This window comes from Chelon labrosus (genome assembly GCF_963514085.1).
Source record: "Chelon labrosus genome assembly, chromosome: 3".
In the NCBI taxonomy this organism is placed as follows: domain Eukaryota; kingdom Metazoa; phylum Chordata; class Actinopteri; order Mugiliformes; family Mugilidae; genus Chelon; species Chelon labrosus.
Window position 1 is genome coordinate 17,212,112 of NC_140339.1, and position 72,089 is coordinate 17,284,200.

Here is a 72,089-nt window from a genome sequence, read left to right on the forward strand (position 1 = left end):
AACATAAGTCAAATGACAACTGAACATCTAACTGCTATGGTCACATTGTAGCAATTCTTTGTCTCATTAGTATCTTCTTTACTTGTGTTACTTATTTACTCCACTTACAACGTCCATCGGCTCTAAGCCATACATGAAGGTTTTTTGTGCAAAAACTATAATAATGTTGAAATGCCACGCCCAAGAAACATTTAATAACCATGAGTCCAATTACTTTTGAACTCTAGCAGTTTGGGCACATACTTAAATATGTCCTTCTCCACATATACGGTATATGGTCCGGAATGTACTGTATATCATGGCTGCATTTGCCTTTTTGCCCTCTAGTGGTCAAAAACGGCGTAAACTATACTTACACCAATCAGCCACAACATTAACCAGGCACCCCCACCACATAGCAATGACACTCTTTGATGACAGCAGCCATCCCCGGATGCCTGTGTGAGGATGCAGCCTGACACAGGCACACACACACAAAAACAGCCTGCAGGAACAACAGGAACAACTCAGAAAACATGAAAAACAGCACAAGGTGTTGACCTGGCCTCCAAATTTCCTAGATCCCAAACTGATAAGTATCTGTGGGATGCACTGGAACAAGCCTGATCCACAGAGGCCCCTCCCAAAAGACCAAAGGCCCCCACTAACAACATTCTGTTGCCAGACACCACAGGACACCCTTAGAAGACCCATGTCCATTCTACGATGAGTCACAACTGTTTTGGGTCACAAAGGAGACCTACACTATATGAGGCAGGTGATCATAATGTTATGCCTGATTGGTGTATGTATAATGTTGCCAGTACATTGTAGGGAATCTCGACAAGCCTACATCTGATGAAGTGGTTGTTGGTTATGTCACTTGTTAGCAAAGTCAACTCTTTGAACCAGAGCAGGGAAGTACAGCATGTTCCTATGTGGAAAGGGATGTGGTGGGATCAGATGGAAGTGAGGGAGCGAGATAAACAAGTGATTCTTGTAACTGCTGAATAAATCTCAAATTACCACCCGCTGGCGTCTTAAATTTGTGTCTTTTTTTTCAAACGTTGTAGTGGGGACTGCCTCAAAAACATTCTTACCTTAAAAACGAACCTCTAAGAAAAACAATTCCAAGTAGATTATAGCTTTTCCTCCTCTTCAAGGTTTCTTTCACCTTCCATCTGGAACAATCTGCATCACTTTGCAATTCTTTAATAAAAAAAAAAAAGTTTAGGCAACACTAGTTTAGAAGGACCAAACAAGTGTCTGTTAGACGTATCGTCAGAAATAAACACTATACCCCTGACTCTCATAAAGGATCCTGAACTCTAGACATAGAGGTCACATGGAGGTTCATGTACAGACAAATTTGTGCGACTGATTTGTGTGTTCCGCCAGTTCTTCTTGTGTGTACGTTACTGAGGTGGTAAGTCATAGTGGCATAGTCATAGTGACAGCAACACTGGGAGTTGGATTGACGATGTCTGCCAGTGACTGGACAAAGGTACCTGTATGTACGAAGATTTTAACTTGAATGAAATGTTGATATGTCAGAGATTTGTTACATGTACATACAGAAGAAAATACAGTACTGTACTAGCTAGCTAGAATAATGAATCTAGAGGCATCAAATAACATTTCAGTTTGTCATGCTTAAAAGCTTTCCTGCTAAACACAGACATTGTACCTGTTCTGAAGCCGAACGGATGATGTTTACTTTGCGGTCATTGACCCAGTCAGAGTGACTAAGTGAGTTAATTTGATTCTGTGCAAACACTGCAACCCCCTACAGAGTCTAGCGCTAGGCACCTGCATCCTAGACATAGCCACAGATTACTGTTATTGGCAACATAGCCCTATCTTATAAAATTTGCGATCCACTTCTGGAACATCTCGGCCCTGCGTGCTGTTCCGAACGAACATCTTGGTCCTCTGCGCTTCTGCAGGGGAATAGAATCCCTTGGGGTGTGTCTGTACGGTCTCATATGGGGAACTCGTGATGGAGGAAAGGCTTGTGTGTGTGCGTGTTTGCCTCAGCTTCTTTCCAAAGTTGAAGTTGGCCACCACCGTTGGAGCAGCTGAGAAGTGCGCAGCTCGTTCCTACTTTTCTAGACATTCGCTGTCAAAAGTTATGTTCCATAAAAAGTGAAGTTACGTGTAAAAAATATACAGTACACTTAGGAAAACTTGCATACGAATGTGGTGTTTTCTTCTGGTGTTTCATCTCTACCTCCTCTTACTACTGCATATGGAACTCTTTTCTCTATAATATAATAATACCCATACCAAAAAAGGTCAGCTCTAACATTTTCACTGCATTCAGGCACCTCACAATCAGCATCACTTCTCACGCTGAAGGCTCATAAAGGTCAAGGCCAGTTAGCTGCTTTAATCTGGAAGAAAAATGTGGAACCTACACGCAACTGGAGAGGCTTCGTGTTTATGGCTGCAAATTGCTGTCTGACATTCTTGTTTACCATTACACAGCGTTGAAAAGTGCAGAAGTTAGATGACGTGCAATGCCTATCTACAAAGACAAAGCGGAGCAGATAGGGCAAACACAAACGTCCTGTCGTGAGTAAGGAGAGAATGTTTGTTTCCACCTAACCCTGGGCTAATGTCTCTGTTTCTCTGGTCCGCAACCCTCTCTCAGTTTTCTTCCTCTCTCTGCCTTCCACACTCCCCTTATCCTCTGTTTTTACCTCGCCCCCTCGCTCTATCTCTTTCACTCACTCATTTGAAATCCTGTTTGAGCTGGTTCCGAGTCTGCAGTCTGTCAAAGAAGGAGTATGGTCCTGATGTTATCATGTCCATCAGCAGTAGATTTCCTGAGAGGATGGTGTGTGTGTGTGCGTGTGTGTGTGTGTGTGGGTGTACATGTGTGCATGTCCATCTCCATGTGTCTGTTATTATGAGCTGCAATCTAGGCATTACACTAATGTTTCGCGTGATACAAGAAAGAATTTTATTTTTTTTTGCAGCAGATTCTGAATTCCAGTGATCATGTTGACTGCATGCAGTGAATGCTGTAGAAAAACAGTAGAAGAAGAATCCTTAAAGACTCAAGAAAAATAGTAAGTTTACTTCATATGACTATGCAGTTTTGGAACAGATTGCATTTGACACTGGCTCTCCTTTGCAGATATGATTAAACATGCTGCCTATCCGACACTGGCGCAAGCTATCCTGCATTGCCACTGCATCTCTGTGATAAGACACAGCATGTGCATTAAGTGTGTGTGAAAAGGGACATAAGACTAAGTTATCAGAGCTGTTTTCTTATCAGACAGATTTGTGGTCTCAGCCAGGGGATCTGGTCCGAGAGATGCCATCTATAGAAGTCATGGAGAGGGGAATAGAGATAACCTGCAGGATATAAAAGGAGATTTTGGAAAAGATGGTTCATAATAAACTCAAAAATATACATTAGATGTTGTTTGGGGAGTAGATTGGTTAATGCCCAGGGCCCTTAGCACTGTCTGCTTTGAGATAGTATTGTGTATTATCTGTTTTCATTGCCACTGGTGGAAACAGTGCCATATTAATACTGGAGTGTTATATTTTCTTATTCTTTATTAATCCCTTATGGGGCAGTTCTCTGCCTTTAATCCATCCATTCGTACACATAGTAGTGAGCACACTCTATGCAGTGGGTAGCCACGCATACAACACCCAGGGAAAGTTAAAGTTGCCTGATTGTGACTTAAAAGCATTTACTTGAACAATTGCATGTTTTCAATATGTGGTCCCTATTGGTACTTCAGTAGTATTATTCATTCTATGCAACCATAGAACAGACACCAGTCATCCGTGGTTATGGACTTCAGGTTGCTGTGGCCAGCTGGTCAGGTTCAATGTACTCTAGGTAAACAGGAGCACTAGCCGATGACTTATGTTCAGCCCCCGCATGGGACGACTAAATTCCTGATCATGAAAAACAAAAACAGATGTTCAGTCTACAGGCTACATAGGAATTTATTCCAGTGAGTAGATAGTTTGAGAGGTAGCACGGTGGTTTGAGGCCTGAAGTCAGTCGCCAGTTCGAACTCCACAGGTATCAGTGCTACAAATAAAACACTGTTTCACTTTCCTCTCCCTATCTTGTCGTATCTCTAGCTTGATGCTCTGTGGAGGGGGATAACCAGTCCAGGAGTCTGATCCTGTATATTCAAATTTTTGAATATTAGGTACAGATATGTAGTAGAATGGAAGCCTGCAAAGCCCCTTGTGGTAATCAAAGCAACAAGCAACCACAATACCTCTTAAGATCTCTTTAAAAAGAAATAACATCTAGTCCATGGATGACATGACAATAAATCAGTGTAACAGATTTTCTTTTCCTCGAAGACTACATGATTTGTCATAGCAGGAATGGCACACCCCATGTGAAACAACTTCCTCGGTTCCAGCAAATGTCCTCTCAGGCCCAGCTCACTTAAGGTCATTTTGAAGTCATCAGTCACACCTGTCACCCCTGCTCTGGTTGCCGTAATGTGCGGTCAGAAATAAGTCTGTTGAGATTCAAATTTAGTTCAAAGCCTTAGCAGGCCCTGTCCATGGTGCTGAGGGTCTGGGCTCGATAACAAACTTCAGCTAAACACTGAGACACGAAAGCTGCACTCAGGCAAATGGAATACGTTATCCCATCAGCTATAACATATAACATATTTCACATTTGGACTTGAGACCATTTGGTCATGCTATAAGTGTTGTTATGATGTTGGCTCTCTGAGACCGTGAGCCAGCTTTCACAGTATGGGACCTGAGAGGAGTAAAGGGAACACAGCCATCATATATTCCATTATTTACACCTGGGCTTTGTCTACATGATATATGAAGTAGCATAAAGTTGACTGTCAAAGCAACTCAGCTGACCAACAGTTACACCAAGGATAAAACCAGAAGTACATGAAGCAGGGCCAATCGCACATTTTTATTACTTTACTAAACTGAAAAAAAAAAATTAAATCCCAAACAGAACAGTTTTCTACTCCAGAAACACCTCTCTCATCTTTAGGTACTGTAAGACAGCAGGCTGCAGCCTGCAGGCCGCAGGTTTAGAGAGAAACTGAACTCACAACTAAATGCATTAATCCTCTTTTGTTTAAAGTTGGCCTTGCAAATAAAACGTAGGTTGTTCTTACACCCTATTTTCAATATAGGCTTGTTCCAGACATCTGTTCATTATTATTTATCCACTTCTTAGGACTATTTCCGGTTTCATTTGGATGACAAATAGCACTACTGAAGCAGGAGTAGGGAAATTAAACTGATCCTTATTTTCTGTGTCTATATTACAGTACAGTGTGACATTTCAGGGTTAGGGTTCCATATCGGTGCTTCTCTCCTCTTTTTCTAGACGTCAATTGTTTCTGTAACCAAATGCCTCATTGTCGTGCAACATATGTAGTCAAAACTAATAAAACTGGCCACAGAAATAAATCTTGTTCGTCAGGAACAGGACCTTCCTCTAACGTTGCTCTCAGTCTAGCCGCAGAGACGGGCAAAGCTGCTTTAGGGATGATGTAGTACCATGGTCAACCTTTCAGTCAGGAGAGCAGCCAGGCTTCATGGCATTCATTGTCCACAGATCCAGATCTTCAGTGCTGGAGACAAAGTGGAAGGGCCCCCGGGGCCACGTCAAGCTAATCATGGCAGCCAAAGGTAATTGGATTGACTTAAGTCCCCACAGGCACAGTATTAGAAAATCTTAATCAGTGTCATTGGTAGAAAGACAAGGGTGCTTAGCTTTCACAACCAATTAGAGTTAGCCATGCAGCTAAGAACCATTCTTTCAGAAATACTGAGTAATCCCCTTGTTTAGACAACAGTCCTTAAAGTTGTTCGTTTTTCTCAAAAGAATGTTAGAAAAGTAGAACCACTGTGGGAAAAAAAATGAAAACTTCACCCAAAAAAGAGAAAATCAAATGTTCTACTGTCAGTGACATTTAAGTAGTTTAAGTATTTAAGTGTTACATCTGAAGATTGTTTTTATACAAATCTTTCTCTGCTGATAGAGAATAACTTAACATCTGTTCTTGTCTTGCAAATCACATTTCAAAATGTGTTGCCTTCTGTCCCAATAGATTTTTGAAACTGTTTTTACTGGTTTTACAGAAGAAAGTATTACGCAATGTTTAACATATTCTGATCTGATTGACTCAAAAGAAGATTTGGTTTCATGACTCATGCTCCTAAACACAGTTGAGAAACATAAAATGTTCTGCTCATGAATAAATTTGGTTCTTCTTCTGTGAAATCGTATGTTCTTAAATGTTTGCCTAATTAAATAGTGGTAAACTGCCTTAAAATATTCTCTACGTTGTTTATTAGATTTTAAATTCTGACTAAATTACTAAAAGGGTAATGACTTACATTTTTTATCAAAAGGTTGAAAAGACAAAACGCTTCGTGGAGGTGTTTTGAGGTGTTCAAATGCTGCCATCTAGTGAGTGATCGTCATAACTGCAGGTCAAAGAATGTTGCTACTGGTAGATAGATAGATAGATAGATAGATTTTTATTTGTCACATGCACAGTTATACATAGTACAATGTACAGTGAAATGTGTTGTTGTACCTGCAGCCTGTAGTAAAAAGAAATAAAAAGAAAGAAATATAGTACTACAGTAAACAGTAGTATGCACACAAGGTAAGCAATATAAGTGTAATGTACACCAATAGAGAATTAAATATAAGAATAAAAAATAAAAATAAAAATAAAATAATAATATAGACTGAATAAAAATAAAAATATAGACTGGTAAACTTGGGGGGGTGGGGGGGGGGGGGGGGTTGTATATGTACATCAATTTACAGTGTTAGCAGCTTCATGAATAAAGTGCAGTGATATTTAAGTCCAGTTAAGGCTCAGAGTTGAGCAGGCGGATGGCATGGGGATAGAAACTCTTCTTCAGCCTCTCAGTCTTTGTCCTCAGGCATCGGAAACGCCGGCCTGATGGCAGTAGAGAGAAGAGAGAGTGTCCGGGGTGACTGGGCTGTTTCAGGATCTTTTGTGGCCCTTAACCTGCAACGCTTGGTGCAAATGGTAACAATGAGTCAAATCACAACATCAAGGAAGGAAATGGGGTCAAAATATAATGAGTGAGAGTGTGAGAGTGAGTTGTTCTGGTATAAGAATATTCACATCTTGTGTTCAAGTGCCGTACTCATACATACGTACATTAGCTCAAAGAGCATGGGACCAGGTTCAGCCAGTTAGCGGTTTGTTGCATTCAGTCAAAGCAGAAAACTTGATAGTAAGGATCCTTTGAGTCTGTCTTCCATGTCTGACTTCAGCCACTCATTTGTTGTTTTGAATAATGAGTGTAATATATGGCCTCAACTCAAACCATTGTGCAAACTACGTAGGTAGATGCAGACGTTAAGAAGAGCCAGGATCAATGTGAGTAGCTCCTACCAGTGCACTTTCTCGCCACGCTGAACCTTTAGTCCCAGACCCTCAAATTCTCTCCTGTGCTGTAAACAAGCTGACCCCTGTGGGCCTCTTGTTTCCCGGTACATACCCCTCCTGCTCACACATCTTTTCACAAGACTGAGTAATCGTGGTGGAAGAAAAGATTGTGTCAGGCCCTGCCTGCCTGCCTGCTGCTCACTGACCCTCACTTGTACACAGCACTGCATGGATTAGGAAATAACCTTATAAGGCAGATGGCATCCTTTGTGCATTACTTTGCCAAGTGAGAAAAGTCAGTGATGAAAAGACACAACTTCAGTCTGTCTGGAGAGAACAGAAAGAAGAAGAAGAAGAGGGGAATACGTTTTATTGTGGGACATGGCTGTAAAAACACAAAGGTGGCAATTAGTGAGGAATCCTGGCATGGCTTGGGCAGAAGAGAAGCTCCATACCCAAGCCAATATTTTAGTTATTTCTAGATGTACATGCTTATGTGCAGCTTGTAGAGAGATTCATCTGATCTCAATCATTTTTACTGGAATGTAGATACAATTATAGTGCTTTATTTACTTAAAAACGTGTTTATGTTGGCTACTACAACTTCCTCATAGACTATATATGAATATTACACTGTGTTAACGTGACAGTACGTAGAATAAAACATGTCCACACAACCAACACTTTTAATGCAAAACAGACAGGACCTGTGATGACAATACCTCAAGAAGCCTACTTACAGACTTACAATCATCTCATATTAACCAACATCTTCTGGTAGATGCAGATTCCCATTAGAATGCTTTAGGTATTTAATATGAACGCTGTTTTACAAAATAGATTGTCAGAAACAGACTGGCCTTTATTCAGGTAAAATAATGTGTGTGATTTGGGGAATAAATGACTCTTCATTAGTCTAGAACTGTTAAGAAAGCTCAGTGTAGGCTATTCTTATAATACGAATAAGAATAATGATCTGCTTTTGTAGTAGGCTACATACTATATTATTCTTGATTCTTGTTCTGGGATCAATAATATGAACAAGGCTGTGATTCTAAATTGGCCGTAGGTGTGCATGTGATTGTGAATGGTTGTCTGTCTCTTTGCGTTAGCCCTGCGATAGACTGGAGACCTGTCCAGGGTGTACCCCGCCTCTCGCCCAAGCTGGGATAGGCTCCAGCCCCCCCGCAACCCTCCAGAAGACAAGTGGTTACAGAAAATGAATGAATGAATGAATGATGCCCTGTTTGCCTGAAAAAAAAAAAAGCTTCTACAGAATCAAAAAGTGTGCATAAACCAGTGTTCAGAAGCTCCTTCTTTCCTCACAGTATGTGATCATCCTTCCTTCGCCTCAGCCAACTGAATGAATTACACTTTGGCTCCTTTGCAAATCATTTTCCGCAGTCTTTTTATATATATATATATATATATATATATATATATCAGATCAAAAATTTCTGAAACAGACAAAGAAAAATATACAAAAGAAAAACAAACGTTTCACAGAGCCTCAGCTACCCAAACAGAGCAGCAGCAGGTTCTGAGGTTGTCTCAAATAAACTTTCTAATGACAGCCTTTCTAGAGTCTCTTTGATCTGCTGCTTTCTATGGCTGTAGACTGGCTGCTATTCTTGGAAAGAGGAGGGCAAACTTTACCCCATCTCTCTGCTGATGTTGCCCCAATTCAGCGCTGGCCCTTTCCCCGTCGCTTCAACAGCCGCAGGCCATCACAGTTCATTGATGAATTCTTCTTAATATTCAATTAATGTGGTTCTGTGAATGATGTTGGAAATGGAAAGGCTACCCTTAAGTGCTGACCAGCCACTCCTCACACTTTTTTCTCCACTTTTTGCTTCCACTTCAGTAACATTGATTATTTTCCAGACTGCCACGTCAGTGTGTGTGTGTTTTGGGAAAAGGGTCTGCGTACACAGAGCAATGCCTGTGTGAACCTTGAACAGACAAGGGCCGCTCTGTTAGTTCTCATTACGACACACATGCAACAGAAAGGGGGTCACCCTAAACTCTTTCACTCTGTCACTATACATGACTCAGGGGATGACAACGCTAATTCTTCAGTGAGACCTGTGCGCTGTGGCTCAGTCCTTCTCCTTTTTTTGGAGGGGAGGGGTGTTGTCCTCCCAAACGCATCCCCCAGACCCCCATACCCTTTCAGTTCACACAAGGAGAGAAAAAAAAAAGCCAGGAGAGGCTGGCCTGTGGGCGGGGAGTATGATAATAACCTCTAGAGGAAGTGAGCGCAGTGTAGTGGAATGTAGTTGCCATTAGTGGGAGTTGAGCTGAAGCTGGCTAACAGCTAGCCTGCTATGTTGACTTTGAGCTGAAGACGCTGGGGAGAAGAGTGATGAAAACATGCCTCACTTCACAGTGGTACCGGTGAAGGATCAGGCTCAGTCCAACTACGACAGCCTAGAGGGGATTAACTGGGTCGATTACAGGGATACTGGACAAGATTACCCTGATCATCAAGACACTGTCAGTTCTGATGGTAAGCCTCACAACTTTTAAACAGCTCTTTATCTCTCAGCTTGGACACAAGGCCACTGATCTGGAAGTTTGACAGCCGAAAAGTGTGCACTGAAAGTAATGCTTCATAAGTTGTCGGGCCCAGAGCAGCATGGTAAAAGCTTTGCTTTGTCCCGAGAGCCTTCTGAACAGCTGGTTGAATGGTTACCATGGCAATTCTCCAGGGCCAGAAAACAGTATTCCTACAGCGGGCAGGTCTGTTTTTGACAGCTCACGTTAGATCAAATTGCAGGAACACTTCCTTTACGGCTTTAGGAGTGTTGTTTTACTGGCTGGGTAAATCTTTTAACGTAAACTCATGGAGAGATGAGTAACAAAGGGAAAACAATGAAAGGGGTGAGAACTGCGGGGGGAAAGACACTACGGGGGTGGGGTTGTTTGAGTGAGGCTGGTATCGCTGCTAAAAAGAAAAGGCCTCAAGTGCCTCCTCGCACAAAAGATGGAGCTCTCTTTGTGCCAGGGGAGGATTTCCTTTCACAGAGATTGGCCGCTCAACAACACAGAAGCGGATTTCTCCCTCCTCGCGTCTCTGCCTCAGCATGTCTCTCGCTGTAATTCACTTGTTTCTCCACTGTATCAACATAGAAGGAGTGGGGCCAGTCTGACAGGAGAAAGGGAGGACAGGGAGAGGAGTTTGTAGCCGCTGGGCATGATTATGTTAGAGCAGCGCTGGTTTGTGTGGGCTGAAAGAGTGAACTTACTTCTTTTTACCAGACACACATAGGCGTGGCCTTCACATAAAGCACCCACTCTTTCCCAAAGGCCCAGAAGCCTGGGCTGGGCACAGGCCCACACAGTGACTTGCCATCTATTTACAGTATATTCCATTACCATGTAGCTGACTGTGAACTTCCTACTACTGAACAGCATCAGTGAGGATCCAGGCTGTAAACTCTTCTAGGTGTTAATGAGCTCACAAGCTCCCACTGAGTGAACGGCCAGTGTGATTGCGCGTAAATGTGTGAGTGCATCAGCTCGCAAGGAAACTATGCCGCTATGCAGATGAGATGAGCCACGCTTGGGTGAGCTCAAGGGCTCAAACGGGCTGATATTTGAAGCGTAACAAGAAGGAATCTCAGCACATGTTGACGCAGCTGCTGGCCTGTTTATTCCTGGAATGCATGGAAGTCACCTATTAGAACCAAACGGCATTTGTGAACAGCAGAAATGCAAGCTAAAATATTTTAAGGTGCCGTTAAACGGTTGGTGAAATTAATTTAATGTTGTCTGAGCAGAGCTTTCTCATAGAGGGAAAAGTCAGATGTCCTGAAATAACCCTCAGAGTGTTTTTACTGTTCACAGACTCCTGTTGCTGCTTAACCATGTCTTCTCGCTGTCATAATTCTTTCTAACCCACCCGAAGAGAGCTTCCTGAAGCAACCATTAAACACAGATGACAGCCACATGGATGAGTGTGTAGGACACGGTGAGGAGGAGGAGGAGGAGATGAAGAATGTGAGACTGTGCGAGAGGGGGCATAGTTTGCACAGTGTGTTGCCATTTGGTTTCAAACCAATAAGAAAGCTACATCTTAACAGACACTTGAGTAAAGACATGTACATATTGAGCACTTCTCCATTTTTAGTTTTCTATACGGCAGTGGGAGCATGTACTGGATGATTTCATGATGGGAGTGGTGTGCCCGGCTGTGTTTCGTGGGGTGTATCTCAGCCACAGCGTGACGTTAGCATCATCGAGGAAGTGACACACTGCAAAGTCTGTTTCCAGCAGTGAACTCAGCTCTGTTCAGCACAGGACAGGTCCAACATTGCGGTCATTGTAGAGCTGTGCTTCATGCCCTGAAATAGCATTCGCGTTTGAGGGAGGAAACTTTGCTGCTCTTTCTGTCTCTTCTTAATGTGTAAAAAGAGGAACATATGTGTGTGTTCTGAACGCAACTCAGCAAACGTTCATAGAGAAAAAAACAGAAAGTAAAAAAAAAATTGACTTTCTTTTGTATCTTCTGTGTGTGTACACACCTTTCTCTTGGCTTTTATCTGATTTCTCGCAAATGATTCATTTGTTGAAACGTCCAAACTCTTCATTAAGTGAAATATACCAAGTGAGTGTAAGAAACGCTATGTTCTCTCTTTAACAGCTGCCTACAACGGGTGATTGGTTGTAAGTTGGTGTCCTAAGGTAGAAGACATAGTGCATTTATTCTTAATAGTCTGACTTTGTTTGATTCTGACTTTGTTCTTAAGATTCTGACTTTGTTCTTAAGATTCTGACTTTGTTCTTAAGATTCTGACATTGTTTGATTCTGACTAAAATTCTGACTTTGTTCTTAAGATTCTGACTTTGTTTGATTCTGACTAAAATTCTGACTTTGTTCTAAAGATTCTGACTTTGTTTGATTCTGACTAAAATTCTGACTTTGTTCTAAAGATTCTGACTTTGTTCTTAAGATTCTGACATTGTTTGATTCTGACTAAAATTCTGACTTTGTTCTTAAGATTCTGACTTTGTTTGATTCTGACTAAAATTCTGACTTTGTTCTAAAGATTCTGACTTTGTTTGATTCTGACTAAAATTCTGACTTTGTTCTAAAGATTCTGACTTTGTTTGATTCTGACTAAAATTCTGACTTTGTTCTAAAGATTCTGACTTTGTTCTTAAGATTCTGACTTTGTTTGATTCTGACTAAAATTCTGACTTTGTTCTAAAAATTCTGACTTTGTTCTAAAGATTCTGACTTTGTTTGATTCTGACTAAAATTCTGACTTTGTTCTAAAGATTCTGACTTTGTTTGATTCTGACTAAAATTCTGACTTTGTTCTAAAGATTCTGACTTTGTTCTTAAGATTCTGACTTTGTTTGATTCTGACTAAAATTCTGACTTTGTTCTAAAGATTCTGACTTTGTTTGATTCTGACTAAAATTCTGACTTTGTTCTAAAGATTCTGACTTTGTTCTTAAGATTCTGACTTTGTTTGATTCTGACTTTGTTCTTAAGATTCTGACTTTGTTTGATTCTGACTAAAATTCTGACTTTGTTCTAAAGATTCTGACTTTGTTCTTAAGATTCTGACTTTGTTTGATTCTGACTTTGTTCTTAAGATTCTGCCTTTGTTTGATTCTGACTAAAATTCTGACTTTGTTCTAAAGATTCTGACTTTGTTCTTAAGATTCTGACATTGTTTGATTCTGACTAAAATTCTGACTTTGTTCTAAAGATTCTGACTTTGTTCTTAAGATTCTGACTTTGTTTGATTCTGACTAAAATTCTGACTTTGTTCTAAAGATTCTGACTTTGTTCTTAAGATTCTGACTTTGTTTGATTCTGACTAAATTTCTGACTTTGTTCTAAAGATTCTGACTTTGTTCTTAAGATTCTGACTTTGTTTGATTCTGACTTTGTTTGATTCTGACTAAATTTCTGACTTTGTTCTTAAGATTCTGACTTTGTTCTTAAGATTCTGACTTTGTTTTATTCTGACTAAAATTCTGACTTTGTTCTAAAGATTCTGACTTTGTTTGATTCTGACTAAAATTCTGACTTTGTTCTAAAGATTCTGACTTTGTTCTTAAGATTCTGACTTTGTTTGATTCTGACTAAAATTCTGACTTTGTTCTAAAGATTCTGACTTTGTTTGATTCTGACTAAAATTCTGACTTTGTTCCTAAGATTCTGACTTTGTTCTTAAGATTCTGACTTTGTTTGATTCTGACTTTGTTCTTAAGATTCTGACTTTGTTTGATTCTGACTAAAATTCTGACTTTGTTCTAAAGATTCTGACTTTGTTCTTAAGATTCTGACTTTGTTTGATTCTGACTTTGTTCTTAAGATTCTGACTTTGTTCTTAATATTCTGACTTTGTTTGATTCTGACTAAAATTCTGACTTTGTTCTAAAGATTCTGACTTTGTTTGATTCTGACTAAAATTCTGACTTTGTTCTAAAGATTCTGACTTTGTTTGATTCTGACTTTGTTCTTAAGATTCTGACTTTGTTCTTAAGATTCTGACTTTGTTTGATTCTGACTAAAATTCTGACTTTGTTCTAAAGATTCTGACTTTGTTTGATTCTGACTAAAATTCTGACTTTGTTCTTAAGATTCTGACTTTGTTCTTAAGATTCTGACTTTGTTCTAAAGATTCTGACGTTGTTCTTAAGATTCTGACTTTGTTTGATTCTGACTTTGTTCTTAAGATTCTGACTTTGTTCTTAAGATTCTGACTTTGTTTGATTCTGACTAAAATTCTGACTTTGTTCTTAAGATTCTGACTTTGTTTGATTCTGACTAAAATTCTGACTTTGTTCTAAAGATTCTGACTTTGTTCTAAAGATTCTGACTTTGTTCTTAATGGAATTTCCCTCCTACATTAACACCTGGAGCACGTATTCCTTCTTTGTAAAAAATCTCAGTTTTGGACCTCACAGCAGGAATGATCACCTTTTAGGAGGAGGTAGCTGATGACTGCGTGAAGGTCAACACTGACTTTCAAATCATCAGTTACCTAAAACCGAAATACCTCGGGGTTCGTTAACTTTAACTGTTCTGCATAATCACTCAAAAAGTTGAAATACATGTGCATGCAACATAAGCTGGATCTCCTTCTACATTAGGTCATGAACCTATCAATCACTCCTTGATTGAAAGTATCCTTTGGGCAAGCACGTACTGTAGAGATTCCAGGTGGACAGTATGTGAGGTAGGGCAACAAATCCCATCCAAATATCTTATCCCAAGCTCCCAAGTACAGCAGCTAGTACTGTTGGCTTTATTAATGAATCTTCAGTAAAATAAAAAATATGTAAACATATATTTTTCTTAAGCAAATATAACAAATATTACACTAACCAAATGTGTCAGACTGTTAGGGATTGATGTTTTTACCCCACAGAATCAGAGCAGCCTTCTGAAGAAGCATGAAGTTCCCCAAAGTGATGACCATGAAACAGCAGAATTCAGAGCTCCAATAGTTTTTAATATAAAAGGAAAAAAAAAATAAAAAAAAAATTCTGGTAAAATACAACATGGCAGCAGTGATACCCCAGTATTAAAGGTGTTAAAGGTTCCCACAAACAAAAAAGAAGCAAAATGCCTTCATCTTAAATAGCCTTTGGACTAAACCATCTTTAAGATGCAAAGGTTGAAATAAAAACAAAGTAACCACAAAAAAACTACAAATGTAAACAAAGAGGTTTTTTTTAAATTAAACCCTTTTAAATACAATAACTTCAACACAAATATTTCAATTTTGAATTAATGTTACTAGGCTTAACGTTAAGAAAATACAAAAGAAAGAAATGCCCCTCTTCCCCCCCTCTAAATTCTAGATTGTGCAGTCCAGATTGGAAGCACCTGGTGGATATGTGGCGTTCAAGTGCTTCTTGAGCACCAGCTCCAACAGGAAAACCTCCCAAAAAGAGAATGAAACTACATAACTTAAGTAAATGTATTGATCAACTAAACAAGATCCGTATTTAGCTAAGCAACACAAATAAATTTTCTAAATAAAAGCAAATATTCAAATGAATTAACAAAGAGCTGACCTGAGAGGTCACACAGACATACTGTCACAAATACGTAGCCATCTACATTAGTTTGACAGGAGGAAAAGTACACCTGTAACAGAGGCACATTTTATTGTTATTTTTTTAATGTTATTTTTAGAATGCTTTTTTCTTCTTTTTTTTTTTGCAATATATGTAAAACAAGAACAAGCTAACACACATTATCAACATGTTACAATATTTGGCCTCTGCCTGCGAAAAAACATCTAGGCTTTATTTCTTTTTTTATTTCTCCTTGTACTCTCCAACTGGTAGCTCTCAGTGGGTTTATCAGAGCTGTTTAGCAACAAACCGCTGCTTGCTGTGGCTGAAACAACACTGATAAGAGCGTCAAGCTAAACTAGCTGAAGGTCATAACACTAAAACTATGAGATAAACTATACTAAAATGCTCTCTAGAGCTGAGAGTGAGCATACTACTTATTTGATCTTTTCAGTCTAGAGTACAAGAAAATAGAGCAAGTGTACTTCCTGCAAAGGGAGATGATATGGCCAAGTGGTGGAAATGTGTCATACAAGACCGGCCTTGAGGAGCTTATAGAAAAACTGGGTGGTTTATATTGGAGAATTTTGGAGCAGCCATGTGTTGCCTCTGTAATTCTGGAGAACATTACTTGTCATGCTATCTGGCATGCCTCTCAGACAGCCCTTGAGAGATAAACATACTGGGGTGGAGGAGCAAATACGATCATCGTATCATGCTTTAATTAAATTATTTGCCACACATAATTTTCCCCGGCGCAACTATCTTGCCATCCAGTCATCGACCGTCTTTGTTCTGTCTGCTCATTCACATCAAAGTGGCAGCGTGGTAAATAGAGCAGCTCAGATGTGAGGCGACAGCTCTTCCAGACAATCTGAATGCATTCGGTGTGTCCTGGGTCTTCTTCACTGCCCAAACAAAGATCAAACACACATAGGTGTTTGCATAAGTGGTATGCAAGTAATTATTTGCTGTGTTTGCTTGTTTGAACCACGCAAAACTGAAATTCTAAAATCTTAAGCCAGGCACGATGTTAGCTTGCATAGTTAGAATAATTAAACTGAAAGCATAGTAGCAAAACGGTGCATGTTCAAATGCATGTGTTTAAAATATTTAGAATTCTGTCCTCACTGAGTTTTATATTAGACATATAGACATAAAAGTAGGTGGACAGTGTTATGTAAAATGTAGAACATGGCTTTATGGGCATATTTCTATTTTAATTCTAGTGTTTATTTACTATAAGGTAACCAGTGGATTCCCAAAAGCTGGGTTGATAATATTTCTTTTTCACAACAGACATTTTGACTCATCCTAATAGGAAAGCAAAGGTGTGTTAATGATGTCTGAATTCAGGGAGTTTTTGTGCGTGCTGCTCAATCGTCATGGCTTTCTGTGACAGTTCCATGTCAAAAAGTTGATTGCAAGGAGCACGGCAGAACCATAGACTGTATAAAGATGGACTGTGGAACAGGTCCTCCAAAATGAAGCCAAAAGAAGTAGATTTCCCCCTGGTGTCTGGCTGCAGTATAGGTCATAAGCTCCACCTCCTCCTAGTTAGTGGATGGGACTTGGGGCGAACTAAAACACTAAATTACTACATACACCACATTAAAGTACACGTCTGAGTGTGGTTTCTGTCAAGTTGTTAATATAACATTGGAGCATAATCAAGCGTCCATTTTTTTCGGAAGTTTAATTTTAGTTAGTTAGAAACAGGGTGTGACATCTTGATTACTACAAGTTGCCATGCCAACCGCTCTGTGAAGCGATCCTGTAGGAGTCTGGCGGAGGTGTGGGCAGGTCATTGATATCGCGGCTCCACGTGGCTCTACTTTCAGACCGTACTGCGTACTGGCACCAAAGTTGCTAGATGGTGCCGTCCGTATCCCTGGGAGAATAGCATCAGTTTGGCCAATACGAGGAAGTTGGGATGCATTGTCCTTATTTATATACAGTCTAACGGTAGAACTGGCGGTGTACTGGTTTAGGAAGTAGGGTTACTGTTTTCCCCACCTACTTTTTAGACATGGACCAACTATCACTGGTATACAGCATTGATAAATTTCTTGATCAGTTCATTTACCGTGGACTTTTAGTTTCTCTGTGTTTTTGTTGTGTACTGAGCATTCACTCAAAGTAATCCCTCATGAACAGCATACAACTGTAAAGCTCATTAGATGCATAAAACCATTTTGCAAAGAAATCCAACACGCCTTCCACCCTTACAGACATTTTATTATAGTTCTGTGTTTATCTATTAGTTCTACACACACACTGATGCCCTTCTAGTTCATTTGTGTCTTTTTGGGAGTCTGTTGTACGATGCACCACTTCCCGCCCACCTTTACCCCCTGAGGTAATCAGACGGAGCTGGCATCCTTTCCTCATCATTAGCGCACATCAGAGCTAATATGTTTTGCCGTAAGGCTCAGCAGGTTAGCATTCCTCTGATCTGTTCAAACTCCACTCCACATGTAATGCAGCCATTATAGCTAACATTGGCCTATTGCTGTAACAGAATTACATTGTTTCTTGCCACAGGCTAGGGAGGAGAGAAAAACCTAATGAAACCAAACAACTGTGAAAAGCTGCAGACGCCAAGTTCTTTTCAGTTTGCACTGCCAGGCAGTATGTACAGTATGGTTTTCCTCAACATGACAGTATATTATATGCTCAAATATGCTGTGCATACAGTATCTACAGTGATTTCTGTCTGTATCTCAGATGTGAATAGCAGTGTTTCTCACTGGCTTACTGTAGGTCTGAGATTTTCCACATTTCTAAGATGTAACTGCAGTGATACACTGCACTGTAACAAACTGTAATGTTAGTCTAGTTACTCTATACAAATGTAATCACACAACTAGGGCTTTTGTCAGATCAATAAATGAGGAAATGATGCTTTAGATTATGCCTCCAGAGCTGGACTAGTTTTCACTTGCTCGTACACTTTTTGACTCATGCAGCCAGCTGGAAAAACCACACACTGTGTGTAGACAGACAACAATAGAGAAAAAAATCCCTTTTGCCCATTTGAGTTGCCACCACACAAAAACCAGTGGCATAGTCACATAGCTGTGCTTTGTCAGCATATTCACAGTTTATTTCACTGCCTCTTCTCCACATTGACACACCCACACCCACACACACGCAAACTCAGTTGGCACAATGCATTTCTTAGCCCGTAACCCTAACAACCTTAACTTAGTGCGTAACCATAACACATACACTAATACCTTAAAATCAAGTCTTATCAGATTTTAAGTTTAAAAAAGTTGCAGGCTTGGAAAAATAGCCCCACAAGAACCATATGAGCCCACAATGTTAGTATTCCACAAGAGTTTGGACACTACGACTTAATAAAAACAAGAACACTTAAATAGACTCCCTCCAAACACCTGTAATCAGTAGAACATTCTTGCCAGTCCACTCCATAGGGGGGATTAAGCTGTGTGACCTCTCTGCCGCTCAGTTTTAAGTCTTAAATGCTTATTAAAGAGGAAGTTTAGCAAAGAGGCTTTTTTTTAAAACCTTAAGAAGCTGATGGATAATGGTATTGTTTTCAGTGTTTAATCCACTTTCAAAAGAGCACACTACTGTAAAAACTTTTTTTTTTTTTTTTTTTTTTTTCATATCCAGTTTCCAACATATATTACAAATCACAAGGAGGTAAACTCCGGCTGTTAAGTACATAGCCTATTTCGAGAAAGACGAACAAAACTTCCAGACTAAGGCAAAGTCTGTAGAAAGTCATATATACTTCTGATTAAGTTCTATCTTTCCTATGCTTGCGAATGTGTCAGGCCTACAGCACCGCCTCTGATCTTCTAGGTGTAGTTGGGAGCTGTTTCGGCTGGGGGTGGGGTGGGCAGATGACATGTCAGTACACGCCGCAGTAAAGCCTCCGCTGTTCTTTGCTCGCAGCATGACTCCTGTGTGCCTTCATAACAGGCTAGCTAATCTTTAATCTTTTCAATTAGACATTTAATGTGAGGTTATTAACAAGAGACCCCCACTGTCTCCTCAGCTCCTTGTTAAAGGAAGTTTTGTGTAACCTTTCCAAAAATAGACAGATGACTATTTTAGGTTTCAGCATTAAGGTAACCATGTGGAGCACTTTCTTTTGGCCAACACTGCTCGAATACCAGTTCCTTTCAACATACCCCGATCAGGCATAACATTATGACCACCTTCCTAATATTGTGTAGGTCTCCCTTGTGCCTCCAAAGCAATTCTGTCGGTTGAGGGGAGGGGCCTCTGTGGATCAGGCTTGTTCCAGTGCATACTCGATCAGTTTAGGATCTAGGAGATTTGGAGGCTGATTTTCATGTTCTTTGAGTTGTTCCTAGAGTTGTCTTTTTGTGTGTGCCTGTGTCAGGTGGCTGGTATGTGTCTAAGTTACATCCACACGAATGCCATATCCAAGACTTTCCTAGCAGAACATTGCATTGTCACAAGATGGCCAGTGTTATTTACTTACTCCTCTCAATAGTCATAATGTTATGCCTGATTGGTGTATATACTTTATCCTTTAATTCCTTTATATTGATCAGCACCTGTCATATTATCCACATCCCTCACTGACATGCTGTAGTCTGTTTCAAATACACACATTGTTACACAAAGACAACACTAGAGGACAGCATTGAGGTTGTTTTTACTCTGATTTCTTCCCAAGCAGGCCTACTGTCTGGATGTCTGGGTTTGAAAAGCTGGAACAACTGTAGTTTGGCCTTTGTGCTTCTGCTGATCACCTCGTTTTTAATTAAAGATAAGGCACAGGAGTTAAATAAGCCTTTCTTACTGACAACGTGAACTGATGAGATTTCAAGTTTTTTCTAGTAAGAGTCAGAATACAATCTAATACTGCACCTCTTTGTGACACCTCCAAACCTACCCCAGGGCTTTTTTATACCCTTAAGCAGGCATGTGCCTCACACATGTGTGCATGTGTGCGTGTGTGAGCCTGTGAATTACCACCGATTTCTCCACTCCCCATCTCTCACCCCCCTCACTGTGCACCATGTGTTAGATCAGGCCCCTGAATGAGTGCTCACCCAGGGTGACCGGGTGTCCTGGATAGTAATCGACAATTCCCCAAGCCGGAGCACAGTGTACTCTGTCGCAGTCTGCACACAGCACATAACTATGCTTACCCACAGTGATAGCGGCAGCATTGGGACACAGAGCACAGGTGAGTGAAGACCAGCAGTGAAGTTCAGACTTCCATTTGCAACGAAGCTGGTATTCTTTACACAGCTGGGAATAGTGTTCTGTTTCATGCCCACTTGGCAAGTTGGCTGGCTTTTCGTTGCAACATTAATTTGGGTTTTAAGATGCCGCTGTTAAAGTTTACATGCTCCAATAACCCAAGGTTAGGTCATTCCTAGGTAATTGGGAGCGTGCATGGCTGTGTTTGTGAAAGTGTGTGTGTGATAAATCTGGCAGTGCTGTACTTTGCGTGCAATAAGCCGTGCTCTCCTCTGTTTGATTCTTTTCTTCAAAAGCTGGAATTAACGAGAGTGAAATCTAATTACATGCCTGTTTGTCACCTGGACTCGTCTTTGCCGTCCCGCGCTACCTTTTGCCTTTCATTACAGCTTCAATGGCATGAGCCGGGCTTCTACAGTTTACTGCGACACCGAGATTGTTAAGATGTTTCGATGAATAGTGACAGTTTAAAGCTGAAAATGATTACCGTGGAAATAAATGGAACTGCTGTTTCTTTCATTAATTACTGTGTGGGAAATAGTGCTGGCAGGGCTTTCCCCGGTGGAGATTTTCTCTTATTAATGTCATATTTCAAAATATTTCAAAGCTTCACGTTGGGTCAAATGACATGTTTTCTTTGTATATTGAAATTTTTAATAAGCAATCTTGTCTGATTTTTATTTCAAGCTGGCGACATTGATGCCTTTTTTAAAACTGTGCATCCATCAATAACTGTACTGAACTGATTATATAGATTTAACTAATCTAGAGTGTAAAGCATAATGACACCCTATTAAACTGTGGCTTTTTAACAGTGTCTTTAAGAGTGTTTTCATCTATTCTCTCTGTGTTATGTTAAAGAAGCCTCCGAGTTTAACAGTGAAACAACTTTATGCAATTAATTACAGTAATCTTCTGACAGGCTGATGCAGGCATTATTCTGTTGTTTCAAACCTTCATAGCAATCACATCTCTGTCATATCAGCAGCACACTGACTTTAGCGACATTTTCATTGTTTGGCTCAGACTAAATTGTTGGTTTATCCCTGCCTTCTCCATAATAGGACACGGGAATCATAAAGAAGACAGCCCTTTTCTCAACAGTGCTGACGCTGGCAAGAAGAATGACTTCTACGACAGGAACCTGGCTTTGTTTGAGGTCTGATATTTTGCTTTTCAATGTTTCTGATAACCTGATAAACTCGAACCAGTTTGAGGAAATTAACGTCCCCTTCCCATCGTCGTCCAGGAAGAGCTGGACATCCGGCCGAAGGTTTCCTCTCTGCTCAGCCGCCTGGTCAACTACACCAACATCACGCAGGGTGCCAAGGAGCATGAAGAGGAGGAGAGTGCTGAGGCCTCACGTAGAAAAACCCCCAAGGTCAGTTGTTAGGCAAGAGCATGGGAACAGTATGCCTCTCTGTTTTCGTAATGTTTGGAAACACTATACTCCTCTGCTGGCTATCGCTCGAAGTTATTAAGGCTTGCTGATTGATTGCTTATGCCTTTTTACACTCTGCAGTTAGACTGTGCCCGTGTAAGACCTGAATACATGCAAAGAGCTGATAACACGATCGAATGACCTTTAAAAAGTACACCGATCAATACCCATGATCAATACACTTGTTTCCTGAAATGTCAGGCTCAATACTCTACCCTCTCTCTTTGCCTCCCCCCTCACTCCTCATTTCCCTCTCTCTCAGTCTCCCAACATGGGCACCCTGATGGGAGTCTACTTGCCGTGTCTCCAGAACATCTTCGGCGTCATTCTGTTCCTCCGACTGACCTGGATTGTGGGGATGGCTGGCATCATTCAGTCCCTCCTGATCGTCCTCATGTGCTGCTCATGTGTTAGTATGCAGACACGTACTGCACACACACTCACACACACTTACTAATATGCCCGGTTAAGTCCATCACCGTTGTGGGACATTGGCCAACGTTTTATTGCAACACCACACGGTTATCGCCACAAGGTTGCATAAACTGCAGTGGTTATTTAAGGTAAAGAATATCGTCATACCTGCACTATTTTAGCAAATTGCTAAGCTAGCTTCCAGACTATATATGCTAAACGTGTAGGATCAAAGCTTGAACCTCTTTTAGCTTTCATTTTGATTGGCAGATGCTAACACCCACAAGCTGCACATCTGGTATGAATTTGCACACATTATTTTTAATCATGTGTTCACATTTCTTTTACAGACTATGCTCACCGCCATATCTATGAGTGCCATTGCGACTAATGGTGTTGTTCCAGGTAATACTTGGAGTCCTCTTATTGTGTATTGTGCATGACAGAAGCTGAATTTTAACGTCATCGTGACTTATTATTATGACTTACACTGATCAGCCACAACATTATGTAAATAACATTGATCATCTTGTGACAATTCAGTGTTGTGCTGGAAAAGTTTTGAACCTGGCATCCATGTGGATGTTACTTAGACATGTACCACCCACCTAGACCAGGCCAGGCACCCCAACCCCATAAGAATGACACTCCTTGATGGCAGCAGCCATCCTCAGCAGAATGCAGCCTGACACAGGCACACACACAAAAACGGTTTAGGAAAAACTCAAAAAAACATGAAAAACAGCACAAGGTGTTGACCTGGCCTCCAAATTCACTAGCTCCCAAACTGATCAAGTATCTGTGGGATGATCCACAGAGGCCCCTCCCCTCAACCCATAGGACCCAAAGCCCCCCACTAACAACATTCTGTTGCCAGACACCACAGGACAAAAGGCCCATGTCCATTCTCTGATGAGTCACAACTGTTTTGGAGGCACAAGGCAGACCTACACAATTTTATGAAGGTGGTTATAATGTTATGCCTGATCGGTGTATTACGTATTATCGTGACCTTCTTTTGTATTTTAATATACACTGTGTATCTTCCAAGGAAAGCACTGCTTATTCACTCCACACGCACACATTTTTTTTGTCACGTTCACTGTATGCAGAAAAAACAGTCAGATTTTTTTAGTGGCTTTCTGTGTGTAACATCTGCTCTTGTCCTTTGTAGCTGGTGGAGCCTACTTCATGATCTCACGCTCTCTTGGCCCCGAGTTCGGAGGAGCCGTGGGGCTGTGCTTCTACTTGGGCACCACCTTTGCTTCTGCCATGTACATACTGGGTGCCATTGAAATCTTCCTGGTCAGTTTGTTCTGCTGTTTCACTCCATCTAAAATAAAATACATCACCCATTACATGAATTTTATTTAGACTGCACGTGCAATAACAGCCCTGTTGTGATGTTTTCCCCCTCAGAAATATCTGCTCCCTCAGGCGGCCATCTTCCACGCCACAGACCGCCTTGGGAGCGACAGCGCCATGCTGAACAACATGCGCGTCTACGGCTCTTTATGCCTCAGCTTGATGGCTGTGGTGGTTTTTGTGGGAGTCAAATATGTCAACAAGCTGGCCTCTCTTTTCCTGGCCTGCGTCATTATCTCAATCGTCTCTATCTATGCCGGAGCGTTAAAGTCCTTGACTCATCCGCCAGAATTTCCGTAAGTGTCACTAAAATAAACACGTGTCTCAAAAGGATGTGCGACAGAATGGATTGTCACAAGATGGTCAATGTTATTTACTTACTCCTCTCGGTGGTCACAATGTTTCAAATATACACACACATATAGATAGATAGATAGATAGATAGATAGATAGATAGATAGATAGATAGATAGATAGATAGATATAGAGAGAGTAATTTATCAACGTTTTGTTTTGTATTTTCCTCTATGGTTACAATTCTGTCTCCCATTTGCAACCAATTACTTTCCCACAGAGGAAAACACAGACATATTGCTTTTTTCTTAATTCTATGAAAATCAGTGGCAATATGTGGAAGCAAAGAAGAGCTCCGTGACAATGGCAACTTTTTTTCCCCCTCCTTTTTATTGCTGTAGGATCTGCATGTTGGGCAACAGGACTTTGGTGAGAGATCGCTTTGACGTGTGCGCTAAGACTGTAATGAACGGCAACATCACCGCTCCCAGTCAGCTGTGGGACAGGTTCTGCCTGCCCGGGAACATGAGCAGCGCTCAGTGTGATGACTACTTCATCCAGAACAATGTGACGGAGATACAGGGTATCCCTGGACTGGGCAGTGGAATTATTAGAGGTAAAATGGACTTTGATTGCAAAGTTTGATGCAAGGGATAAAATCTTGTGAACTTCTTTCTGTCATCTTCTGCCACAGTTATAGTATGTTGTAGCCCACCCAAAGCGCTTGTCCTTGTTTCCTTTCCCACGAAGTCATTTAGAGATGCCACCACCCACAGATGTGCCTGATAAAGATTCTGTTTCTTTATAATTCACTATTTTTTGCACACTACATCAACAGCCAATATTCATTATCAGGCATACTATCAAACTGCGTTCTGCTTCAAGAATAATCACACACATGTCTGTTGTTTAAAGATTTTTTTTTACTGTGATAGAAAACATGTGGAGCGACTACCTGCAGAAAGGGGACATCTTAGAGAAGGCAGGCCTGCAGTCAGTGGATGCCCACAGTGCCATGGAGAACTTTGGCATGTACGTGTCAGCGGACATTGCCACATCCTTCACACTTCTGGTTGGGATCTTCTTCCCATCCGCCACAGGTCAGTGTCTTAAAGCAGACAATCCTGGTTTAAGAGCAGCTTTTAAGATAGACCCTTTTACAACAAAAACCCTTTTAAGTTTACAACTCTTATAACATCATGATAATGATATGCTTTGACAAAAGCTTGAGAGATTGATTAAGTACAGTTAGCAAGTTTTGCTCCCGTAAATATCCATACTCTCATTTTGAAGGGTAGAAACAAGCTATGCAAGCTTTGACCCTTCATCAAATCTAGCCACTAGGGGGCATTACTAATCAACTTTCAGTTGTCCCCTGTTGTTATTTACTCTCATCTCTCCGTTGCAGGCATCATGGCAGGCTCCAACAGATCTGGTGATCTCCGGGATGCTCAGAAGTCCATCCCTGTGGGAACTATCTTAGCTATCACCACTACTTCACTTGTTTGTATCCTGACCTTTGGTGATTCGCAATGTTTTCACCTCAAAGAGGACAGGAAAGCAGATTTCTAATACACATTTATGTCCCCTTGAGCTCCTTGACTTCCTGTATTCAGATTTAAGCTCCGTGGTCCTGTTTGGGTCCTGTATTGAAGGAGTAGTCCTGAGAGACAAGTGAGTGAATTTGTGTCTCTGAGGGTTTACTACTAATTAAAAACACTATGTGTGAATAGAATATTTACCCATCAGTCATATTAAGTCAGTTTGTACTTGCAGGTTTGGGGACGCTGTCAGAAAAAACCTGGTGGTAGGAACTCTCTCCTGGCCATCTCCGTGGGTTATTGTCATTGGCTCCTTCTTCTCTACTGTTGGGGCCGGCCTGCAATCACTCACTGGGGCTCCGCGACTTCTGCAGGCTATAGCCAAGGACAACATCATTCCTTTCCTTAGGGTGGGACAGCACACACAAACAATGCTACATCCTTGAATCATTTCACAATATGTGGAAACAATTTTAAAGTAATGCTCTGCAAAAACAAACATGGCACAGATTCCCAAATTTATGCGTGTTCATTGCTTTCCAGATGTATGTTCTGGATTGCCCTAAAATTGCATTCAGTGTGACGTGCAAGAAATATTTGCATATGATAATATTTAACTTGCAAGCTTATTTGAATATGATCTTGCAGCAACCAAGAAGTGATTTGCATTTCCTGGGAAAAGGTTTGAAATAATATTCTGTTTTTTTCTTTAGGTGTTTGGACACGGAAAGACCAATGGAGAGCCTACATGGGCACTGCTGCTGACTGGGCTCATAGCTGAGCTGGGGATCCTTATTGCTTCACTGGATATGGTGGCTCCTATCCTCTCCATGTAAGCTCACACAAATGCCACATTGTTTTTTGCTATATGCTGTATTTGCACAGACTGCACAGGCAATCTTCTTTCATCAGCGCCCACACAAGTGTTTCTCTCAGACGCACGACTTCCACGACTGCACCACTATATTATGTACTTACAAGTTTTATTTTCCTTCAACAGGTTCTTCCTGATGTGCTATCTCTTTGTGAACTTAGCCTGTGCCGTACAGACACTTTTACGCACGCCGAACTGGAGGCCACGGTTTAAATATTACCACTGGTGAGTAAAGGTGTAACAGTAGGTTAGTAGTAAAACCAGAGACATAAGGAGAGCTGATCACACTCACACTCCAAACCCCAAAACCCACTAACTGGGGCCCCTTCTAGCTAGCCCATAATATAGTAGATGGAAGAAGCTGCACTTATGTGTGTGGGGGAACTCTTGAGCCCATTGCATTCTAATTAACATTACTGTAACTTGACATTTGATTCAACGTTACACATTTACACGTTGTTCCGATACTCAGACACACTCAGACATTTTCATTGTGCCTCCAGGCTCTAGAATATACATTGACTTGCCAAAACATTAGGTACGCTTGTGTAACATATGCATTCTGCTATAACAGTCTTGCACTAAATCCCCCATCGTGACCATTATGATGGTCAGTTTATGTTTAAACAGTGTAAGAAAGGTGGTAATTCAGCTGTATGATCACTTTGGAGGATGTGGTTTGTGATGCTCGTAAACTGGATTGCATTAAACACAGTATTGTTTATGTAATTTAGTCCAGCCCACTCACCAAAATGGGGTTGTCAACATCATATAAACGTTTGTTGCTACAATGCAATACAATTCAGTAATACTGCAAGCCTTAATGAATGCAAGACTGTTATATTTGACTGCATTTGTATTCACAAGCGTAATACACAGGCATAACATTATGACCACCTTCCTAGCCTTGCGGGACAGGCTGTAAGTAGTTTTATCCTTTTCAATCTGCAGAGCTAGAAGGCTTGTGTTGGTCTCACCCTTTTTTCTCATTACAAGATCACCTTTGTTCTTGGTATGCAAACACATAATCTCAGGATTTATGTATCGCACCCACAGGGCTCTCTCATTCCTCGGCATGAGTATGTGCCTGGCTCTGATGTTCATCTCTTCCTGGTACTATGCTATTGTGGCCATGGGCATCGCTGTGATGATCTACAAGTACATTGAGTACCAGGGGTATGTCTGGAGTCTAATTTGCGTTTATTGCTCCTGTCCTACATTAAATATTCTGTCTGTGATAATGGTTGTGTCTCTGCACATCGTTAATGGGCGGTGACAGAAACCTTGATCACCTAATTTATCTTTTCTTGTCCTTGGGTCTTATCTGTTTCGTGCACAAACAAAAACAGAGCAGAGAAGGAGTGGGGGGACGGTATAAGAGGACTGTCCCTTAGCGCTGCACGCTATGCCCTGCTAAGGCTAGAAGCTGGACCCCCGCACACCAAGAACTGGAGGTATGGCTAACCTTGCCGGATGTGTATCTTCACAAGCATTTGGGTTGAATTTCTGGTGACCTTCTTGTGAATACCATACAACGTAAACAAATAGGGTAAAACCAGCTGTAACACATATACACTGCCTGGCCAAAAAAATAAAAGGTCACACACTTGTTGGATCGCCTTTAGCTTTGATTACAGCACGCATTCGCTGTGGCATTGTTTCGATAATCTTCTGCAATGTCACAAGATTTGTTTCCATCCAGTGTTGCATTAATGTTTCACCAAGATCTTGTAATGATAATGTCTCATGCTCCCTGAACCACTCATTCACAATTTGAACCCCATGAGTGCTGACATTGTCATCTTGGAATATGCCCGTGCCATGGAATAACCTGGTCATTCAGTATATTCAGGTAGTCAGCTGACTTCATTCTTTGGTCACGTAATGTTGCTGAACCTAGACCTGAGCAACTGCAGCAACCCCAGATCATAGCACTGCCCCCACAGGCTTGTACAGTAGACACTAGGCATGATGGGTTCATCACTTCATCTGCCACTCTTCTTACTCTGATGCCCCCATCACTCTGGAACAGGGTAAATCTGGACTCATCAGACCACATGACCTTCTTCCATTGCTCCAGAGTCCAGCCTTTTTTTCCGGTTAGCCTCACTGATTAGTGGTTTTCTTAAGGCTACACAGCTGTTCAGTCCCAATCCCTTGAGTTCCCTTCACATTGTACTTGTGGAAATGCTCTTACTTTCACTATTATACATAGCCCTGAGTGTTGTTTTTCTTCGATTAGATTTAACGTTGAAGTGATCACAGCTCACGATCAATCAGGATTTTTTTATCGACCACATTTCTTCCTTGAAGACGATGGTTCCCCACTATCCTTCCAGTTTTTAATGATTCGTTGGACAGTTCTTAACCCAATTTTAGTAGTTTCTTCAATCTCCTTAGATGTTTTCTCTACTTGATGCATGCCAATGATTTGACCCTTCTCAAACAGACACCTTTTCCAAGACCACGAGATATGTCTTTTGACATGGTTGCTTGAGAAAGCAAGTGTGGGAAGTTGGGGTTAAATAACTTGTTGCCAGCTGAAAGATAACAACTATTTACAATGCAGTAATTATCCACTTGGAGGCTCGTACCTATTTGCTTAGTTAAATCCAGATGGCGACTTTTTATTTGGCCAGACAGTGTATATATAGGGCACAATGGGCGAGTGTCATCAGTAAAATACGTATGTAAAACATTTGGCGGAAGTTTTGGGAAGAGCTATTTCCCAATTTTTGCTCATTAGCACTATTTGCTGGTCACTTCTGCTGAATTAGCATGGCACAAGATTGCTTAACTTCCTCTAACACTGACACAGTAGGCAGCGCTGACTAATGTGATTGCAGAGAGAAGAGCAGAAGGGATGCAACATTCTTCTGAAATTGCCTAATAAGGAATGATATGGTGACTGAGCGGTCAAAAGCCGTCTAAATGTTAGGGTTAGGGTTAAAACTGAGATAAATCTGTCTGGAGTGTGAGAATTATTTTGGTTGTCCGGGTATATATATACTTCTTTGACTTTAACATGTTAGATTAAGTCTGATTCATGCAAAGAAATATCAGTGATAGGTAATCTCCAAACTATTTATGCCAGTTTTAATCTAACAATTTTATTAAATCAGGAATTATGGAAGAGTGATGGTTTGATAATCAAATCTAAACAAAATTATAGTACCAAAATACACAAACAAGGTGTAATGGATGAGTACAAAGTCCCAGCCCAATCTATCATCCTTCCCCATTGCCAGTGACTAAACTTCTTTTGACAACCAGTATTCATGTCCTTGTTTTCAGTACAGTCGCAGCACCAAACGTGAATAATCATACAGTGTTAATAATAGCTTTTCTCCATAAACCATTTTTTAACTTGTCTGGTACGGTTTGCGACTCTGCGCACTGCAGGCCACAGCTGCTGGTGCTGTTGAAGCTGGATGAGGACCTCCATGTAAAATATCCACGGCTGCTCACCTTCGCCTCGCAGCTGAAGGCGGGGAAGGGCCTGACCATCGTGGGCTCTGTCATCCATGGCAACTTCCTGGACAGCTATGGGGAAATGCAGGCGGCCGAACAGGTAAATACTGGAACGGGACGCATCGTGCACTGCATTGTTCTGCATTGCGCTGAGCTGCTGACTGTGCTGCAACTGATTGTTAGAAATGAGCCCTTTGTTATTTGGAGAGAAAAACAAAACAAAGAAACTCAGACAAGCTCCAACATAGACTTTACGTCACATTTCTTACACAGTTGCAGTTACTTTATTACATTATTTTATATTTGTCACAGAAAACAAAGGGCAATGCTTCAAATAGCTTGTTGTTAGTAGTAATATCTTATAAAATAAGGAAATTAAATAAGTGAGGCAAGGTTTCTCTCAATTATGTGACAAAAGCTTAAGAAATTAATCAAATTTTGATGGAATTCGAACCTATCAAGTCCAGACCTACGCTATCAACTTATCAACTTATTTTTCTATTATTATGTATTTGCCATTGATAATTCTTATAAATATGGTTTATCTGTTTACAATTTGTTGTCATTATAAACTAAAGTACAGTTTGCCCCCATTTTTCCTCCTAGGCTATTAAGAATATGATGGAGATCGAGAGGGTCAAAGGTTTCTGCCAGGTTGTGGTGGCGTCCAAAGTGCGGGAGGGCGTAGTTCACCTGATCCAGTCCTGTGGTTTGGGGGGCATGAAACATAACACGGTGGTGATGGGCTGGCCGTACGGTTGGAGGCAGAGTGAGGACCCTCGAGCCTGGAAGACGTTTATCAGTAAGAGTCTGAGATACTGTGATGAATGCCAATCCCAAATAATGCTGACTAGTTCAAACCTAAATGCTCATGTGCTGCACTACTCACACGCAACTCTTTATAGTTATATAGAGGTATGAATACATACTATTTGGATATTCAAATGAGTTGGCGTGTGGTAAATGAGACACTCTTCTGACTGCATTAACCCACTTGCAGTAGGGGTATTATATGTGATATATGTAAATTCCACAGCCTGCATGTTGTCATCTCTTCCCAGATACAGTCCGCTGCACCACAGCTGCCCACCTGGCCCTGATGGTGCCCAAAAATGTGTCCTTCTATCCAAGCAACCATGAACGCTTCACAGATGGCAACATCGACGTGTGGTGGATCGTCCACGATGGGGGGATGCTTATGCTGCTGCCTTTCCTGCTCAAACAACATAAAGTGAGAGAGATTACTGGACATATTTGAGGCTTTTGTTCCTTTAGTTTTACCGTCTTTAGCCTGAAGGATGCTGTTTTGCCACTTTCATTTTATAGTATGTTTCTGCAAGTGATTAGGTACGCACTTACTTCTACGATACACATAGTATTACACACTCCGTTTGCGTTTTAGGTCTGGAGGAAATGCAAGATGCGTATCTTCACTGTGGCGCAGATGGATGACAACAGCATCCAGATGAAGAAAGATCTGGCCACGTTCCTTTATCAGCTCAGAATAGAGGCCGAAGTGGAGGTGGTGGAGATGGTGAGAAAGCTCTTACAAAACTGCTAATTTGAGAGAAGGTGAAGACTTGTATAAGCCTTTTTATGGCTAGGAATAACGCCACTCTCAATCATTCTGACGCTGTATTTAAAACTGCAACTGAAACCAGATGTCCACGTGGTGCCATGCCATACTGAAGTAAACAAATGGTTTTGTTTTTACTTAAAGCCTGTACGCTTCACCAGAATTCTAGGGGTAATAAATACCACATGCTTCATATATTTTTGTGCGTTAAAAAATGTAACTTTCACTGCCCTTGTTGAAGTGTTAAAGTGTGTTTCATTTGCCACTAACATGACGTTTCTCAATTCCAGCATGACAGTGACATCTCAGCATACACCTATGAGCGAACATTAATGATGGAGCAGAGGTCCCAGATGTTGAGGCAAATGAGGCTATCCAGTGCGGAAAGACAAAGAGAAGTACGTTGGGTTTGTGGAAATACTGAGTACAACTAGTCTGCGTCTATACTGCATACTGAATTGTGTAACAGTGTTAGCATACTGACGACCGAAGCTCACAGCATTTCTGTTGGAACCCGCAGGCTCAGCTGGTTAAGGACAGACACTCCTTGGTGCGCATGGGCAGTCTTTACTCAGATGAGGAGGAAGAGGTGGTGGAAGCTCCTCCAGAGAAGGTTCAGATGACGTGGACCAGAGAGAAGTGTGAGGCTGAGAGGAGGAACAGAAACAATGCACCCGAGAACTTCAGAGAGCTCATGAGCCTCAAGCCGTGAGTCAGATTCAGTTATATTCAGCCTATTACCATTTACTTTTTGGATGTTCCTCTGTTTGACATAGTATGAAGTAATCCCAAAAGTCTTGGTGCCACAAATTAAACTATTCGCCCTTCTGCACTCCAGGGATCAGTCCAATGTGCGGCGAATGCATACGGCTGTGAAGCTGAACGAGGTAATAGTCAACAGGTCCCACGATGCTCGGTTGGTGCTGCTCAACATGCCGGGGCCACCTCGAAACACAGACGGAGACGAGAACTGTATCCTTTACGATCAAAAGGGGTGTTTTTGGGCAGCTGTCTTTGTACAGAGCGTGTTTCTGTTGGACTTCCTAAACTTCCTGCCTCAGATATGGAGTTTCTGGAGGTGTTGACTGAAGGCTTGGAAAGAGTGCTGCTGGTGAGAGGCGGAGGCCGGGAGGTCATCACTATTTACTCATGACCAGTTAGGAGCTGCTGCACACGGGCTTGGACCTCGCCAGAACACATTCCACCTCCAGACAAGAGGTGCCTCCTGAGGGTTCTGGGTAGATCTATCAATTTGACATTTTGTGTATGGACTTTTGAATGCAAAAGAGGTTCATTCTATTCTTGTAGAATATTGGGACACATTAGTGTACATATCTACCTGTCCATTCCTTACAAATGAAAGCTGTTACTGATCTTCTTTAGAATTTATTACACTGTCAAACACAAAAAAACATTAACTAAGTATTTTCTCATGCTAAGGTCACAAATACCTCTTTTTGAGATATGTCATAACAAACCGTAAAGTTGACACATATTGTTCAAGAAGATTTAATAGTATGCCAAACGTTTTATTCTAAAACCGCTGTCTGACTATTTTTGGAGTCACACTTCTATTTATTTATTTATTTTCTAAACTTTTCCCCACCGAGGTTAAAGGAAATGTTCCTGCAGGTGATGAACACAGCATTGAGTATTCTGTATAGGTGACACAGGATCCAGTTAGAACATCTGGATGTCAGAGATTATAACACAAGTTTTTACAAAACAGAGTTATAATTTATAATTTTTTGAAACTTTTTGGAAAGACATTTAAAGTGTTGCATTTATACTTTTTCTACAGACATGAGAAGCTTTTCTGCTTTTAAGAAAAAACATATTTTATTTAAGGTTTTGATCCTTAAGGTTTTTAGTTAAATCAAACCCAGTTTTTGATATTTTGTTTTGGTATGTTCAAAAAAGAGTTTTAAAAAAAAGGCAACTGGACTCGTAGAGTTTTTTGAGAAGACGTTTTGCCGCTCATCCGAGACGTTTCACCACGTTTCAGAACTGAAGAAGCTACTTGGATGAGTGGTGAAACATCTTCTCAAAAAACTCTACAAGTCCAGTTGCCTTTTTTAAACGCTTCTCTGGATATACCATGACATGGATGACTGAGAACCTTCACAGATGTTTTGGTGTATTCACAGTAATATCTGTATGGTACTTTTATACATGAGCGGAAGACAACACATACTTGTGTGAGTTGGTGTGACTACATAAGCCTTTAAGGGTTACAGCTTTAAGCTACTCTGATCTCTACTTCAGACATCTTCCAAACCAACTTTAAAAGGGCTTTTTCTTCAAAACTCGGTATGATCAGTATTTCAAGCCAGCATTTTATCAATAGCAGTTGTCTTTTTATGTTCACCAAATTCTTTTATGCTGTATGTGAAGGCTAATGAATGAGAACGTGCAGTTATTAAACACTAAACGCAAATTCTAAATGGCCTAATGCATTGTCATTTGAAAAGCAATACGTGTTTTTGATTACTGAGATTTTGGCACAATACACTCTTCAAATGGGATCTTTATGTCAGCAGTGCTTTAATGAAGCTAGTAGGGTTTATTTTTGAAGAATCGCGAGGCTACTGTGTCACAACTCTGTGGTTATGTGAACATCGGCATGAAAGAGTGTGCTAACAATAACAGATTCCTTTTTTTCGGTACTGAGAAATCAGTCTTAACAAAGCAGGTTTTTTTTACTACAGCTGGTGTGAGTGACTGCTGTTCTACGTAAATGTTTCATCGTGTAAACACTGCAGCGGCATTACAAAGGGCTGTTCTCGGTTCAGTAAAATAGCTCCCATTAAATGCAGCTGTTGTGTACGCTTCCATAAGAACATCTGTTTTTAAACTTATGTCGAGGTGCTTCCCACAGTGCTCTTAATGTACTCTTAATAAATTAACCGCTTCCCCAGCCCGATGACCTCAACTCCAGTCGCTCCGTTGAAGCTGCTCATCGATTGGTCAACAGTAAATACAACAAATGTTTTTCTTTTTAAAAGTGCATCTTTTGCAGTTTTATTTATCAGTGTTATTATTCTCCTTCATGTAATAATTTTCCATAGAGATTATATCAAAACAAGTGCCACAAGGTCAGCAATAAAATTAATACTGAATAAATACATTTCAAAATAATGAGTAATGTGCTGTGTATATACACCTATATATACCTATATACCTGCCTGTTCATAAAAAAAGTCGCCACCTGGATTTAACTAAGCAAATAGGTACGAGCCTCCTATTGGATAATTACTGCATGGGTGGTTATCTTTCACCAGGCAACAAGTTATTTAACCCTGATGCAGTGAGTAGCTTTTCATTTCTTAAAAAACCATGTCAAAAGACACATCCCTGTGGTTGTGGAAAAGATGTTAGTCTGTTTGAGACAGGTCAAATCATTGGCATAAATCAAGCAGAGACAACATCTAAGGAGATTAAGGAAACTAAAATTGGGTTAAAAACTATGTGCTATGATCTGGGGTTGCTGCAGTTGCTCAGGTCTAGGTTCAGCAACATTATGTGCCCAAAGAATGAGGTCAGCTGACTACCTGAATATACTGAATGACCAGGTTATTCCATCAATGGATTTTTTTCTTCCCTGATGGTACGGGCATATTCCAAGATGACAATGCCAGGATTCATGGGGCTCAAACTGTGAAAGAGTGGTTCGGGAAGCATGAGACATCATTTTCACACATGGATTGGCCACCACAGAGTCTAGACCTTAAGCCCACTGAGAATCTTTGGGACGTGCTGAAGAAGGCTTTGCGCAGTGGTCAGACTCTCCCATCATCCATAGAAGATCTTGGTGAAAAATGAACGCAACACTGGATGGAAATAAATCTTGTGACATTGCAGAAACTTATCGAAAGAACGACACAGCAAATGCGTGCTGTAATCAAAGCCAATGGCGGTCCAATGAAATATTAGAGTGTGTGACCTTGTTTTTTTGGTGGCAACTTTTTTGGCCAGACAGTGTGTGTGTGTGTGTGTGTATATATATAAATATATAAATGGGGCTAAACATTGAATGCTTTTTTTGCACTGTAAGAAAGTGATTAAACTCCGTAATCCTTACTGACACATAGACTGCTGTGTTGACCCACAAATCAAACTTATTCAGCTTCCTTTCATATTAAAAACAAGGCACGTTAAGAAAGACGGTGCTGCTGTCGTGAGATTCTACAGTAGGTATTCATTCAATCAAAAACTGTCTGGAAAGCAGCATAACTGTGGCCACGATTGGCAGACCTGCTGTTACATGATCTGCTCTGGATGAAGTTATCAGTTTAGTGTCCGGTCCTCTATGGTCAGGACGCCTGAGGACCAGTCTGCAGGGGTTCTGCACTTCCTCTAAAGCAATATGAACCTCACTGGGAGATGAAGAACGCAACTGATCACGGACCTGGGGGGAAATACAAAAACAAGACATAAAATGTTTAAACTGGCAAGATTTAAAGAAGGTATTTATCATAATTCCACCAGCAGTTAATGTTTTAGTGAAATGCTAGCAATCGTGTGAAATATTTGACACATACTTATGAAATAATATATATCAAGGAAATGGTCTACCAAACACTCACCCTCTCGACTGCTTCGAACACTCGCAGGAAGTTCCTTCGAAGGACATCCGCCAGCTCTTCCTCTGTCCAGTTTCTTTTAAGTAGTTCCTGGATTAGGGCGGGATACTTTGACACATCCTCTAACCCCTGAGGAAAGCTGATAACAAAAGGTAATCGTTACTGTAGGTAGCATTTTGCAAACAAATCAGTATACGCTCACTTGCCAGGTGCACAAATGCAGTCTAATGTAAGAGTCCTGCACTAAATCTTAGCTTTATGAAGGATTTGTTTAAAAAAGCTGAGGGAGCTGTTGATTCAACTGTTTTTTTCACGTTGGAAGCGGTGATATGTAGTATTATTGAATTGTATTGTGTTGTACCAACACATGTTTCTATTATTTTTTTAAACCCCATTTTAGTCAGTGGGCTGGATCAAATAAAAGATTTTTTGGCAAGTGAGTGTATACATCGTTATGAATAAATAATTATAACAACAGACCCTTTAGCATCATTTGGTTTTCATGTTTGGAATAGTGCTCAAGAACAATTCAATGGCCAGTGTTCTGTGGAAAATCTACTGCAGCAGCCCTCCCTTTATGCCTGTTAGCAGTTTAAAGGTATCGATTTTTAAACATTTTTTCGTTTTGCTGACAGCTGGACAGCCAAATTGCTGATGTCATGACAAGCAAACAAAAGCACAAAATTGATCCGGTTCAACAGCCTTTGAAATATGCCGTCTGGAGAGTGCTGGAGATTTGTGTAGCCATCAGCTGTGTTTTGTCTCTAAAGATCCCCCCCCTCATCCTAACTGTAGGATTTATAGAGGCACTAAGGCAGACACCATGGATTTTGTGTTTGCAAGCAGTGCATATATCCCCCTATGAGTCAGTGCTTCCAGATATCTGCATGCTGTGTTTGGAAGTGAATATTTCTTGCCTCGCTGCGCCCTCAAAGTCCCCTCCGATTCCTATTGACTCAGCTCCAATCACCTTCTTAATGTGATCAAAATGATCTGTAAAAGACGGATGATTACATACATTAAATCGACGTAAAACTAAGAACGATGCGTTTTAGATTCAACACGTCTCCATCAAGTGTGGATGCCTCACCGGCCACATGAGAGATGTTAGCCTCGCCCCTGCAGGAAATGAATTTGCTGTACAAATTCACCATGATCAGCCCTCGGTTCTCTTTCTGAAACACAATGCGCAACACGTCACTGGCGGGTGTAGAGAGAGGAAATACAGATGGAGAAGCTTTACAAGTTAAATAAGCTACACAAAAATCAACATTTCAGACAACTCTTTTTTTGTCTCATTTCCACTTTATCAGTCGATCTGGGACATCAGGGTTTATGCATGTATTACATCAGAATGTTTTGCAACTCCCGCACAGAGAAGTCTGTGGGAATAATCGGAAAAATGCCTGGCGGTGAAGGAAGTGTCATCCAGTTTATTGTTATACATCTAGCACTAGCATATAATGGTAGGGCATTATGCAGTTACAGTAATTGTGTTCAGCAGAAACCAAGGGAACTTTGAAAGAGAATATTAAACAGGCTGTTTTGTGGTTTGGGTGTCATTTCTTCATTACATGGCGTAGACTTATTCTGCAAGGTGACAAGGTGTAACGTCTAACTGAAAGGGAGTTTCTCTCTTAATCAATGCACACCTACATCTCAGCTAATCTCTATGCTACAGCTATGAACCACGCAGCTAACCTAGAGGAGGCTACTGGTTAGAGAAGCAGCTTTAGTAGCTTCAAGACAAAGTTGCTGGTTCAAATCCCTTCTATAACCAAACTCCCTTGCACGCCTACTGCTCCAGTTCTGCTAATTACTTTTTATGTGAACAAACGGATGGGTCGAATGCAGAGAACAAATTCCTTATTGGTATACCTATATACATGCCCAGTAAAGCTGATTAATATTTTTTACTTCACTTCTAACCTAGACCAATGTTGTCTCTAAAGATGGTAAAATATCTTGAAGAAAACCTCAAGCAAGTCCAGTTGTCTTTGTGTTATCTTTGCTTTAGATATTGTATCCCATGACCTGGATAACCGAGAATCTTCACAAACATCTCAGCCAACCTCTTTACACCTTCTCCTAAATAAATACAAACACAGAAGAATGAGCTAAATAAGGAAGCTAAGAAAGGACATGCGATCATTATCCATTTCCGCAGCACGGACACACTGAAAAGTACTTCTTCCGACATTTATGGGAACTATTAAAGAGATGTGTGGCCCAAAATGCCTAAAGCTCGAGAGGATGCAGGGAAGTGGCTGTTTTGTTTTGCGGTGGCAGGCTAAAGAGACAGAAGCTAAAACGGCTTTTCCCACCGTGTACGGTATGTGAAGAAAAAAAGTGTTAAAAAGCATATAAACCCACTCTAGTAGACCGCCCTAAATAATAATAATAATAATAATACGACGTCTGTAATCATTCCAGTGAGAGCTGAATAAGGACACAAACTAAAGTCAGATTAGAGGGATATTGGATGGTTAGGGGATGGCTGAGAACAGACAGCCAACTAAAATACATGAATGCGTCTACTTTACTGTAGAACTGCGTCCATTATGTAGTGCTTGATGTTTGTGGGTTACTGTCAATGTGTATAACGAAACTAAAGAGGAAAGTGGTCGAAGCAAATGTGGCTGTGGGCAAAAAAAACTATATTAACTTGAGACCCAGAGCATTTGGAATCAATTAGCTTGATTGTTAGTGGGCTGAAATGGAATAATCAGCTCATAAATGTTTGATTCTGCCAATACACATGCAGACTAAAAATAAAAACATGCTTCTTGAAGGTATAAACATAAGCCAGAAATACGCTTCATTCACCTTCAACCTGACTGATCGGTTAATTATTATTTAATCAAGCAGCTAAACAGGGGATTGATCTCTCAGTGCATTGTTTTTCTCACCAGCTCACGCAGCAGCCAGTCAGGTACGTTGCGTTCGTGTTCACAGACTGCGTAGGAGGATGAATGGCTAAAAATCACAGGAGCAGTGGAATAATTCAGCACGGCCCGGGCAGTGGCCCAAGAAGTGTGGGAGAGGTCCACTATCATTCCCAGTCTGTTCATCTCAGACACCACGGCCTGAAAAAAAAAACACATCAAAAAACCATTCAGGGAGACTTCCTATAGAATTCAATTCCTATAGACGTCAATTCAAATAGCAAGAGGCGACGGCTGCACGTAAACATTCAAGCACGGTCATGCAAATTGCGATCGAGGAAGTGCTCCGCATTCCCTCTGCGATTCAAGTATCTACTCTGCAACGGCAATGCTGTAATAAATTAAAACATGATAAGAGTACTTGCATGTCGAGGAAAAAAGTTTTTCAGGCCTTGAAAGTAATATCTCAGCTGAAACAACACAAAAACCACAACAACTCCAACTGCTACCACAGCGACTACTTTCAGTAATAAGAGTAATATGTCAATATTGTCATGGCAACGTGTTCTCTTGTTTGCTGTCCAGCATATGAGAACTCACATACTGTATGCCAGTCAGTTAACTATAGAGCTAATAATTTGCAAAGAAAAAACAGATAATTTTATGTCTGCAATCTAAAGTTTTCTTTTCTTATAAGCGTTCTAATAATAAAAAAAGAGGACAGCCAAGATCAGCAAGCATTCTGTTTTGAGGAATGCAATAAAAGGCACACTGCTATAGTTGACTGCACTGTGGTTTATGCTTACCTTCCCAAAGTCTGTCAGGCTGTTGTTCTGTCTTTGAAAGACATTGTACAGTTTTGAAGATGATTCAGCCCTGCATTGAATAGAAGAAGGATACAGCTAATGCCAGTCTTTTGCGCTTCCTTCACTCTCAGTAAATATGGAATCATTCGTGGAATCTGAACGAAACTGCTCAACCAGATGGGCACGCGTAGGTACATTTGCATAATGGACAACATGTACACATGAAAAAATGTAAACATGTTTGACCTTTCATTTCCTTCATCTGTGTAAATAGCACCTATCAGGTTCATTTTGACCCGTTTTTAATGTCACTCTAGCACTGAAATCATTTGTTCGTCGCCATCCGACCCCTGGACCCACTGAACAAGCAAGACAAGAATTAAGTAAAAGGTAAAATTTGGTAAAAGAAAGAAGTGAGTATGTGTCCTCTATTACCAGGGTGTATTGCAGGTATGTGTGAGGGACATGGAGCGGACGCCCAGCTGGTAAAACATCCGAAGGGCTGGAAGGCTGCTGTCAATGGAGTGGCCTCCCTCGATACTTATAAGACAGGCTATCTTATTCTTCATCTCAGAATTCTTCAGCTCTGCAAAGACAGACACAAATGTACAACACATACACACAATATTGGACAATAATTCCTCCTGTCAAGCCAATAACCTTTTCTTTTGCTGCTGCATTGTCTTTAATTCAGACCAAAGTTAAGATCCAGAACAAGCTGAAGCAGCAAATTGAACAAATTAAGTCTGTAGTCTCATTATGAGGGTGGTGTACTATACCCTGGACAGATGTGACCAGCTCAAAGTCGTTGTACTCGGTGCACATGCGCCTGACCACATCTATTTGTTCCAGAGTCAGCCTCACAGCATCCTTCTGCTGGGCCCCACACATCACATAGACTGAAAACATCTGACAAAAGGGACGAGGGGTGTCACAGAAAGAGAATGGGAGACACTTTTTAGAAACTGACGTGACTGTCATTCAAGGTTTGGTTCTTTTTAAAACATGCGCTCAGTAAATGCTGTTATCCAAAGGCCCTCTGGCTTCGAAATGGCAGTGCTCAACAACTGAAATGTGCGCTTTTGCTCGGATGCTCTGCGGAGCAATCTGCACTTTAAAACACACCGGTGTCAAGGAGTGAACTCTGATTAAATTGTAATACCTGTGTCTGCACTTGGCCCTGTCGGAGACGCAAGATGTCGGTGGCCACTTTGCTGACATTATGAAGGTCAACCTGGCTCAGGCGATTGTTGTGAAGGATCCTCAGCTGGAGAGCTAGGTCATTATGACTGAAGGGGAGAGAGAGAGAGAGAGAGAGAGAGAGAGAGGGAAGTGGGGAGGACAAGATGGAGAGGGATTTTAATGTGATCTCAATAATTTATTTCCATGACTAACTTTTGTAGAGGCAAAACAGTAAACATCATTCACCCGTCAATAAGAGGATATCTGGACATCAACTCGTGTGCTCTGTCTCTTTCAGAGTATCCAAATACACAGGGACACAGGGAGAAGAATAACAGCAGAGCCTTCAGAGACAGCATTCGGATGCTGAGTGAAGCACTTGTTGAATTTTTCCTCACGAGCATATTCTGACCAAAATAAACAGAGCATTAATAGAGAAAGTAAATAATCACATATGGCAGTGACAAAGAAAACATCATGGTAACTTTACAAACGTATTCTTTAGTGTAGACCTATGTATAGTTTAATTTATAATATATATTATAATAGCCCATAGACTTCATTATACTTTAACTTTAAATGTTAATGTGCATCTTCACTATTTAATTTCTCAGTCCACACAAAACAAACTTTATACAGAATTTTCCTTGTTTGCTCATTTGATGACAAGTGAAGAGTGTAAAAAATAATTAATGAATCGTCGTTTTTATTTTAACAATATATGTATAAAAAAACTTACCGGTCAGGTGAAGAGCTACTTGTTGACAGCCTTGTTGAACGTCAGCAAGCAAACAGTATGAATTTTCCAGCTCTCCGCCCGGCTCAAATGGGCGTGCATATGTCAAATAAACGCCAGACAGCTGTACACGGTGATGCATTCAAGTTCTGTCGGAATTACTTAGACAAATACAGTATTTATTTTTACAGACACTGTTTGCTGTATGCTATTTTTGTTTGAACTGTATCAGGGTGGTTTGAGTTCTACATTGACGTCTGCACACTTCCTTGTCTTACCCTCTTCACCTCCAAAGATTCATGTTTTGTTAGTGTTTTGGCAAGTGTTGCAAAACAGATGAGGCATGTTAATAAATTTAGAGATTACTACTATCTACGCAACACCTACTCATGTCATTTCCACGCGCAGTTTTATTTGTCTGTTTACTGAACATATTTAACTTAGAGAATTTACGAGGGACCTTTGAAAGCTCCGTTGAGACTTGTGGATTTGTTGGTTGCCATCTGCTGGCGAAATGCTGTAATTACTACCATCTGATCTTAATTTATTTTTTAGATTTAAAAAAAAAATTAAATTTTTTTTTTAAATATATATTTGGACCACTACTGATTTTTTTTAAATAACCGCTTTTATTGTAGTCTTTTGATTTATTTTTCTTTCTACAAAATTATTATATAACACCTCACTCAGGTAACGCGCAAAAAAATAAAATAAAAATAAAAATAAATGGCGACCGGAAGTGACTACGATTCGGAAGATGTTTGGGAGCGCGTTAATAAGCAACTTGACAAAAACAACAAAGCGAGGAGCTAGGGGCAGTGACTGGAATCTAAAAACAAACAACAAAATCAACAAGAAGAATAACTAGAAGAAGAAGTTTGGCAAAGCCACAAAAAGCGGAGGTTTGCTGCCGCCATCTTTGTTTGGCTCAGCGAAGACACAACAGGTGTGAGACGTTACTGAGCAGCAGAGGGAATGCTTTTTGCCACAGATGACCAAGGAGTAAAAGTCATTTAAACAACTATAAGTGTTAAACGATGCTTGGCATTAAGTTTTGAAGAAGAAAAATACGTTTTAGCTGAACTACATCTTTTGCTGATTGCTATATATCTACCCTTCTCTTAACATTTTGACTGGTCATAGGACAAGAACAGGTGTCTCAACTTCCCCTGTAAAAATGTGTTAAGTATGACATCCTCCACAATAGGATATACCTGGGATTATTATTCGTATTTACACCTGTACCTTCCTGACTGGGATTCCTGTTGATCGTAGCCCACAACAAAACTTCAATATGACGCATTCAGGGACCTGGAGGTCTGGTACCTGCACCAAGACTGCACCTTCCTCAAGAAGAGCATGGAGTTCACGCAGTAAAACGACGAAAGGACAACGCCTAAAGGTAAGAGTGCATTTCTGTTTATAGCAGTATTGATTATTTTGAGGCTCATGGGATGCCCGCGGAGTCCACTGTTTATAAATTCAGTCATTAGACTGTGACATGATAAACCGCCTGGAGGCTTTGACAAGTTTTGTTGAAGCTTTTGTATGTGTTTGACTCCTGAGTCTTGAGCTGTAGAGATGGTCTATAAGAGTAGTGGTGGGGATAGTGACATGATTAGTTGTTTCTGATATTGTTTTTGTGCCTTCATTGCTCTGAAAAGATGGAAGCTTTTCCTATTGTCCTCGAATAGTGTGCCTCCTGTGTGTGCAAACTGTTATTGTGGACCAGCAGCTGCATGTCATGTTGTATTTTAGTCTCTTGTTCATGGATAAAGGCGTTCCAATCATCGCACGTGTTCCTGTAGAATGTGATGTGTGCAGATTTGTTCGTATTGCACGCTCCATGTAGTCTTCAACTCTGGGGGGTTCAGTATGACCATTGCTAATGTAACTATGCTAGCGTCGATAGTTAATGTGCAGTGCATCTTAATTTGATAGATTGTATTACTCTCTAGGATATATGCTGACACAAATCAACCAGTTTAAATATATAACATGTAGTTGTGATAGGTTACATATTGCTGCCCAAGACTCTCAGGTGTTTGTGCAACATTAAATAGATTCAAGCACCCCTCAGCTGGAGACATGGATAGATAACGCTGCCTTTCCTCAACAATAAGTGTTCCCACAAAGATCCATCTGATTCTGTGAACTGGAGCTTTCATTACACTCCGGGCTGAGTGTTAAGGTCCAGATCATGGGTTGCAACCTCTGCCTTTACATGCTTTCAAACTTGAAATGTGCTCATGCTTAATGAATCCTGTGCAAATGTGAACAAGTCTGGTGTCAATGGGGAGCATCAGGGCGCCGCAAATGAATTTCAATTAATTTCAGTGGGTAGATGCGAAGCCCGATTCCGGGGTCCACCCACTGAGATTTGGCCTTGTAGTCTGTAATGAGGAGAGTGATTCGCTTCTGATTGGAGCACCCTACTGCTTCAATGGAGTAATCACAACAGTGTTGATATTACTCTGCCAGTCCTCCCACTGCGCGGAGTGGACCCCCAGCCGACACTGTTTGAATTCAAATTAACCAAATCATTTAGTTATATTGTCGACCTTGGTGTGGAATGTGACTGGCAATACAAGAGATGCAAATCCCTCAACGTTAAACTGAGTCTTCACAGTTTGATCTGGGAGCTTAAGCCAAATTGGTAATAGCGTAGCTTACTGCTACATTTGTTTTAATTAATGTGCTGAAATTATGTGAGCAGGGTTAACTCACTATCGGTTGAACCATTTGAAAAAACAACTGATTTTGTAAATCAAAGGTTTTTCTTTTTATTTAAAAAATCATATCACAGGATGAATAATGTTTAAATTAAATACTGAGAGCATTAGAACTTATGTAGCCACATACTGAAGATGTGTTACTGCAGCATCATTGATTGTGAAAGCTAAATGTAAATGCATCTACTTTAATTTAAACCTACAAAATTAACTACATACTATAGAAAGCCAAAGGCACTAAACCAAGACACTAAAACAGGTTTTTGATCTTAAATCTGTGGCAAAGCAAACTACAGAAATGTTAAAAAAGACTACCTAACCTAACCTAGAGTAGCTTCGTCTTGGTCGAAAGCTGTTTTTTTTTAAAACCCCAAAACTGCAGTAGATGCTCTTACATTGTTTTCTTTGAAGTTATAGTTTGCAGAGAGGTGTTTAGTTCCTTGTTCTTTCAGTTGTGAGATACCTAAGAAAGCCTCAGATTTAGTTTCAGTTCTGAATACACTGATAACACCTAAAAGCTTCATCTCGGTGTCATTACTGATATAGGGGCTGTTAATATTCTGCCCGAGAGTGCTGAGCATAATGCTTGTGTGTTATCAGCTCCAAACCCTGCCAGTATTTTAGAGCATTTCCAACACCATTTTAATCATACTTCTGCATTTACCCGTGTTGTACATGTGCACAGGTTTTATGGAAGAAGTCAAAGGGAAGAGGCTGAAAAATCCAGACGGCCTCCTCGTTTGCAGATCACCATTACCATTTTTCATATCATTTCGCAATCGTAAGTCACTTAGCCTAGTCCTGTTCCTTCATCATTAGATGAGATGCAACGCACCGTGTTACTGTGAGAGCTTATAGGAGACTTCCTTAAAAACCTGAGGTTCCTTAATCCACTTGGGGCCTCTCATTATGCTGGGAAAAGGAAACAATAATAGAAAAGTGGATTGTTGCCTTTAAGAAAGATTTCACCATATGCCATATGCCATTAAATGATCCAAAGAATAGCGCGACCCACGGCTCCCATTTGCCTGTGGTAAAGGCGCCGTTGTATCCTTAAAGCATGATTATAGACAACAGGATCATCAGATAATGGGGACTCTATTCTGTGACCGTTTAGCTTCGTTGTGCAAACTCTCCGGTGCACAGGACCATAAATGTCTCCCAAACATATCAGCAATGGCATCTTTCAGCAAGCAGATGTTTTTCTGCAGTTTCTTTTCAAATCATTTCTCCACTAGAGGGCAGCAGCAGTCAGTTGCTCTGGTTGGTTCCCTTCATCTTTTCCAAGCCCATCCTTCATCTAAGAAAATGAATCAAATACCAATATAATGTTCAGAAGTGACAGATGCATGTCCCACTACTCAATACATAAAAACATGCATAAATTATTTAAAGAGCTTCAAAATGTGCTTAAGGTGAATGCCATTTAAACTATAACATTTCCATGATGGTAACAACTGACTCATAAGTTATGTTCATTCTTTACTGAAATGATCTTTATTCAGTGTAAATACACCTAGCCATCGTTTCCTATCAGCTTTCGAAAGAATACTGAAGACATTTTGGTCTCCAAACTTCTCATTTCTTTTGCCCTGGATTCTGGCAGCCCCGTAGTCAGTGTTCATTATCTGCTCTTACAGCTTTGACTTCAGCACAGCAATTACATCCTCAGCTGCACTGATTAATCCAACATGGAGGCATTTCACAGAATGGTTTTGAAAAGACATTTCCAGACACTTACCAGGGAGTAGCTGTGGCACAGCTTGTTTATGCAGATAGACCACAGCCAGTCAAATGGCAATAAGATGTTTTCAATGGCTGCTTAAGTGTTCTCTTAACCTCTAGTGTACACTGCACAAGAAACAATAGAGTGTTCAGAAAATGATTAATTTAATCTATTTTACCCCTGACATATAATGGCCGTGCCGGATGTCATGTTTGGGTAATGTACGTTTCTCTATTGTTCGACATATTCCCTCTATGGCCATTCGTTAATATGTCTGCGCTGCTCTCTGCTTAACTGCTTAACCTTCCATTCTCTCCTTGCAATCACATAATCAATCACTGTCCCATTACTTGACAAGGCAGACAAAGAGTGTGTATGAGTGAGAAAAACCTTTTGGCCTGTCTCGACAACCAAGAGGAATGTCGACTTCAGAGGGCTAACACGGGCAGAAAACATAGGCCCAGTAAATATTCAATTTAAAGGATTCCCAGATAAGGCGAGTTGAAAAATTGAGGCAGCACCCATTCTTCTAGATAAGAGAAGACGGAGCCATCTGGAGGCTGGGAGATAGCGAACTCCCACGCCATCCCAGAGACCTCACTCTCATCTGCTGCAGCGGCGGAGAAGGGAAAAATAGAGTGCCAACACTTTCATTATGTTAACTTCAAAATGAATTTATTCACAGTCAGCGCATGTAGTTATTGGCTGTGGCAAACAGAAGGTTACCGCTGTGTCCGCCGTAACCGAAAGCTACAATCAAGATAATGCCGTCATTTGTGATGCGAATGCTGAGATTTACTTAGTTAAAAAGTAAAAATAACATTGTGTGCATTGTCATTTTGAAGCACTATTTAATAAGAAATCGTAAACTGCTTCGTATGTTCGACAGTTGCGTATCCTTAAACGTGCTGGATTAAGAGGAATCACGGTTCTCTCACCAAAAATTGAAAAAAAAATTGTGTTTAATAGAGTTACACCCTCATAATAAGTCTGTGTCTTTAATATTTCGGTGTGGGTAGTTCTTAGAGCAGGTGTTTGAAGCGTCTCTGTTTCCTCTCAGTTTAAATATACGGGATGTAAAGTGTTGTGTTGACTAAACACAGATAGTGCTTCTTAAGCCTAGGCCTGTATCTCTTCCAAATCCACCTTGACCTCATCTTTGAAAACAAACATTTACCTGCAAACAGTCTCTCAGCCTGTGAATAACCTTGTCCAGATTCTTATAATGCACTTTGTTGACTCCTCCACCTCGCTATTTCGTGCCAGCCACATCGAATTTAGCTCTGGGATAATGCTTTTGTCAGTATGCTTTATCTGTTCTCTCACTCAGGTACGCTCCGCCGTTATCCCTAATTACCCCCGCTGCATTTCACACTTGGCCCAGAATTCTTAATGCTTGATAGCAGATGCAGGTCGATTTGAAATTTACTTATAGCGGCATTATCTTTTTGACCTGCATCGCTGACTGACTGTCCCAAAGGCTCTTGGGTGAAAGCTGTTAACTCTGTGATAACAGCGACCTGAAGTGATAACCTTCCAGCAGTCTCGAGGACACACAGTTTGCTACATACATGCCGTACTGCAGTCGCAGCATTTCTTATTCAACCTTGGGTGCTCTGTTGTGCTCTGATTCATTTAATGGGATCGAAGGAGAGGTTAATCACTATGTATGCCATAGACTGTTAAAGTGCTGCTTGACCACCATGTGAAATATTAGGACTTTTTTCTTTCTTTGAAAAATGAATTGGATAGAAAATGCCACAGGAGTTAGTTCTTTTCTTTACTCTCTTTTAATATCGTCTTTCCAATTAAGAGTCACTTTGATTAATTTATGCTGGAGGTCGACATTTGTAGATTTTCATTAAGATGAACAGTAAAAGCTTCGGACAAGGTTCCACTTGTATTGTCCGCTGAACATACGGCTGATTAAATGAAAAGAAAATAGAAAAAAGAAATAAAAAAACGTATAAATTATTTGGATGGAATCGTTCTCAGGCAGGTTTATTCTGTTCGTGTTGTTTTAGACAAGTTTCTAAAGGATTCTTTAATCCATAAAATTCAATACGTACGCTCCCAGCTGTTTTTCTTTGCCTACCACTGTGCATTCTGCTCAGAGTTGAATTTTGATCCAATTGCCGTAGATGTCTGCAGCATCCAGTTAAGCTTCAGCAATTACTCAGAGGTACCTCTTTTGCAACAAAAATGGAATCCAAATGGTGTGGAAATGCAGGGAGGCAATGCATAAAAAAAAAATGTCTGGAGAAAGTCCGCAGCCTTTTCATTTGTTATGTCTGTCAACTACAAGTGCACGGCGTTACTTGGCTCCTTTTAGACCACATTTTCAGCGCAGTATTTTTCCTTGAAAAACAGAAGAATACAGAGGAAACGGTAGACTACTACATATGCTGGGTGGGTAGGCCTGTAGGCTGAAACAGGAAGGAGTGGAGCTTGCTCGCTGGTTTCATATTTTGCAGGAACAGTGTGGTGTGTAGCTGTGTCGAGCCTAGTTTTAATCCTTTTCTCCACTGTGTTGTGTGATGTTATATTGTTATCTTAATGATAATCTGTGCCCGTATTTCTGCCCTAGGCATTTCTGTCAGGCTGGGTTGATTTAGGAGCTGTGCCTTATCAACAGCTTTGTCATTAAATCAGCTTTTTTTTTTTTCTTCTTCTTCCCACAGACAAATTTCACTGCCGTTATTCTTATCAAAAGATCAGCACACTGTGATTTTCTGTTCAATCAGGGCTTTGCAAATGATGTATGAGTAAGAAAGATGGAATACAAAAGAAAATTTCCATTGGGGGGGGGGAAATGTTTATTTAATTTTGAGAGTTAATAATCAGACAAATAAAATTGGTATGTTTTGCATTTGTCATATCATCGATGCCGTTTTTCCATCTCATGGTCTTGTATCTACTTTGTGTATTTTGAATGGTTATATTTAAAAGCACGGAGGGATAGAGATGTTTGCAATAGTGATGCCGATATTATGATTTTCTGTCCACAGGTTGTGGATAGTTCACTGAAAGCAGGAATCTGGAACCTGTGCTTTTCATGGCTTTGTTTTGTCGTTGTGAAATGGGATGTAAATCTATTCAAGATCTTACAGCACAGTAGCACACATCATCACAGTATTATTGTGGATGTGAGAGACCACGTTAGACGTACCGGGGAAGACGTCCTGTAAATGCTGCAAGTACACAGGCAAGCTTTTAGGTTCCAGTTAAACTGACCTCTGGAGGCTGGAATTGGTAGTCAGTTCTTTTGAGAAAGCACTGTTCTGTCTGAGTGAATGTTCTGATTGTCTCAGCATTGTGCTTGAGTGGAGTGCAGCGCCAAATGAACTCCTCTGATTCAATCCCCTCCACTGTGACACCGGATGAGACAGTCATTGAGGAGGAAGGACTGAGACTCCTTCCCCTAAACACACCCTCTTACAGTGAGGGAAACTGCCATATGGCAAAGGTCCAAGAGGTCTCTTGCATGCTGTCTGTGAGGAAGGTTCGGCACTCTCTCTCTCCTCCCACAATGCACTGAGAGTCTCTGGAGGCTGATAGCCTGGCTCTTGGGGATCCAGGGGATCTTTGGAAAGAAGGATGCTGATTGACGGTACAGTCCTGTGCACTGTCATCTCGGATGTCCCGCCTCCAGCGCTCTCCCACACCTCTTTCACCACCTTGTACCGCAGTTTGGTCAGCTGGTGCAGGCAGCCCACTTTTCGTTTCATGATCTCAGCGCAGGTGATGGTCTTTGTGACCGCACGACCCGAACCAGTGAAGACCACCTGCCTGAGCCCATCAGCGCTCACACCTCCCCCACTTACACCCTTCTCTCCCTGCATTCGCGCCATGGCAAATCCCATTAAGTTGCGGATCTTGCTTCCCTCCTTCACACGCATCTCCAACACACCAGAAGCCAGTCCCGGGAAGGGACAGGGGCTGTCCTCCTCAGTTCGGCACACTTTCCTGAACCCTTCCTGCCCTAGTTTGAGTGCCGGAGGAGGGACAGGTAGCGGTGCTGGTTTCAGCGGGCTGGAAACATTGTTCACCGCTGGTGGCTGGCTAACATTGCCGTACATTTGACCCTGGTAGACGGGGCACATCCCCCCATTCTCCATTTGGATTGGTCTGTTCACCTCCAGTCCTGGGTAAGGCCTGACAGCGTCTTTGGTCAGGTACTGGTTCTGGCCACTAACCACTCCACACCCTGTGAACATTTCTGCAGTCCTCAGTGCTCCAGTGTGTTAGTCCAGACACACAGTTTCCTCACGTCGAATACTGCTTAACACCATTTTCTTATGTATGTGGCGCTTCCCTCTTCCCTTCAGTTACCAGCTGTAAAGTTTCAAGACTTCTTATAAGAAATGTTACCCGCTCCCCGAGAGCACTATCAACAAAGTCTTTAAGGCTCCCTCTCAGAAAGAGCTGGAGAAATAAGATAAACGCCTGGCTGTGGAATTAAGAGCACCGATGGGACCTTTCAACATGTTCTTTAAAGAACATCTGAATTTCGTCCCACAAATTAAATAAGTGCTCTGGAGACAGTAAAAAAAAAACACAGCTAAATCATTTACTTTCCTTCATCTCTATGTATTTCATATGGTGCCTTTATCCTTAATAGTTGAGAAAGATACTGAGTGCTTTGTTGATTCTTCTTTAGCAAAACTTTTCTAAAGAGAAACTTAAAGCTCAAATTAAGACTCCACCTTTTCCTCAGCGATCCAGTCCAGCGTTGTTGATTTTAATCTGCTGAGCATGTCGCCTTCAACTCAAAATTGACCTCTTGGGTTGTCCAGCTGTTAAGTTCCTCCTCCTGTTTCGGACCTCTGGATGTTTTACTCCAGCTTGTGTAGGTCTGCGTCTCCCCTTCTTGTGCCCATTTTGACATCCACTACAGTTGAGGCCAGGGCTGCACAGAGGTCTGCAACTGGGGTTTCGTCCCTAGAGTTCGGTCTCGTCTTCAGTGATGCTCTGGAAAGTCTGTTCTGTTCCCCACAAAGAGACATAAGGGACAGGAGCTGCCTCACAAATGCTCACAGGAGGAGTGTCTGTATGGTTGAGGGGGAGCATGAGGGAAAGGGGAGACAGCCCTCTTAAAGGCGCAGGTCTTTTCATCTTTTAGACGAACGCCCTCCGCTTCACAGCTGAAGCCTGCCATCTGAGGAAAAAGAGGCGGGCAGGGCTACTGTGTCCCTTTAAAACCTAGAATGCAGATCCCCGGCAACTTTGTCAATCTCTTTAGAGGACGTTCCGGTGTTCAATGTACATGACTGATTAAACCCGAGTTCTGAAATAGAGACTCAGTCAACCTTTAAAAATGCATTTTCAGCTCCGAAACAATGAATTAAATTAGCTCTCTTATAATTGAAAACATCCTTCAAAGAGCTACTGAAAGTCAGCGGCATTAAATTGCACTGTACTTAGCCTTTATCCTATTAGATGTTTGTGACCATTGCAATTTACATAATGCAGCATTAATAGCTTCATTTTTGAGGCAATCAAGTGGCGCGGTAAGAATGCCTGTCTCTTAACGCATGGGCTGTTATATTGTTACAAGCCTTGTGAGCCCTTGGGATCAAGGACACGAGGACCACAAAATGCACAGAAGCATGACTTCCACGGCCAAGGCGCTATATTAATGGTGACTGTCTTCATTAGTCTGGCGGATCTGTGCAGGTGAGGAGACGGGGCTGACAGGTGGGGTAATAAGCATCTTAATGGGCTTTCTATCACCGGTGGAGGGCGCTGGCTTGCTCCCGTCTGCGCTGAGTCAGGCCCAGACAGCTGTAGCAGCGTCCTGCTCAGCCCAGTCTCCCGGTCGACAGGTGGATTTGTTTTCGTGTGTGACTGACAGATGGGAGAATAGGTAAAGACAGCCCACTGAGGCTGAACCTATGAGGCAGACAAGTCCTAACTACTCTGAGCTCAGTATATCCCATGGTGCACAGTAGTACACAGATAGTGTAAACTCACTGTGACTTGGCCCGGTCCTTACCGTGAGGCTAATTCACAGTGGCATGTGTATTATATTGGATCCCTATGGTAATCAAGGAAGAAATAACCCTCTTCACCCCCAAATCCAGCTGCCAAAGTGAGAATGTCTTTTATTATAGTCTGAGTATGGAATCCTCACTGATAGATCAATAGACTGTTTGGATCCTTGGAATGATGAACTTTTTTATTTAATTTGTATGTATAAGGTGGGTGAGCTATTTATCTCTGGAACCATTCCAGACACTGCAGGAGACGTAGTAACGAATGTGTTTCTTTTTCTTGCCTTTTTTTTTTTTCTAAGCTAAAAAGAAGATGGGTGAGAGGGAAGACGGGGGGAGGAGGGAGGGTTTCTAGCGCTCACCACCAAAGTGATCATTCTGTTGTTTGGGAGAAATTACCCTCATCAGTCATACAGAGATGCACAGCTGCCTAAGGGGATCTGGTAATGTTACTGCATAATAAACTGTGTTTGTGTGTGTGCACGCGTGTGTGCGTGTGTTCAGTGAGAGGTGGCAAGGAAGAAATGCAAGGGGGCAGAGGGTAAAAGAAGTCTGATTTAACCACAGCGAGGTTAAAATTGATGATAAAAGCAGCTCCGTAATCATCCCTCCTTACTACATGATGTTGACACATCATTTATTGCCTCTCAGTTTAGCTTTAGGAGCCTGTTTGCTGGCGGGAATGTGATAGATTAAGCAATTCAGCTTCTGAGTAAAAATGCAGGGTTCTGAGCAGGCGTCTTCAGCCACGTATTTGCAACGTTTTTTCTTCCACTTTAAAGACAAAACTATTCCCTGGATGGCTAAATAAAACCATCAGGGCTTTGCACAAGTGCCGCGTATTGACCTTTTTGAGCGCTGCCTTTTCCCTTTAAGTGGCTTCATTTAATGACGGGCGGAGGCGGCGCTCATGCTTGGTCACTCACTCCTTCACACCTCCTCCACACAACTGGCCTCTGCCCCTGCAGCTCTCTAAGCACTTACTCCTCACTTTATCTGACCTTGGCTGGCATCTGTGACAGTCTAGGAATTCTCTGCTGCACGCTCACCTCCCCGTCTTCCTTCACCAACCACCACCCTCGGCTTTTTTCTTCTGCCCGCCAGGATTTAAGTAAAGAAAAACTATTTATTTTCAGAGACTGTGACAAATAGTAGTGGTTGCGTCTTCTTACTTTTTGCAGTGTTCTCGAGGTGTTTCTGCTATGAATAGTATGGCTGGCCCTTTGTTGTTTGTTGCAGCACTGCAGAGTCTGGTTGTAGAGCAGCTTGTTGTGCTGTTGTCAGGGCTGCGTATAACGGCGGTGCCTCACTGTGACAGCCGGTCGCTCACTTTACGTTAACCGCAAGTGTTTTCACGGTCATCAACCAATGGTGGCCTGGAGGCTGTCATTTCACTCCGTGTGGAGCTCGCCCGCGGCTTGGTTCTGCCCCACAAACTCACAGCCAGCACTGGTGGGGGACTGAACAGCACACACACACACACCCTTGCATATGCACACGCATATACACACACACACACGCAAAAAAAAAAAACTATATGCTCAGCATAAGGCAGGCTGTTGGAGCAATTACAGAAACATGGCAGAACACGATGAAGCAGGCCCCACTATCAGAAGGGAAATAGAGTGAGCAGAGGAAAAATGATGACGCCATTAATAACAGGGAGGCTCAGAGGCTTGCAGAGGGGTGGGGGTGGATGACCCTCTCTGTGATTTCCCTGTGACAGCACTTTGAGGTGCAAATGGTTGTGTTTGTGTTCGATTTTTGGACATTTAAATGGGCATGTGTTTGTGTCAAAGGAAAAAAAAAAAAAATGTAAGACCACAGTGGTATAATAAGCCAAATGATGCATGAAGGGACGTTTTCCTGTCACTTCATGCATCCATTATTTTGGTAAATGACGGGTCAGTCTTCCTCATTCTCATTTTCCCTTTGCATCTCTGTTTCACGCCTTTCAGACCTATATCTCTTCTCTTTCAACATACCTCTTTTCTCCTTCAGCTGCTGCTTTCCCCTTGGCACTGCAATGCAGATGTGTCTCACATAGTGGCAGGAAACTTCTATTGAAGATGCTTTTGAAAGAGAGACAGGAGGGACGGGCATGAAAGATGTTTAGCCAGAGGAAGAGGAGCACAGAAGGTTGAGGGAATATGTTTGTACCAGAAATAATTTAAAAAGGAAAAGTTTGGAAATCCCAAGCTTTAGAATATGACAAAATGGAAACATATGGCAGACAGAAAACACACATGGCAACTCTTGATTTATGAGGCCTATCAACGAAAGTCATGTTTTTGCTTCATCAACTAAACAGCGACGCAGAGCTTTCACAACATCTAACAAATGTTTGGATGTTTTTGAACCCGACATGATAAAAAAAAATAAAAATACATGTGCATGTTTTGCTTCAACATTTAATGGAACTGGGCAGAGTTGCACCCTGTTGCTCTGTGCTTTTAGGTGTATTATAGCACACAGTTTGATTAACGGCACTGTCTCTAATTTAAATTGGCAGCAGCAGTTGAAAATAGCATTTGTGTCTGGTGCTTCTGTTCTGTCTGGCCTCGGGGTGAAAGTTAATGGACTCCGCAGAAAAAGTTTGATCAATTATATCAAAAATTAATTGGCCATGTTGAAACAAATGCAAAAAGAAAATGAATGCCTCAGAGGAAGAACTCACTAATTCCGCAGATTTCAGTTTGGGACTTTAATGCCAAGCAGTGTATATTTGTAGACACACCATTAGACATGGCAGAACGAGAAGAATGGTAAACACCAAGACAGCAACGTTGATGGTGTCTGGTCTGTATTTCTTTTTGTTAGAAAATCTTAATTTAACTATTACAAACATAAGACTAAACAGTTTTGAGAAAAGTGTAATTTTTCTGTCAGATATTGTGATTCGCGACATCATGTTTTTTTTGTTTGTTTTTTTTGTCGCTCTTCAATATTCTCCCTGTAATGGATTGAAAACATGTGATGGAGCATTACCAGATGAGATTCCATGTTATCAGTGTATTTATTGTTTATAAAATCAAGTTAAAGAAAAAAAAAATCAGAATGCATGTACAATGGGCCAGATGTGTTGCATAACGTATATTTTAAACAGTAGCATTTTTTTGCCAAAAGATTTTCATGACACCCAACCTGTTCCAGTTTGTATTAGGAATGCTCTGACATTGCTTTTTTGTCAGATCAAGTACTTAATAATGTTACAACTTTCACCACTTGTTTTATTTTCAGATCATTTATTCCTCACTTTCTGACTGAAATCAGGCACAGCATGGTACTGTTGCCTCATTTGCCATTTTCAAAGCCAACTTTCCTGAACAAACATGACACTGCTGCCGCATCTCGCGCAAATGTAACTTAAAACCCATGCGGCGGATTTCAAAACCACATAAAATACGATTCTGAAATGATAACATTTCATGTTTGGGGAAAAAATCTTTTTGGTTCTTTTTGATGAAAAGGAGCTTCTCTGCATTATCAGTTGTGAGCCCGCTCCTTTTTCATCTTCAATATTTGACACTGAGCTAAACAGCCTTTCACTTTCCACTCTGCTGCGCGGTGCTGAGAGGTATCTGCTTGACAGTTGGGCAAAAGTTGGAGTCCCGCATCTAAAAGATATCTTAAAATGCACCTGCTCTTATTTGGCTTGTGTGCATGTAGAATTAATTTCTCCAGAGTAAATTCCTCATCAACACACCGTACAGTTAAACTGGGGAGAGATAGCGTTGTCCTGCTAATCCAAATACCAGTAATGAAGCTGAAGGACAGAATGTCCTGCAACAGGCTGCTGATATGTTTTTTTTTTGTTTTCTTTCCTTTGACTAAGTTGTGCGGCTTTGGTAGTACAGTTTCTGTGATGTAGTGACATGTGAGAATCTCGTATATCATTGAGCTCCAGTACGCAGAGATGGAAGATGATGGAAGATGATGGAAGATGATGGAATCCCAATCCCGTGCTATCGACAATCAGCTACAGTTGACAACAGATTCTCAGACAGACAGAGTTTCTGTCATTTATACCATGGATGTTCTGAACTCTATGCTGAGTTTGTTCTCAAATTTGAGAAAATAAATTTGACCGGATTTTAATTCTGGTGTAAATGGGTCCTCATCCATACCCCACCTGTCAGCCACATGCTTTGTGTGCAGTCAAATCAAAATTGTTAGAACATTTTTTATTATTATTTAATGTTTTTCTATCATGTATGCAGTGTATCTGTTACAGAGGTTAGAGGTAGAGGATTTTTACATTTTGTTAAATATTGCCTTTTACCAGTCATGTGCATGCAAACCCACTCCAACTGTGTGTCCTTCTCTGTTAAAACAGTCCATGCTTGGTTGTCTTTGAACAGAGACACCTCTTTTTCTGCTGCTTTTCTGACATGCGCTGTCCTCCAAACACGTGATAACATTAGCGTGAAATGAAATGTTTTTGCCATTAACTTAACATGTGGGAATCAAAAGGAGCAAACCTTTATTTAATGGTCTTCACGAGAACACAACTTTGACCCTTTCACAAAAATGACTTTTGTGTTGATAGCCCCCATGACTGACAGACGCGTATCACTCCTTACCCAAATGTTTTCTTTCGCACAGATTGCTCACAATTTAGAAGACGGCAAGTGCCTAGCCTTCGTTTTGGTCTGTTTTTGATGGTTTGTGATTGCAAGCGGAGCCAGAACACACTCAGATGAAGACCAGAGAACTGCCAATGACAGAACACAGCTCATCTGTAACTCAGAAATGGTTGAGAACCATAGCACAGAAAATTGATATCTCAAGTACAGCAGTGTGGAAAGTTCAAAAGAAAAAATCAATCAATGGTGGACTTCAAAATAAACATAGGACAGTTCGCCCAATGAAAACCTCAGCTGATGAAAGACAAATCTTTCAAGCTGTGAAGAAGAAACCCGTAAAAAACAGTGACATCATCTGAAAGCACAGATGTGGTATAATTATAGTCAACACTTCGTAGAGGAGTGGAAAAACTGGGGAGAAAGACGAGAACTGTCCGTGGCAATGACTGATACATGGAGAATGTGATGTCAGGGCCTGGGCTGTTTTCTTCATGTTAGAGATAAAATAACAAAGATTCTAACATTTTATTTTTAGTTATACTACTATTACACTCTCTGCTCAGTATCGTTTGTTGGAGCTAAACTGAGTTGAATTTCAGCAATTTTAAAATGTCTCTTTTTTGCTCATCACCAGAATAACTCAAGAATAGCCACCTGCAGGGAAAAGTGGTTGGCGGCCGATGTAGTAGGATGCGACGCATGTTTTAGTTGGCGAAATATTAAATCATTTTTATTTCGGTGACGCAGAATCGGCTTGAATTCCGAGATAAGGGGCGTCCTCTTTTCGTCCACTGCGCAACAAAAAATAAATAATTAAAAGTATGATAAAATAAAATTATAACCCTGCTCTAGTGGTAGGGTGGCTTCTGGAACTGCCTTGTTTTTTCTTTACTTGTCATATTGATGTGACAAATAATTGCAGCAGGATGAATTCAGTAGATGTGAACAAAAGTCTGTCTGGCTGTGCACAAAGGATTCCTTGACTCTTATTGGCTGGAACTTAGTCATGGAACAAGACAATAACCCCAGACACCTGCCTGTACAACCAAGCCTTTTATTTCCAATGAATGTCAGACTTCATGCTGTCAATGTAAGAGTTATGCTACCACAAACGAGATGATCGATGTCATTTCGTTTGACAATTGTCTCACTTTTCAGCCTAGTCTTTTAAAGATGGTTTCAAAATTGAGTTTGGATTTGCATATTAATTTTTTTTTGTGACACAGCACTTACATAAATTTATAAATAATGTATTTCAATGGCCAGTATCTTTCATGTCTGCACTATGTATATGACAGGCTTTTTTTTTGCATTGACTCAAATAGAGAGCGAGAGAAAAGCAAGACACAACAAAAGCAATCCCCTAGTGAAAAAGCAATGCTCCCACGCCCCAGCCTCCTCACAGCGTGAAATTCCTGTGAGTGTATCTTCACCTCATGCAAGTTGTTGTCAGTGTCGCAAAGAAAAGGGAAATTTGTTTACATAAATACACACAATTCATCAAATTTTGTGAATATTTAACAAACTGCCACGAGAAAGGTATTGTTATGAAAAGATGAGTCACTATTATAGTGGCTCTTAGTATTTGTTGACAATATGCATGTGCAGTGAAATAAAAGCAAAATGCTAGTCTCTTCTTATTTCGTATTGTTGCCTTGAACTCAAATGTCTACAGTATAAAAAACATACATTTTGTGGTGATGACATGACACACAGACTACTGTCACATGAGCACCAAATGTGTTATGTCATCACATTTTCACGTCATGTTTTGGTGCTTAAGTCAGTAGGTTAAATGCGACATGTTGACATTATGGTATCAATTGCTGCCTGAATCCGAACTAAATATAGGTGTGAAAGCACCTGAAATTGGTCTTGTTTTCCAGATCATTTGTTTCTAAACTGCCAACTCTAAATGACACTTTGGACAGTGGAACTTGAGAGCAGTCTTTTTGCTCTTGTCTCTTTCCTGCATGAATGGTGTTTTCCTATTTTACTCTATGTATATTTTTCGCAGGCTGCTCAAACACTTGAATACAACTGTACCACCATGAATGTTGTAGTGGACAGTTTTTGTTGACATTGCTTCACCGAGGTAAACTGCTATAGTTGTAGAAGGCACAGTTTTTTATGCTCATCAATTGCAGTACATTATGTATTTTATGGAGAGCATTAACATCGTACCATTTACAGCTTTGGCTATTACTTCAACTATCCTTAACCGATTTAAAGCCTTCTTCCCTCTTTGGCTCCCAAACCAGCCTTTTTAATAACGATGCTCTGGATCGGTGGCTTCTGTAGAGCAAAGTGAGACAATGTGGGTTGTGGCTCTGTGTTCCCCCCAGTCCCTCATAAGCACCTTCTTGTCACTGAGTTTCCAGATGGCCATGCTCCTCTGTTTCCCACAGTTCATAGCTCTAAACTTCCTAGTGCACACATTTGCATCGGGTCACTGCTCACACCGACATGCTGGAGGAAGAAGAGCACCAGTTCTACTCAGCGGGTCTCCTTGAAATGCAATCTCTGGAAATGGTGTTTTTTTTTTTTGTTTTGTTTTTTTTTGGGGGGGGGGGGGGGAGATCCACGGCAGCATGCACACATTTTCTTTCTGATTGGAAATCATCGTAGTTGAAGATTTCAGGTCAGCTGTTTACATGGGATGTGATTTCATACGGTCTGGTGTTAACATGCCCCGACGCTTTTAATTGAAACGGCTATTGGCCATGCGCAAAAATTATGAATAGGTCGTGCATTTGTCTTCCTCGAGGGCTACTTACACTGATTGCTGATTATTTTACTACCTTCTGTGTATCCAGTGCTGCTCAGTTCTTTGGAGAGTTAGACCGGTTGAGCTTGGAAAGTACCATTGGTTGAAAGAACTGTACTGTGTGTCCCCATCCTTAGCCATAATCAGGTTAAATCATGTACCTGGTACAATTATTCTTTTGGTCCGTTTATGAAAAGGTTTAAATTAAACCTCTGCAACTGATTGAAGGCTATTTTGATATGCTTCTGTTTTAGGTGTTTTTGTCTCATTAATAGAGTCTAATATTCTGATTATAGTCTATGTTTGGTGGCAAGCATGAGCATATAGTAGGTGTAACAGACATATGCCTTAGCTCAGTATGTGTGGTTCTACAGGCAAGTGACCTCCTTAACAGACTTAGGTTTCCTGGCTGGTGTCTGGCTGTTAGGAAACACAGCAGTGAACTTTAAAGGATCTGTTCACAGGTCCACACCAGTTTTATTCTGTATTTAATTGCATCTGAGAGCAATCACTCTCTGCCCTACAAATCCTTGGTAAAGCTGTGCTTTACAATAGAGCCATAATTGCAGGAGTTTAATTGCCTGCCAATGCTCTGCTCCCACTGCCTGCTTGCATTGAAGAGCCCAATAATTAGAAACAGGGAGAAATTAGGTGGCAATTTTGTCTTGGCAATTATCATAATGCAAAAGAAGTGCCATTAGTATTGTTAGCCCCACAGTACATAATCCTTTGACACTGTCAAGTCTCTCCCTTAGCTGCTGGGTACAACAACTCTTGATTTCCCTGTAGCCTTTGCACTCCCTCAGTCACTACTTTAGTCATCAGCTATCCGGGCCAGCACACTTGGAGTCAAACTAGCAGACTGAACACATCCATGCCTGGAGTGCTGGGAGGATTAGAAGCTACAGCATTAGCAATCTGTTTCCTTTAAAGGTATATAAATTGGGTGTTAATCCTCTTCCACCATGTCAACCATGAAATTGTGTTTGATATAACAGAAAAATTAACACAGTTGAAGGATATTGTATTTGTACCACACTGGCATTTCATTTTGTTTCGCCGGATTTTCTGAAGTATGGTCTTGCTTCTCTTTTTGCAAGTACTGTGCACGAGGTAGTTCAAGCATACAGGCAATGTTAAGAGAGTATTACATACAGATCCTATCCATTGGAAGTTTATAATACTGTATGTTTATCATGTGTTTAGACGGAACAATATAGTCCAGAAATATGTTTTTGAGTTTCTTTAGACTCTTTGGAAATCTTTTAGACCATAAGAGTCAACTTCATATAATACATACACAAAAGAAACACGATTTCTCAGGATACCCAGGTACGAGAACATTATGATTATGATACATTTCTTATTTAAATTACTCTTTTCCTTTGCTATTTTCAGTCACGCTCCATAGCTTGTTAAATTCTGAAATACTTCAGGTATATTTCACAACATAATTAGTTTTGCAGTGCTGCTGATTTCTTTTGTTAGGCTTTGTAAGGACGTAGGACCCATGTTTGAAAGGTGCTTTGATTGGAATTCAGGATATGACTACTATTTAACATAATTACTTATATGTAATAACGACCCCTATTTTCTGTGCTGTCAGTTAGGTTTGTCATTACATTTTCTGTTGGGAGAAGGTTTTTTTTTCTTGCAAACAATTTTTTCCACATATCCTTTGTACTTCAAACAATGTTTGCTGCTTTGGGAAATTGCTCTTCTAGCGCTTTTGTACAACTTTGTCACATTCATCAATACCCTCATATAGGAGATATCGACCTCACAAGTGGCAAAGCACAAGTGGCCCTAACTGCTTTGAATGGGTGGAGCTGTAAAAAAACAAAAGAGGAAAACAAAACAACAAATGTTCTGCTTGGAAATCATTGGAAATGGTACATCTGATGCACCCTGGCCTTTTGAAGTGATTATTTAAAACTGATAAGTACTGTAGATCTGAAGTTCAAAGCATTTAATCATTGACTGTGAATTGGTGACATTTTGAAATTAAATTGCCAAGTGTGCAATATCTGATTTCACTAAGTTTATTTGTTAGCATAAAGACAGAACTCAGCCCAAGGCCTGAGGGCATACAGACAGGATTTGTCAGCCTATTTAAATTTACAGGGACTTCAGATGACGGTACATCTGGTACGGTTGCTAGTCCTAATAATGAAATATTGTTTTAATTTAAAATATTGTACTATGTTTCATTCAGAAAACTATGCTCTGTGAAATCATGTTACACACATCCATTTTGTAGACGGTATCATTTCACAAAGCTTCTCTCCTTTTTAGCCTTCAGCATTTTTTAAAGGTTCTGTCTGAATTCTTTCAGAATTCATTTTGGCAGTCTACTGCAAAACAGCACTTTACCGTGTTCGGCTTCTGTTTTTTTACTGCAGAAGCACAATAGCAGATGCTGACTATTTTTTTCCCCCCACCCACGTGGGAACTGACCCTGGTAACTAAACGTACAGTGACATAATTTGCATACCATGTTCATATCTTCGCTTAGCTGATTTTATGAGTGCAGGCAGCTGCTATGGGTATTTTGGATTATCAGGCCATCAGGCAGCTTGTCAAAACTTCCCTACACAGCAGGTGACTAAAAGCACGCCTCAACATTAAAGCTTGTTCTGTTGGAAATGGAAGACAAATTGACCCTATGAGAAAGAGGGAACATTCTGCAGGGCCTACCAGGGGTGGCAACCCAACATGTAAGTCAGAATCAGAATCAGCATCAGCTTTAATGGCCAAGTATGTACACATACAGGGAATTTGACTCCGGTAGCTTTACTCTCTTGTACATAAACACACAAACTTAAATAAGTGAAAGAAATTAAAAATAAAAATAAGATAAAATAAACTAAATCTCAATCTATACACATAAAATATAGAATATATAGTAATATATAAGTGAAGTGACATTTGCTAGAAAGTCTAAGCAGCTGTGCAATTTACTATAAAACTACATACTTCAGTAACAGTTATATTAGCTAAGAACCAATCTTGAGAACTGTGAGTTTCTGTCACCGAATCAACTGCATTGACCTAAACCAACAAACTGAGATTAAGATACAAACATGGCTCACTTTAGATGCCGTTTAATGTTACCTAACCACAGTGAAACTGTCATTGGTGTTGTAATTACACACGAACCAGATAATCCGAGTAGGCTAGACCATTGCCAAACTGTGTGCCGTTGGTGCAGACGTGGGGTCATGCATAAAACTGCATGCGCACTCTTTTTGTCAGATTTATGAAGCTCCCTGTTCACATGATTCTGTTCTATAAACCTCAGTCACAGTGGGAGCTTGATTTCCACTCTCTGTTGCAAATGCAACTATTACACATACCTGTGGCTGTTTTATAGTGTCTGTGCCACTAATTTATGTTATGCATTTCTTTTGATGAATGTGTGAAACATACAGTGCTATGTTGTTAGAGGACTGTCAATATAATTCGGTATATGAATTGAATAAATAAATAAAAAGCTAAAACGTGTGATAGCAGCTAACACTAAATTTGATCCGCAGGCATAAAGAGTCCAACCGAGTTTTGCACCCAGCTTTGGAACATAGTGACACAAAATAAACGATGTGCAGAACCTGTTTGTCTACTCAGCTTCCTGTATTGTATGAGTCAGTTTAGTAGCAGGGTGTTATCTTCCTTTGGAAAACAAGAGGTGATAATACACGTCTGAATAATGAAGAGAAAATGACTTTGGGAATCAGGAAGTCCTTCACTATTAATGTTGAACAACTCTCAGTGGCCCTCAAGCAATCAAGCAGTGGGATTTACGAAAGATTTTAATTTGGATGCATTATCCGAACTCCTTACAGACCAAAAGGCAGGGAATTGCTCTCACAAAAGATATGCACTGATAAGTTTGAAGGTCAACAAGCTGCTGCAGTGGAGATACCAGCAGCTGGATTGCACCACCAGTACTTAGTCGCGGTAAAACACACACTTAACATACAGTATAGTACACGTTAGAGGGTGACCAGGTGGCATAAACACTATCAAACACCAAAACTGATCGTACAATTAGCCTTTTTCACTCCTCATCAAAGTTTACGATCAGTAAAACGCTCCTGTTTCATCACGCGCTTGAAACTCACATGGCGCACAGCTTACAATTTTCAAATGCCATAAAGGAGAACAGCTAATGAGGCCCTATGTAGAGAATAAAAGGGGGATTAATGAACAACGTGGTTTGAAGAGACTACTCTGCCATCACCCAAACCCTTTACCGTGTATGCATATACTAGGTGAGAATATTCAGAGGCTTTCACACGTTGCCACAGTATTGAATGGTCTGTGGCGCGCTTGGAGGAGCATTCTGCTGATGGAATCAAAACCCCTTTCACAGATTCAAATGAGGTGCACTCAGCTGTGATTGGTATTGGAAAAGCATTTGTCGGAACAGAGGCTCACAGAAGGCTTCTTAAATACAAGGCAATCACAGTGTCTAACGCAGAGACGAGGCGAGAGGTGTGCCCGGACTGCAGAGTGGTAAACAGGACAAAGGATTATGATGGTAATAAGCAGTAAACCAAAACAAAGTCATCCCCTGATCCCTCATTCTCTCTCTCCCTCTGTCCATGTCTCCCTCTATCTCCCTCACCCCTAAATCCTCTAACGCACTCTCTCGCTCCTTCCCTCGCTCTCTCTGCATCAGACTCACCGCATATTGACAGGGCCCATTTTTTCACTGTGCCTGAGCTACAATTTAAAACTCATTTCTCATTATTTGCGGTGAATCCTTACACACACAATTTCTAATCTGTCGAGGCCATGATGGCTGCTGGCAGAAGCCGAGGCTCTTTATGCAGATGCCCGGCTGTACACCTATACGCAATGTCAACTCTTGCACACCCGGCTGGCCTTATTTTATTACAGGCGTCAGCAAATCTGCATGCCGTCAACTGTGAACCTTTGTGCTAATGTCTTTTTTTTTTTTTTTTCACCCACTTTAGCTGAGCTTGTGGTGCGCAGACTGAAGGCATTTTTACATCCCAGTGATAATGTGCAAGTGCAGATCAGAAACTATTTCTAGCTCGCACAAGCTTCAAGAGATACCCCCTTGTGACAGACCTGAGATATAGAACGAGCAGGCTGAGGACACAAAGGATAAGGTGGACGCGGATGAGGTTCGGTGGTTACGGTGGGAGAGAGTTTACAAACCTCTAATTTGCCCTCTTTAATGAAAGGTTGTCAGAGCTTTGCTACATCCCAAAGCGGCTCCCCTCCTACTTTTTCCTACTTCTTTGGCAGACACGGAAAGGTTGTGTGTGTGTATGTGTGTGTGTGAAAGACGGAGAGAGGGGAGGAGAGAGAGAGCGAGTAAGAGGGGCAGGGGACAGAAACAACCATTATTACGCCTGCAACAACAGGGGCTGGCAGCAGAGAAAAGAGAAGAAAAGAGGGGAGAAGATTGTGTCTGGAATTGTCCAAGTGTGGCAGTAGTGGTCCTCAGTCACTTTATCAGTGCCACAGCAGCAGGTTTTTCTCCCATCTATCTGCCCAGCGACTACTCTTCCGCCCTCTCGGAGCAGGAAAAACTCTTGCTCTTTCACCATGGATGGCTCAACACAATCGCAGACCTTTTTCTCCCCCCGCCCCCCTTCCAACCTATCGTGCTCACTCCATCTCTTCACTCCACATCGCTCTTTGTCTAAATGCTTTTTTTTCTCTTTCCATCGCTCAATCCCATCATATTTGTAGAAGTGCAGAGTACTGAAAAATTGCCACACTTCACCTCCTCTGCACATTCTATTTCTATCTGTTCACTTAACATCGGGGTTGGGTGTAAATACCACACCGTGTCTGGTTACTTGGAGGACTTCTTAGAAAAGGTTCTGAGTTTGTACACACAATATAAGGCTTTACCATTATAACTGGGAAACTGATAAACCTAGTGGGTCACCGCATTTGTCAAAACTTATTTCCATGAATTACGTTATACCCTCGTTTCACTTATCAGATAAAAGCTCCTCCATACTGCACATTTGACTAGTTGCCCATAATTACACCAAAATCTGTAATTTAATTTTCAGTACGAGTTAAAGAGTTCTGATTTACATTTTGTGTTGAGACTATTCTTTGCTCAGGTCATTTGTAACAATCATTCATTTGGACAGTTTATACCTAGCCTTTTATCATTCCTCGTCTCCCAGCATCTGATTGTTATTGCTGGCTAACGGCAAAAACTATTTCTCTTTCCTGATCTTAGGTTTGACACTTTAGTTAATTTGGCAAGATGAGATGGAAAGACAATTCCCCGTGGAACCAAGAGAGTGACAGTGTAGTCTGTACATTTACAGAAACGTATTTCTTGTCTGCTTGCTCAAGCATAGGAAGGAGATAAGTCACTAATCCGTGCATCGCAGATGAGGCGATGGGTGCTCTTTCTTTGTGTCTGCTGGACACAAAAACACCAGAGAAAGTTCAGAGACGTTGTGGCTGCTATCATAAAAGCAAAGAGGTCAAAACTCTAGTTAAAGATAGGTCAGCAGACATTACAGACCGGTATGTGCTCATGGTGTGACAGATGGACAGAGAGGAGAACCAATTCAGAGGATTTTTTTGCGTTTAGCATTCCATTCACAGAACATAACGACCTTGTCAGATTCCCATTTCTATACGTTCTGAGACACTATCATAAACACTAATATAGGAAAAGAGATCAATTTTGTTAATCTTGACTTCTCAACCTACATAGTTCTAGGTTTAACTGACAAAATGACTAGAAAATATTCCCTTTGATATTTTGTGCAAAATTAGATTAATTGGCCCATTTGGTGTGGGTAATATTATTTAATAGGCCATTATCGGGACCCCCTTCCCACGGCCACCAGCCATGAGCGTCCACTTCATTCTTTAGATGAATGAAAGTGGACGCTCATTTCTCTGCTGTGATGGCTCCAAAACTGTGCGAGTGCATAATCAAACTAAATCCTGTGTAAGTAGCATTTGAAAGCCCAGACTTTTAAAAAATGCAGCATGGTTTCTAAAAATCTACCCAGCCACGGTTACTAGTTTGTCATTGCTGCACACAGCAGCAGCAGCACACCAAAAACAAACTAAACAGAGAATGTGATGAGCTTGAGTGGATAATTGATCAGGTTGAAATTACCAATGGATTTCTGCACAGCTTGCCCCTGAAAATCCATTGTGCTTCAGGTCATCTATTGGGAATCACAGAGGTATGTAATACAGTAAAATGGGCACAGAACACAGTGTTAATAATCTATTTACACTTCAACCCCCTTTCCATTGATTTCCATTCACAGCACGCACCACCTGACAAGCACCACCTCCCTGAAGGACTACAGTTAGTTTTAGAGGCAGCACAGGCATTTCAAACAAAACAGTGAAGCAGAACTTGTTATACAGTACCAGTACAGTACCGGTACATCGTGTAAGTGTTTTATCAGGACACGAAAGGCTTGGGTTCACTGGTAATGTATGGAAAATAATTCATCACATGTAGTGTGAGATACAGTATGTAATGGGTTCTTGCACATAGAAGTATTAGTAGTAATGTTAAAACAGTATGCAAGTGTGAAATACAGATTATTAACGTTATTTACAAGTTATACTGTATACCTACTGCATTTATTCTTGGTTACTAGTTGGTGGTAAGTCATTATAACCCCAAGTGCCGTCTCAGAAGTAATTCATGGAAATTGTTTGGACAAGGGACGGCAATTTGAAAAACTACTTGGAACTTGACTGGATGAACCATAAATAGCTGTTTAGTCCTATTTAGATAGGATTAGTATTAAACGGGGATGACACCTAAAGTCCACACCTACGTCTGTGTCGCATGTGGCAAACTCAGTTTCTTCTGACATGACCCCCGTTTATGATATCTGCTTTCACTCCACTACATATCAGAAGTAAATAACCTTTTAGACCACTACGCTTTTTGACAGATGTATTTACTTTGCAGATTCGGGTCAATACATTAATACAAATATATATTAATGAATAAAACATGATGTGATAAAGCTGTATTGGTTCAGAGCGAGAGTTCCCAAACTACCCGGCAGTATGTAAATCAGCTCCACCTTTACCGATGTGATGAACACATTAATGCATCAGTAAATAAAATCCAATACATACAAATATGCTGCCATTCACGTCGTCCATCTCCTCATCCTTTGAGATTTTGCTCTGCTTTTTCTGTGAATGTGCCTCCTTGCTGTGTATGTGCACCCAAACTGCTGTCCAGACTTTCATTTATGATTTCCAACACAGCCTTCATGAATCTCGATCAAGAAAGAGTCAGAAAATAGCCATGGATGGGAACCATTTGCATGGGATTAGTATTATCTGGGTATGTCATGTAAACACACCTCACATCTGTACTTGGTGTTGTTCATTCTCATGGGATGAGCAAACTGTGTTTTAGTCAAATACTGTATATTGACATTACCTCAGGTTATGTTGGCTCTGCTATTTTCCACTTCCACCCCACTACATGTCAGGGTTAATGATATACCTTTTATACCCCCACACTTTTTGACAGCTTTAGTCATATTGCAGATTCAGATCATTTATTATTAAATAAAAACATGACGTGATAAGGACATATTGACCCTGGTGGAGAATTACCTGGCAGTATTTAAACCAGCTCCAACTTTACTGATGTGATGAGCACATAAATGCACCACTAAGTAAAACGAAACGCATCATAATACATGATGCTTCCATGCATGTCATCCATCTCATCATCTTTAGCAAGTTTTCTTCTTCTGATGGCCAGTGCGCCTGTATGCGAAGCAGTTGACTTTTCACCCCAACAGCTATCCAAACTTTTATTTATAACACAGTCTTTATAATTCTTGAGCAAAAAAGGGAAATAATGATGTGAATGCAACAAAACTCTGTAAAAATAAAAATAATAATGATAAATAAATAAAAACAATCCCTCAAAATCACAGTGATGCCGATTCACACTGGTTTAGTATTGTCACAGGACCTCTATGTTAGGAGAAATACCATGGGTAATTTGCGGTGTGATTTCTTTTTTTCCTTTCCAAATTACGAACAAGGCCAGTTCGCATAGGATTAAATTTATGGACGACCCACTGCAATTATTACAAATAACTACAAGTCCCCAGGTAAAACTAGTCCCGTGCGAACAGGGCTGGGGAAACGGAACTCATTGACAAAAATAAAAATGCACCCAAAATCACAGAGATTCCTATTCACTCCGGATTAGTATTATCACAGGACCCCTGTTTTTAGAGAAGCATGGTAGGTCATTTATTGTGTGATTTTTACTATTAAAATGAATGACACAACCAATTTGCACGCGATTAGATAGTCAAAGAAACACCACAATTATTATTATTATTACAAATGACTTGAGGTCCCCAGGTAACACTAGCCCAGATCGAAAAGTGCTCCTCCCAGGATTACTTTGACCAGCTGATCGTCTCTCATCGTCATCACCATTGAGCACGCGTTCACCCTTAGCTGCAAGGAGTTAACCATAGGACACTGTTCAGTCTGAAGCATTGTAATCACGTCTGACCTTTTTATTTTTTGTACGTCTTTTTTTTTGGCTGACACTCAACACATTTGCGATACTACATTAGCCATTCCCCACTCTTGGTCTTTTTACAACAATATAAAAATACAGTACACCGCTTTATGAAACCTTTAATGAAGCCTAAAATGTGCAGACATTATAAATCGGAAACAATGAAGAATTTCAGTTGTATTGGCAGCTTACAAAAGTATCAGTTAACTACATCTGAGTAAATTGAGTTCGGTATTATTAAATCTACCTCTGGCCATTTGAAAATGGCAGTTATTAATTGTATAATTACTTATTCTTTGTCTATTTTACCTATTGCTGCTAACGGTAGGTGCGTTTTTCTTCTGCATACTATTAAATACAAATATTCTGTTTTTAAATTTTCCATGATGTATTTGTGTTTGACTGTACAGGCATGCTGTATGTGTGCCCGCATACTGTACCGTCTTCGGCTCACCTGCTCCTTCTTTCATCCATGTGCAAGCTGGTGTGTGTTTGTGTGTGTGTATCTCACTGCGGCGCTGTCTGTCTGCCTTTAAAGAGGCTGTGAATGATCTTATTTAGTGCGCGCTGATTGCTGCTTTAACCTGGCGGCCACGCTGGATGCTGCTGCATTAATAATCGCAGGGAGCCAGGAGAGCTGGCGAGGCCCGCACCTTGTTCACCGCTCGCTCGCTATCTCCACGGTACCAAGGAAAGAGCCAGCAAACAGCAGGGGAAGTGTGGCGGAAAATTACAGTCTTCACATGCCAGCCAGGCTGCTGCTACCGCTCGGTGGGGGCCAGCGCTGTGTGAAGAAGACAGAGGAATTGGGTGGACGTTTTAGCGTATAATGCCTTTGTGGAGGGAGAGAGGTGGTGTGTGTGTGTGTGTTCTTCTGCTTCTCCCCCACTTTTGTGTCAAAGATCTTTTGGCCTCTCTTCTTTGGGGAGCTAGTTTAAGAAATGGTATTTTCGTTTGGATCATGTGCTGGGATGACTTGAAGCACAATTAAGGATTCAGGCATAAATTAGCCAGAATATTCACTAGAATATACACTAGACTCTGATGTGACTTTTCCTTATTTGTACAAAATGTTTTTTATGTTCCAGAGACATGCAGGTTAGGTGAGCATCTGTCCAGGTGACCTTTTGTGCATTGCCCATTGCATGCTGGGGCAAGCTCCAACCCTGACAACTCTGCTCAAGATTAGTGGGTTCAGAAATGGCTATGAATAATTTTGTATGTTGGTGAGTTAGCGTGAATGTCTTCGTGTGTGGTATGTAAAGGAGAGAGGGAGAGGGAGAGGGAGAAGGCAAGGAACACTGAAAGAAAAGCGGGGCATGGCAACAAAATGGTCCACCAACAGACCTCCTTTGTGTCAATATTAACTAGATGGGTTGAAACTGCTGCCCTTTTTTAAGCGTAGCCAACATTTCCCTCGTTCGGTCCAGTCCAGACGACATTTTGATTGGTTGTGTGAAGATTAAAGCTTTGCACTCTCTGCCAGGGAGAACAGTATAATTGATATTTCAGCTCTGGGCAAACTTGCTCTCGCAGGCCAGTGGCTGTTTCAGCAGAAAATTAATGTTAGCACAGCTTGGCGGCAGAACGGTCGGCATGTTTCAGGAAATATACTCTGAGTTGGGCCTCTCCGGTCCACTGGTTTCTGCTGCGACTCTCTCTGTGTGTAAAATGAACATCCTGTGTGGGGAAAGTGCATGCACACAACGGCAACACACAAACCTTTTGCTGCAAATAACATCTGTACTAACGGGAACACGGCTTAGGGAGGTTGGGTGCTATACCAATTTGGTGTTGAGGGCATTTTTTTGTTAGAACTGTAGAGATATCATGACACCCACTTTTGCCCTTGATCTTATGATGCCAAAATGTTGCAGTATATTTTAAAGTCAAGGGCACTAGAAAACACTGAATGAGAATCTGACTAGGATCTGATCAGTCCTCTGTAATATCAAGTTGCTCAACAACGAGGAGCATCTCTTGTCTACTTCATTAGCACATGTATCATTCAGCCACTTTGAAGAACATAAAAATCGACCTAGCGTGAATCAACGCCGGAGTCATCGTTCCGATAGCACCCTCATGGTGCACTTGTCCTGAATGGGCCATTTAAGTGGACACAGGGGATTAGGCAGATGATGGCAGCCGAGGTCCTCATATTGGTGCAGTGTGACTCGGACCACATTAACACGACATTAGCCTCATTTTCATTCCGACGGCGTGCGCTTCCACACAACACCGGAGAGCGCGACCAGAATCATTGTGACCCTCACGCTCCAGCCTTTCATTTCCTGTTGCCATTGAAAGCTTCCTTATCTATCTCTCTCTCTGTGTTCTCTCGCTTTGGTTCTTGCCCTTTCTCTGCCTCGTTTCTTTTTTCTTTTTTTTTTTGTTCGTCTGTCCTTGCCCCCTCATGCCCCATTTTCTCGCCTCTGTCTCCGCTTTTTTTTCTTTCTCTCCTTCTTGTTCCACATCGGCGGCTGGGTGAAGCCTCTCCCCGTCACGCTCGGCTGCACTCCCCTTAATTACCATGTATTCTTCTTTAGCTAATAAAAAACGCTGATGAAACCGATTACATGGCAGCCGGGCTTTGTGTGGAGTTGGATGTAGGCGCGACCGGAGTGAGAGCAGAATAGAGGGAGAGAGGGACACTGAAAAATGAGAGATAAAAAGAAACAGTAGGAAAGAGAAGACTGTAGACAAAGGAGTGAGAGAGGAAGAGAAGAAGGGAAGGAAAGGGGGAGATGGAATGGGAATGGAAGTGGAAACGACGGAAATGGGGAAAAAAATAGGAATGGTTTAGGCAGTAACCCGTTTGTTGTCTTTGTTGTTGTTTAGGTCAGAGATGCTTTAGGCCCTGAGGGAACTTCCTCATCTTATCACAGTGAGCAGACGGCTGGCACATCT

The 72,089-nt window shown here is 41.1% G+C and overlaps 3 protein-coding genes across 4 annotated transcripts; 1 reads left to right on the forward strand and 2 right to left on the reverse strand.

The window, feature by feature from the left end:
* The first annotated feature begins 9,668 nt into the window (after window positions 1-9,668).
* slc12a4 (solute carrier family 12 member 4) lies at window positions 9,669-35,730 on the forward strand. 2 transcript variants are annotated; one of them, XM_084575022.1, is made up of 25 exons: window positions 9,835-9,900; window positions 12,037-12,077; window positions 21,719-21,813; window positions 21,904-22,035; window positions 22,358-22,504; window positions 22,860-22,914; window positions 23,684-23,814; window positions 23,929-24,170; window positions 24,570-24,784; window positions 25,104-25,268; window positions 25,577-25,675; window positions 25,785-25,842; window positions 25,945-26,119; window positions 26,423-26,541; window positions 26,710-26,808; window positions 27,640-27,759; window positions 27,933-28,037; window positions 29,986-30,154; window positions 30,661-30,856; window positions 31,116-31,285; window positions 31,457-31,588; window positions 31,921-32,028; window positions 32,151-32,338; window positions 32,469-32,602; window positions 32,692-35,729. In XM_084575022.1, the coding sequence occupies exons 5-25, from the start codon at window positions 22,367-22,369 to the stop codon at window positions 32,781-32,783; spliced, it is 2,910 nt and encodes a 969-aa protein (XP_084431148.1). In that variant the 5' UTR covers window positions 9,835-9,900; window positions 12,037-12,077; window positions 21,719-21,813; window positions 21,904-22,035; window positions 22,358-22,366; the 3' UTR covers window positions 32,784-35,729. The 2 variants fall into 2 exon arrangements, with proteins under 2 accessions (XP_084431147.1, XP_084431148.1); XM_084575021.1 differs by lacking the exon at window positions 12,037-12,077 and having other exon boundaries at window positions 9,669-9,900; window positions 32,692-35,730.
* A 98-nt stretch (window positions 35,731-35,828) lies between these two features.
* dpep2 (dipeptidase 2) lies at window positions 35,829-41,531 on the reverse strand (the record flags this gene model as incomplete). The annotated part of the gene is made up of 10 exons (XM_084540716.1): window positions 41,333-41,531; window positions 41,067-41,193; window positions 40,684-40,813; window positions 40,340-40,490; window positions 39,905-39,974; window positions 39,123-39,299; window positions 37,304-37,388; window positions 37,131-37,206; window positions 36,217-36,352; window positions 35,829-36,038 (listed from the first exon to the last, which is right to left on the reverse strand). Exons 1-10 carry the CDS (start codon window positions 41,488-41,490, stop codon window positions 35,829-35,831), a joined length of 1,320 nt encoding a protein of 439 aa, XP_084396842.1. The 5' UTR covers window positions 41,491-41,531.
* Window positions 41,532-49,352: 7,821 nt separating this feature from the next.
* On the reverse strand, window positions 49,353-50,497 carry LOC311485981 (ribonuclease P protein subunit p25-like; the record flags this gene model as incomplete). Its single annotated transcript, XM_084541723.1, has 1 exon — window positions 49,353-50,497. One exon carries the CDS (start codon window positions 50,495-50,497, stop codon window positions 49,670-49,672), a length of 828 nt encoding a protein of 275 aa, XP_084397849.1. The 3' UTR covers window positions 49,353-49,669.
* Between the last annotated feature and the right edge of the window lie 21,592 nt (window positions 50,498-72,089).

What these genes read in the sequence shown, in the direction of transcription:
- slc12a4 (XM_084575021.1), top strand. Translation starts at nt 9,765, where the DNA reads ATGCCTCACTTCACAGTGGTACCGGTGAAGGATCAGGCTCAGTCCAAC. An exon ending in CTTCTTCCCATCCGCCACAG is followed by an intron (nt 25,269 to 25,576) that starts GTCAGTGTCTTA and finishes TCTCCGTTGCAG; the next exon opens with GCATCATGGCAGGCTCCAAC. An exon ending in GTGCGGAAAGACAAAGAGAA is followed by an intron (nt 32,029 to 32,150) that starts GTACGTTGGGTT and finishes TGGAACCCGCAG; the next exon opens with GCTCAGCTGGTTAAGGACAG.